Here is a 60,348-nt window from a genome sequence, read left to right as displayed (position 1 = left end):
TCAAAAGCTGGTAAACTTCTTTTTTTCAATTTGCTAATAGCTTTAATCAATTTATTTTGTAATAAAAATGCTTCAAAAGCTCTTAAAACTTTATGGAAGGTCAAATTTTATAATAACTATCATAAAGTCTTGAGTCAGTATCCCGTCAGTATTTTATACCTTTTAATTTCTCGCGCTTGCATGTGATATATGAATTTCATTGGCTAATCTGAATCTATCTTAACCAATCATAAAGCGCCTACACGAGGTCGAAATTCAGATCAATGATCGACCAAAATGAGCTTAGCGTTAGATTGGTAGCGTCATATTCAGATTCGCAGCGTCATATTCAGATTCAAATCGAAAGTGCTATTAAAAGGTGTTCTGACCAACTTGGATCAAACTGTATGGGTTCCAGTTTATGAAAAATAAATTTTCTTTTGAAGACTTTGAAGGTGGACCAAAGGTAGGCCATTGAGTAGGCCATATAGCCCGGGCCAGAGAGGTGGGCTAGGGGTTCTACTTACCCCTTGCTGCCGACAAAATTTCTTTTACGCTTACTAACTCCTACTCTCACTTTTCCCGTGTGATACCGTTCCAGCCCGACTGGCGTGCCAGTCTAATCCTGATGTTTTCAAAAACTGGGTCATGAATATTATAGGTCATCTCTGATAAAATTCATATACTTGATACTGTTTAAAGCCTAGAAATCTAAGCTAGTTTGATTCAGTCACCTGGATAAATCTGATGGTAAGTTGTAATTGAATAACTACAAGACAAACTTAAAATCCGTAAATATGAAAAAATCTTTAATAAGCGCCGAAAACGCTATATAGTCGCGCGGCTGAGGTCGAAAAAAGCCTTCGTGAACCTCTTAGACACGTTTTTTTTTTTATAAAAAACAAAACTATATAAGAACGATAAAGGCTTTCGAGGCCCAAAAATTTAAGATAACATTCTCAAAAAGAAGTCCCAACTTTCTAGATCAAAAGTTAGGCCATTTTGGAGACTTAAAAGCATGCATTTTCTAAGAAATTTACATCAAAATGCTCAAAAAATGTCTTTGAAAAATAAGAATTTAACGAACATTTTTAGCACTATCCGAATTTTTGGTTTTTGACGTTCTTATAAAAAAAAAACGTGTACGGGCTTAGTTAACTAGGCTAACTATATTACAAACACTGTTTTACATATTTGAGAGTTGAGAGTTGAGAGTCATAATAAATGCAATCAAAAATCTTTTGCATGTACATTCATGCTCTCTATACACACACGCACAGCTTTCTTTGATTCCAAAATGATAGTACTTTTCCGACGTTCGCATTCTTTCTCTCATAAACAAATACCTTCTTTAGTTTCTTTTTTTGTAAACACTGCAGGCACGATATTCGTTTTCCATTTACGCGATGCGAGCTTTTTAGTAATGCGTAACAACAATTACGGTACCTGAATTTTATCATTTCTCACGAATTTTCTTGTCAAATAGACTCTAGAATAATGGTTCATGTTTAATAAAATAAATGCAGAGTCGTGTCGGACGACGTCAGTACGGCTAGTTCTTATAAAAAAGTATTCGAGATGGACTAACCGCTTAATGAATTTTGATAGGTGATCATTTACGGTTTTTGTTTTGAGGGATTTACTGGGAAAATTTTGATCGACAAAAGACACGTTTTTTTATAAGAACATACAAAATTTTTGAAGTCATTAGATGTTCTTAACTTTTTGAGTTTTAAGCCTAAAAATGTTCTTAACATGTTTTTTATTTTCGCCAATTTTTTGAGTATTTTTGTTCATTTTCCTAAGAAATTGGGTGTTTTAGAGTCTGCGAAGCCTTAAAAAATTCTTAACTTGTTCTTAACATTTTGGCCATCGAAGCCTGCTTATGCTCTTATAAAAAAAACGTGTACTTCATCGTCTGATAATGCAAATTTCAAAATTCACTCTTTGCCGTAGAAGAGAGTTTGTTGTTATTATTTGATTTGAGATTTTGTAAAACCGACCGCATTTCATCGTAGAGGTTTCCGTACGGGAATTTTTGGACCTACCGGTGGGGTGGAGGTTCTATAAATTAACCTGTGTTCGTCCGTCCGTTCGTCTGTTACCAACTTTTCTCAGGATTGAATCATAGGAATCTTTTGAATTTTGGTACAAAGGTGCAAAATGGTAGTGGCCAAAATGTGACGGAGCCCAATTTTCGAAAAAAAAAAATTTTTTTGGGCAAATTTCAGCCAAAAAACGGCTAAAAAACGAGTTTTTTTAACTTTGTGAAAAATTGGATCATTAATTTTTTCTGATTTTTTGCATGAAAGTAGGGTACCATCATAGATAAAAGATGGCTCAAGCAGATTTTTACAAAAAATTTTGTTGGCTCAAAAAACGCATGTTTATCTATAAGAATCACTATTAATAAGCAAACATCAATGTTCTTAGTCAAATTACTCAAAAATAACGGAGCCCGATTTTCGAAAAAATATGTTTTTGGGCAAATTTGGGCTTTATCTATAAGAATCACTATTAATAAGCATACATCAATGTTCTTAGCCAAATTACTCAATATTTTGATGAGATAGATGTTTTTTTTTGCTCGCGAAGTCTTGAATATGAAAGAATATTTCAAGAGCATGCTAGAAAGTAGTATAAAATAGTCTCTGTAATTCGAATCTTTGTCTAATTTGAGGAAAGTTTTTTGTCGCTTGAAGGTCTAATTAGAGAGTCAACTGTATGCTACACCAAATACAAGTACATTTTGATAATATCACCTGCTATTAAGAAAAATATACCGGCGGATATGGATATATCAGTACGACTGGATGAATCAATGGGTATAATTCCTATTTCTATATTTCTATTTTATTTGATAATATTTGAAGGTTGTCCAAAAAATATTTTCGGGACCTTAAATAGACAATCAAGTTAATCAAAAGAAAACAGGTAAATTAAGACCATGAAGAGTATTGGGCAAAATTTTTGACAAAATAAAGACATTTTCTCCGATCAAAAAAAATTAAAAACCTTAAAAAATAAATACAAAACTATGAGATTTGAAAAAAATCATTGAAACTACCTGAAGTAAGACTTCAAAGACAATATTTTTTTCATCTTGAAATTTCAAATGAAATCGGGGTAAGTCTTTGTGGTTAGCCTGTAGAAAAGTGCCATGACGCGAACGAAAGCTTAAGGAAACCCTTTCTTCATCGCAAAATTATGAATTCTACATTCGTTCGACATTGCTGAGGTTAAGTATACTAGAATGATCACGACGACGGACGAAAATTGACATAGGCTAGTCAAATACGAAATCTGATTGGTTGTAACTCGCTAGCTGTTACATTTTTCGTCCGTCGTCGTGGATTTTAGCATACTTAAAGGTTTTGTTTTTAAATAAGAGTGGTGTCATTTGCTTACTCATCAATTTTAATTTACAAGCTTTTTAACATTGGATTGAGACACGGACGTGGAGCAAGATTGGTCAGCAAGAGGAAAAGAAAAACATTTTTTTGCTTATATCAGCATAATATAACAATTAGCAAGACACTGTCCTGATATGAAATATGTGTCTGATATAAAACGGAACCACTTATGTAAAAAGAAAACCTTTAAAATATTCGAACATATGTAGACACAAAAAAGGCAAAAGATTCAGCGTAAATTAAAATCAAATCCCTACAAATAAATTTTCAGCAAAGATGATTATTGGTCAACCACGTCATCGTGTTATTTCTTGCATTCACGATGACGTCATTCACGCCCGGACCTCCCCACATGTTACCCATGATGCTTAGCGGTAAGTTTTGTTCCAATAAATAGTTCCGGATATTTTCAGCTGTTTTGTAATGACCGACATGGTATTGCGGTATACAGTTACGATGCATTTTTGTCACATTTTTGATTGGCTCACTTTTGAAATTCAACGTATCGCGAACAGAACGAACGGCTATTTCCGTCGCCGTATTTTCGTCTGCCTTTTCACCAAAAAGTTCATGGAAACGAGGCCCACCAGCCATGACCGTCACAGTTGAACTATTTTCTAACGCATGCTCTGGAAAGATATGCGAATCGAAAGTCACTCCTAAAATATCCAGTTTTTCTTTAGACGGCACTAAATATCCAAACCCACTATGCGGAATTTTTTCTCCGCTATATTGTAAAGTCATGACCGCCATATTTAGTATACCGAATATCTTGTAGCAGGTGACGTAATGTTTGATCTTCGATCATGTCTAAAAGTACGGGAGCCGAAAGCGTAGAGATCACGTGATCAGCCTCGAATGTTCCATTGTTTGTCTCGATATGAATTTTACGACTATCCGTAGTGAATTCAATCTTTAGTTTCTTGCACTCTGTATTAAGATGACATTGCAGGCCTTTCTCAATCAAATGTTGTGACCATAATTCTGGCAACGTTTGCATGCCTCCTTTGACCGACCATGCCATCCATTGTTGTTCTTTGGCTTTATTTGACAATGAACTAATTGGTGGCTTGTTACCTGTCAAATGAGAAAAAAAATAAGTTTGACTTTAACGAAGAATTAAAATTCAAAATTGAGAAGCAAAAAAAAAAAGGTTGTTTAGATAATTTTTTGGAGTTTGTGTCAAATAGTATCATTAAGATTTTTATTACACTGCAAGTATCGTTCGGATGTTTTGTTAAATCAAAAACTTATCCAGACATGCGTACAACCTAGGTTATTGCCATGACAGTCGTCCTATGCGGACATAGCTAAAACATCAATTGTTTTCTAAAACAATGGAAATACAACAATCGCTCTCCGCCCTTTTATGAGTCCTTGATACATTGCTTTATTAAATCCTTGACCTAACCGTACATATTTTCTACCACACTTGATGCTTCAAATTCATGATATTCATGACGTAATATTTTCTACGGAAAGACCCCGGTTTTAGCCAGTAATGGCAAATTTTATACAACTTTTGTCAAGTTTAAATTTGCCACTACTGGCTAAAACCCGAGGTTTTTCCGTAGAAAACATTACGTCATGAATATTACAAATAAATGAAAACTTACCCTTGGACAAAAGAGCACCTTTAACGACCGATCCATAATTTTTCTCGTAATCAAACAGCATTGGAAAGCATGATCGCAAACTCAACTGTTTAGAGTTCCATCCGAAAATACCGTGACATAATGGGTCGGCAAGATAGTCGGCGATCTGTAAGGAATACAAAGTATCATATTATTTCTTTTGAGTTCTAAGAGGGCTGGGGAATAACAGGAGTGTTTATACCACTTAGATTGAAAAATGAACATTAAAAGTTACACTTACCCCCCCCCCAACAGTGGTACAACTATAAGTACCACTGGTACAACAACTAAGTACCACTGGTACAACTAAGTACCGCTGTGCCCCAAGTGCCCCTTTTCTGCCCAGGTACCTCTGGACTCTAGTGAAATTTTTTATACCTGATACTTTTTCTATCAGGGGGGGGGATAAAGTAAATTTTCAAAAATATGAAATGGGGCCCCAATGAAATATTTATCCTTTTGGAACTACAAACCTCTTCGCAGTTGAATCTTCTTCTAAAGAATTCATGGACCGACATATCATCCAAATCAGATTTCTTCACAAAAGGTTCACGTATCATCAAACCGAGTAAAGACTTAGGGAGTGGACCCCACTTTTTAGCTAGTGCCAGTCCTCTGGGTAATTCTAAGATTTGTCCATTGTAATAGATGTATCTTCGTGAAGCGGCGTCGTTACTTTTCGGTACACCGATAAATTTGTCGTCAATGCCGATATCCGAGAGCTGAAAATATGGAAAAGACTTAAAATAAATTGTATAAAAAAACAAAACGAGAACAAAATGAAAGTAAACACAACAAAACGCTACACGAAAATGAACTTTCCCTATACAATGTTCAAGATATGGAAACTTCATAATAATGACTCCTTCGATACAATTTATTGAATTTTGATATGGTAGTTTTATGCATCGGATAGGTCTGAGCAATAATCCCAACTGTATGTGTTGCGAAATACAAACCCCTCAGCATGTTTTAACTTGCCAAACGATAGGTGTCCGAGGTGATATTAAAACTGTTGATGATGACACAGTTGGCTTTGCCTTATCTCTAATGATTTAGACATTTGAATGAAATATTTATTTATTTATTTATCTATATTAAAACTAGACGATCAGACGATCCTATCGTCTATCATTGAAAAAGGGAATAATTTAGGAAGCGGGATAAATTTGAAAACGAGTTTAGTTCAGGGCGGAGGTGTTTACAGTGTTCCAAAACTCTACCGCCACTATTTTCCCCGTAAGCCGCCCTGACGCCCTGACTCTGCGCATATACTTTCTCGCGTTTACTGACCCTCTAAACGAACGATAGCATCGTCTATATTAAAACCTATTTAGTATACTTGTTTGTATATTGAATTTTGTATTTTTGTTGATAATTGAAACCCCATAACAATATTAGGCTAACAGGATCCGAAAATTGTGGTAAAACTCACCAGAGACAGAGCATCCAAAGCCACATTCCCATAAGAACGTCCACTTCTTGGCCCATGTTCAAATACTGTACCATCATTGAATCTCGTGCTTTCTAACCAGCCTCCAAACCGATTTTGTGACTCAATAACGGTCACTTGCGTCGGTACTTGAGCATGTTTGAGAACAGTGTGGGCGGCCGCCAGACCAGATAATCCTCCGCCCAGTATGACAACGCGGAACGGTATAGGTAACCATGATGACATATTTTTTATTTTGTTTTGTTGTTGGTTTTTTTTAACTTTCTTTGAAAGAAAAAGAATTGAATTGATATTTCGTTCCGTCATAAAAGAATAATGGTTAAATGAAAAGATGGACAAAATTTAAAGGCAAACTATCCAAAGCAAAGCATCAGAAAACTTTTGTGATGGAAATTTTTTTTTGTTCCACCAGATGAATAATACGAGCGTTTTCAATTTGTTCAGAACGATCCAAGAATACCCGTGTATTTCCAGAAATACCTAGCGATTTTATGTATCTACCGTTTTGAGGACCATTGATTAAGAACAACCCTCAGTTCCGACTTTCAAAACCGAGGACGGCAAGAGTGCATATTTACCGTCTTCCTCAGTCTATCAGGATCTAGTCAATCAAAAGCTAACCGACTCCGTCACAGATAAATAAACTCGCTATTGCACCACGTCAAAGAATCACACCATTCATAAAAAACTCTTGTCACCATTTTGGCTAAAAGGGAAAATATTCGATAAAATAGGTATCAAGTGGGTATAATCATATAAAAATCCATTTAGTTCAAAAGTCACAGCAAGGCATTTTCTAGCAGTCACTGAAATCTGCCTTCCAATCAAAAAGCTCTTGCTTCAGATTTCGAAACACCTTGTTTCTTTGGCATCTTGCGATTCTGAGTATCTTCAAGTTCTTTAGCTTTGTAATAATGCGGTGCTACTTCAAGTAACCATGAATTGTCAATCTCAATGAGGGAGCGCATGAATTCTTTACTTGTAAAGACGAGTTCATGATATAAAACCCATCTTGGTTGCTCTTCAAATAATGAACTATTAGGATGCATCATCACACTTTGTTGATGTTTAATTGTCCGATATTGACCACCTTGTCCAAATTTCGCCGTGTGGTAAAAGAAACCGGCCGTGATAGCTTTACGTGGCGCTACGGCATCGTGCGGCGAACTTGTAAGTTCGATTTCCACTCGCTCCATCAAACCTACCAGTTGGTCTCTGACGTCACGCGCCCTTCGCATCGAACGGAATTGAATGAAATTTTCGTAACACCATTGAGTGCTGAACCCACTCTCTACCCATTGCTCATAAACATTTAATAAAGTCAAATGGTCACCGCCCGGGCGGAAGAAGTTCTTTCGGGCGTTATCCGCGTGAACAATTTTATCTTTCGGTCTGTAAAATATTGACGCATTAACTGATAACATGGCAGATATCGATAAAATTTGTTCGACACATTTATATTTCTCCGAAGCTAGAATCATTTTACTCATCATTGGGTCAACTGGAAGTTCCGCCATTTTGCGGCCCAATTTGGTCAATTCACCTTTGTGGTTTAGAGCACCTAAAGCATACAACTGCTCCAAAGCTAAAATGAGCGTTTCCGCGGGTGGCGGATCCATGAAATCGAAATTAATGAGATCATTGATACCCAGACTTTTTAACAACAGAACAACGTTTCCAAGATTCGTACGCTGAATTTCTGGAATGGTGTTTTCTTCCAATTCGTTGTTATACGCCCAAGCAGTAAAGAGGCGGAAACATTTACCAGCTGCCACACGCCCTGCCCGCCCAGCACGCTGATTGGCTGAAGCTTTCGAGACGGGGGTAACCACCAGAGATTCCATTCCGGTACGAGGGTTGTAACTTTTTTGTTTACAAAACCCAGGGTCGATGACGTAAACAATACCGTCGATGGTGAGTGATGTTTCTGCGATATTGGTTGCTATGACAACTTTACGTGCACCAGGAGGAGTGGGTTCGAAGATCTTAGCTTGCATATCTGAAGGCAAGTTTGCATAGATTGGGAGTATGAGCAACTCTTTAATTTTGGTTCCCAGTTTACGAACTCGTTCTTGTAAGAGTTCATTACAAGTTTCGATTTCCTCCTGACCGCTCAAAAAGACTAAGACGTCACCGAGTGGTTGTGTCAAATGAATTTGAAGAACAGTTACTACGCATGCGTCTAAATAATCGGCTTCCGGTGCTTTAGTATAGAAAATATCTACTGGAAAACGTCGACCGGGGATACGAAAGATTGGCGCATCATCGAAAAAACTTGAGAATTTTTCTGCATCTAACGTGGCACTTGAAATAAGGAGTTTTATGTCGGATCGGAATCGGGCGATGTCTTTGATCAGCCCGAACAGAATATCGGTGTGAAGGGTACGTTCATGTGCTTCGTCAATGATCATCACGCTGTTTGGAGGCGATGATAAAATGAAATAAAAACAATTGATCTTATCGGATTTTTTGATTTTTCTAAAAAAGCGATGCATTGCGGGATTGTTTCGGGAGTATTACAATAGAATAATAATTCCTCGAGGGAATTCTATTGTAATACTCCCGAAGCAATCCCACAATGCATCGCTTTTTTAGAAAAATCAAAAACTCCGATAAGATCTATTAAGTAAATTTGAAGGATACTACAGGCCAGTGCCGGCGTCGCATTATTCAGGGGCTGTTTATATGGATAACGGATAGATATGGATAGATTTTCGAACGTCACGTCACAATTTTTGACGAATCAAATGGCTAAAATAAATCACGTGACGTTTGAAGAGGTTTTGACAGAACCATTTTAAATCTTTTGTTCATTAAGTCTCTATATATCTTTTAAAGGGATATCACATGTTGTAAAAGTCAAATCAACAGTTAAACTTGGGCCACACGAATTCTAATTAAAAACTCAAAAGAATATTTTGTTCACTTGGATTTTTCAATTTGGGAGGGCTTAAGTGGCTTCAAGGCTATGTTCTCAGCCATATTGGAACGTTTTTGAGCTTTTAGATTCATGAAACCCTAAGGTGCTAAGTCTTAAGTCTAATTTTAAAACTCGGAGTTCAGAATTTACTTTCTAACCGTACTTTAAAGCACTTAGAATTCACTTGCGGTTTTATAGTTTTGAGGGAATTCCCCTTCTGTGCCAAATATTTAGGGCGGTGATTGCAGTTGCAAACATCCGGTCTTTTAAGGAATAAAACATTCACGTCATGAACATCACAATTGTGTCTATAAAACAAGATCAAACCTGTAGCTTTCGAGGTCAGGTTCACCCAGGAACTCTCTCAACAACATTCCATCAGTCATGTATTTAACTATCGTTTTCTCTGAACTACAATCTTCGAATCTTATGCTATATCCAACCTGTGAAAAAAAATCAGAAAGAATATTGAAATCAATAAATATTGCTAGGCTGCGTGTATCCCCAGAATTGATTTTGTTATAGGGGATGCATATCGTGTATTAAATTCTCGTCCGTGAGTTACCACAAATTTGGGGTAACCAAAAGTTGCATGAATTTACATAATTTCGTCACATTCAATCATTGAAAAAAAAAAGAGAAGTTGTTGTATTACTACGACGCATAATCAAAATAGGAAAAAAAAAGACGGGGGTAAGTGGGGACAGAAATATTGTAGACAATACGCATCCCCTATATCAAAACATATTAGAGGAGATACGTGCTACTTAGGCCCCTTGCTAGATGGATAATTCAGACATAGTAAAAAGAGCAAAAAGAATGGAAGTTTTGTATAGAAACTGATGTTATCCCATAACAATAAATTCATACTCAAAATCTCAAACTCCTGCTAGTGGAAGTTTATGAGAGCGTCAACAATATTGGAAATAAATTGGACTTGAACCATTTTGAAATCATCCAGCGTGATACTGGAAACGATGATGAGGATGTGGATTCCCCACATGCTCACATACTCCAAAACTCAGAAGAGGCGCTCAAATCAAACTTCCACTACCAAAAAATGCCGTTTGCTTGAACTCCTTCAATTATCGGGCAGGACAGGCTTGGAATAGACTGCCAAATGAGATTTTAAAACATCAGACTCAGTAGAGTGCTTTAAAACCAAAATTTTGAAAGCAGAAATATATTGTTCTTGCAAACTGTGTTCAATATTTTAATGATTTTAATATTTTAATTTTGATAATATTATTTACTATTCCGCAGTAAATATTAGATTGTCATGTTGGTTTTAATTAGTCTTTTTGTATACTGCTTTGTTTCGTACTAACGATAAATAAAGAATAAATAAAAAAATGTATATCTTTGAAGTTTTGAAGTTTTGAATAATTGTGAAGAGCATGAAACCTGATAAAGAAATACTGTTTCTCATTAATGTATCTTTGATGTTACGTACAGACGTACAATTTTTTTTATAGGAACAAACTAGTGAAGTTTTGAATTTTTGTTAGCACTTTGTTGTTGTTGACAATCATTTTCAACTTATTTGATAAGAACAAACTATATAAGAACATAATAAGGCTTCCATGGCCAAAATGTTAAGAACAAGGCTTTGGTGACTCTAAAACACCCGATTTCTTAGAAAAACGCACAAAAATACCAACAAAATGGCGAAAATAAGAGCATGTTAAGAACATTTTCAGGCTTAAATCTGAAAAAGTTAAGAACATCCAAAGGCTTCAAAAATGGAAGTGAGATATAAATTTTAGAGGTGAAATTTTAGAAAACATAACGAAATTTATAAAATAACAGTCAAATTTTTAAACACTAGTTTTAGCCGGCATCGCAGAGTCCGCTCACACTTGACGTTTGCCGTGAGCGTGTATGGGATTCAGGGTGGTACAAATACACACCTATCAACGCTTAGCGGCGCACGCAGTTTTTTAGGGAGCTAGTAATAAATTTACAAGGAAGATTTATTTTCAACAAGTGGCATTTTAGGCCGTTATATTTAAATCAAACTAAACAAACAAATTCCCGCTAAAACTCTAGAGACATTTTCCCAAATCTCTACGATAGAGTGTAAACTATTTTCATCTGACCCTGACCAACGAAACTGGACGGTCATGCCAATGTAGCGTGTTTGATTTGAGGGGCGTTCGAAATTTTTTGCTTGTTTTTTTTTGCTTATCTTTGATTGAAATATTGTTTTTTTGCTGATTATTTGGTTGTTTGTTTTACTTGCTATTTTTTGAGGAATATCATGAGTCAAGGTAGATAGAGTTCTACGAAATTCTTCTGATGCTGCTACGTGGTACGTCTTCGGCGGCTAAAGGTTAAGTCTAATTTAAAACTCGGAGTTCAAAATTGACTTTCTAGCCGTACTTTAAAGCACTTAGAATTCACTTGCGGTTTTAAAGTTTTGAGGGAATTTCCCTTCTGTGCCAAATATTATGGCGGTGATTGCAGTTGCAAACATCCGGTCTTTTAAGGAATAAAACATTCACGTCATGAACATCACAATTGTGTCTATAAAACAAGATCAAACCTGTAGCTTTCGAGGTCAGGTTCACCCAGGAACTCTCTCAACAACATTCCATCAGTCATGTATTTAACAATCGTTTTCTCTGAACTGCAATCTTCGAATCTGATGCTATATCCAACCTGTGAAAAAAAATCAGAAAGAATATTGAAATCAATAAATATTGCGGGGCCCCTTGCTCTAGGCTGCGTATATCCCCAGAATTGATTTTGTTATAGGGGATGCATATCGTGTATTAAATTCTCGTCCGTGAGTTACCACAAATTTGGGGTAACCAAAAGTTGCATGAATTTACATAATTTCGTCACATTCAATCATTGAAAAAAAAAAGAGAAGTTGTTGTATTACTACGACGCATAATCAAAATAGGAAAAAAAAAGACGGGGGTAAGTGGGGCAGAAAGATTGTAGACAATACGCATCCCCGATATCAAAACATATAGAGGAGATACGTGCTACGGAGGCCTTGCTAGAGGGTAATAGACATAGTAAAAAGAGCAAAAAAGGAAGTTTTGATAGAACGGATGTTAGCCCAACAATAAATCATCTCAAAATCTCAACCGCTAGGGGAATTGATGGAGCGCAACAATTGGAAATAAATTAGGCTGGAACCATTTTGAACATCCAGCGTGATACTGGAACGATGAGGATGGGATTCCCACATGCTCACATACTCCAAAACTCAGAAGAGCGCTCAAACAATTCCTCTACCAAAAAATGCGTTGCTTGAATCCTTCAATTCTCGGACAGACAGGCTTGGAAAGACTGCCAAAGGAGATTTTAAAACATCAGACTCAGTAAGTGCTTAAAACCAAAATTTAAAGCAAAATTATTGTCCTTGCAAACCTTGCAATATTTTAATGTTTAATATGTTAATTTATAATATTATTTACGAGCCGCAGGATATTAGATGTCCTGGGTTTCTGACACGTTGTTTTTTATTTAAGGAACACGTTTATAAGGAACTCAAGGCTGAAAATGGTCCAAAAAATAAGGAATTGTTAAGGAACTGCTCAGGCTGAGAATAAGAAAACAATTTTTAAGGAACAGTATTTTTGCGAATCCAAACTTAGCAGCCATGTAAAGGAACTCGATAAGGAACTTCGAGGCTGAAATTCTCTGTAAAGATAAGGAACTCCAGGCTCAGAAGGTAAGAACGTTTTAAGACTTTGGGGACTCTAAAACACCCGATTTTTTAGAAAAACGCACAAAAATACCCACAAAATGGCGAAAATAAGAGCATGTTAAGAACATTTTTAGGCTTAAATCTGAAAAAGTTAAGAACATCCAAAGGCTTCAAAAATGGAAGTGAGATATAAATTTTAGAGGTTAAATTTTAGAAAACATAACGAAATTTGTAAAATAACAGTCAAATTTTTAAACACTAGTTTTAGCCGGCATCGTAGAGTCCGTTCACACTTGACGTTTGCCGTGAGCGTGTACGGGATTCAGGGTGGTACAAATACACACCTATCAACGCTTAGCGGTGCACGCAGTTTTTTAGGGAGCTAGTAATGAATTTACAAGGAAGATTTATTTTCAACAAGTGGCATTTTAGGCCGTTATATTTAAATCAAAATAAACAAACAAATTCCCGCTAAAACTCTAGAGACATTTTCCCAAATCTCTACGATAGAGTGTAAGCTATTTTCATCCGACCCTGACCAGCGAAACTGGACGGTCATGCCAATGAAGCGTGTTTGATTTGAGGGGCGTTCGAAATTTTTGGCTTGTTTTTTTTGCTTATCTTTGATTGAAATATTGTTTTTTTTGCTGATTATTTGGTTGTTTGTTTTACTTGCTATTTTTTGAGGAATATCATGAGTCAACGTAGAGTTCTACGAAATTCTTCTGATGCTGCCAAGCAAGAAGACATTTTATAGCAGAAACTACTTGAGTTTGGGAAGAAATTTGCTAAGAAGAAGATATTATTGCTGACATTAAAAATCTCTTTACAAAATTGTACAATCGTCTTGACGAAGACGAAGATAGCATTCATCATGAAGATAAGATTGAATTCCTAGAAAAGTCAGTTTCTGAACTCAAAAACAAAGTCGATATTTCATGTGATAAGAATGCTGTACTTTCGAGGTCTGTAGATGACCAAACAAAATGACCATCATGAGCAATATTCAAGGAGATAATTGCTTAAGAATCAATGGCATGGAAAAGTTGGCTGACGATGATTCCCCTGATAAATGTGTTAAAAAGGTTGTGGATCTTTGCAATCACTTGAACTTAGACATTTCTGCTGCTGATATTGATAGGGCTAATCGGGGGAGGGCCCCCTCATCGTGTTGGTCGAGAAAAGCAATACACCTTTCCCGAGACTTTTTTGGTACAACGTTTGAGTGTTTCAATTTGGTAAAATAAAAATCTGTAAAAAAATTAAATACAAAACAAATAAAAAAAAGAATTATCTAAAAAGCTCTTCCGGTTTTTGAGTTATTTTGAATTCAACTTTTATTTTAAATAATAGAATTAAATGAAAACGAGGCCGGGCTGTATGTTTTGATTTTTATGAGACATTCAACCATGAATAAACATAGCCATATACATTGATAGAAAAGAGCTTTTGAGCTCAAATTTTCAGGATTGATTCGTCTCTACAATACAATTATAAACATAGAAATTTTGATGTGATTTGAAAATATTTAAAAAATAGAAACATTTCGGGAAAGGTGTATCCATGATTGTCAAATTTCATTCGTTTGGGAAACGCACAACCTTGTATAAAGCTAGAAAAAGTAATACTTTAGACCAAAACATTAAAATACGTCATGACATCAGCAGAGCTAATGCATTAATTATTGACGATGGGCCAGTGGATTTTGTGCTCGCAGACATAAACTGAAACTTGTGTTGCATACTTAAGGCCGCTACCCAACTCAGCATTTTATGGTTGGCGAACAAATGTTATAATCAAGGTCTTAAATTGCTGAATTTACAATTAATTTAGAATCGAATTAGTAAAATTGGGTGTAAGTTTTAAAATGTCTCAATATTCTTAAAATAAGAACGGATAAGCAGGATGAAAATTTGTTTATGTATTAAAAGCAAAGAAATAAGAGCAGCCGAGCCTTAGAAAAAATTAAACTGGAGTGTGTAGTGTTTAGTCCTTAAGAACAAAAATATACACGAAATTTGAATTATTCTGTAACTCTCCAATCCTCCGCCCCGAGAAGAGACAAAAAAATTTAACAACTTCCCCTGAAGAAAAAAAAACCGAGTTTATGTATGTGTGTTTTTCTGCGACGGAGACGGTAAGGTTCTAATTTGACTGTATCCTGATCAAATGAGGACGGCGGTAAATCAGCACTTTTACCGTCCTCGATTTTGCAGGTCAGAACTGTGAGTTATTCCAAATCACTTCAGTTACTATATCGTCCTCAAAAGTGCAAATACATAAACACGCCAACGTCAATGATATTTTGGTTAAATAAATAGATTTTTTTTTTCAGAGACAATAGTTGTTAATAGATTGTCCAAAACTTGAAGAACAATCATGATTAAAAAATATGTACAATTTTTTATTAAAACATATGTACACAGTCATTATCGCTGAACTCCTGCCCAAATCTCTTTCGAATTTGATAACTGTATACTTTAAAAAATTGATAATTAATGCGATGACCCCAACATTTCCACCTGTCGGAAAAAGTTGGAACCAATAATAGAGATTCTTCTTGAAAATTCTAAAAGATAAAAAGTCTTAATATACTTGCCGGATTTGTGTTTTACATGAGGATTTACCGTTAAAATCAATACTGAAAATGAAAATTAACAAACATTGATGACGTCATCATTTTACAATATTTTACATTAAACAATATTTAGATACTTTTATGAATTCAAATGTCATATCCGCGTTCGATCATGATTGAATTTTAATACTTCAGAAATAATGAGCAAGAATTTGCACATACACTCTTAAAGGTTTTCTTTTTACATAAGTGTTCCCGTTTCATATCGGACACATATTTCTTATCGGGACAGTGTCTTCTTATTGTTATATTATGCTGATATAAGCAAAAAATGTTTTTCTTTTCCTATTTCTGACCAATATTGGTCCATATCCGTGTCAATCCAATGCAAAAAAACTTGTAAATTAAAAATGACGAGCAAGCAGACGATATGACTCTTATTTAAAGAGGAAACCTTTAAAAATTAGGTCTTCAATCGTTTTTAAAACTTTTCTTTGTAGTCGATTCTAACCCTTTGGGGCAAATAGAGGATTAAGAAATATTTTTACTACGTATGATTCGAATGATTAAATAACTTGGATCATGAAAGCAATTTATACTCCAGAGTCTTGCAATTGTTCCTTTGTAGTCAGGCTACTACTTGCTGTTTTCGATAGGGTCCGTCGTTTAACGTGTACGTGTGACATAGATCGCACTCCTGTACAAGTTTGAAACTTGTTTTTGAAGAAATAGAGAACTGAGTTAACACCACTGTTTAAAAGCATGACAACATTCAACGAAAGATCCACTTTAGCTTGAGTTAATAAGCTGTACACTGCGTAGGGTATGGTGAAAAGTATAAAACAAGCTGGTACAAGGATACTTATCAGGCTGACTTTTCGTCGAATTTCCACCACTTGAGATCGCTGCACATAGTATATGACCAAGGAATAGAGTATTGTCAGAGAAACAGCTGCCCCGATGATACAATAAGCTAAGATCTTTTCTTTGTTGTACATATCGACACTTCTTATTTGGATCTCCACCGCCATTGAATTGTTGTTACACCAGAGGGCTGTAGAATTTGATTGTAATGTTTTGTTTGGTAAGCGGGACAGTGTCGATGTATTGTTGCTGAATGGAATGGAAGACTTTATTTGGCTCTCAACTTTTTGAACTCCTTGTTCAAGTTTTTGTTGTGAATGTAAGGGATCTGTTGAGTTTGTTTTTGGGGAATTTTGACTTGATTGATAAAAAAATTGAAAAATGGCCAATCCGCTAATTGATAACACCCAGACAAGGAATATGGACCAATATATTCTCTTTGGTGTCGCAATGACTCTATGTTTCAACGGTTTAGCGACTGCCACTAATCTATCTGTGCCGATGAGCAAAAGATGAAGAGTTGAGGCTAGCATGAAGAAAAGACGTACATTGAAGAGTATGTCTGAGTTTGACTGTATTATGCGTAGTGCGTTCAAAAGGCCGTTCAAAGCTCCATATAATAAGTCGGCCATTGATAAACTCATAAGCAATCTATCAAAGTTTGTCTTTTCCTTTTTCCGCTTGATGAGAACTATCTCAATAATGTTAAGTATTGCAACTACTATTGAAATGGATGTCTCTATGCCCAGAAGGTTCTTCATTGCCGGAGTCATCACCCAGTTTTGACTGTTGTTGCACTTCATCTTGAGGAAGAAGACTGAAAATAATTTTAGGGAAATATTTTTAAATTGTCCTGAGAGTTGTCTATGAGGGTTACTGGAGAAAGTAACTATAGAATTCTTCGGAGTTTTTGATTTTTCTTAAAAAGCGATGCATTGTGGGATTGTTTCGAGTGTATTACAATAGAAATCTCTTAGAAAATTCCTTGAGGAAGTTCTATTATAATACATTCGAAACAATCCCACAATGCATCGCTTTTTTTAGAAAAATCAAAAACTCCGATAAGGTCTATTGAATAGATCGACCGTAAGGTGAAGCATTCGTTTGCGAAATGGGCCATTGGACATGGACGAACTTTTCCAGGGGGTAATCCGAGACGAATTTCCAGGAGGTCTAAAGAAATGGACGAACTTTTCCATTAGGATTCATCGTATCGAATTTTTTGTCAATAATTCATATCTCGTCAAAAGAGTTTATCGAATAAATTATCGCATAATCGAATATTCTATTGCATAAGTCAGCTACGGCGTTCCATACTGATTGACCCGATTCTTTAAGAATTGACACAAAGATACTCACAAATATTCGGTCGCCATTGACACTGGTCGCAAACTTTTCTTCCAAATATTAAATTCAATCAAATCAATTACACTGTCCAAAGATACAACCAAGAAGTTTTATAACGTAACATTTAAAACTTCATTTTTGGTTTAAAAACGCCGGCTTTAATACGGTTCATCCGAAATGATCTTTTCCAGTGTTTTGTACCTTTATAGTTCTATTTATTTGTTTTTATTTCGTAGGAAGTCTTTTCGCCGTGTCAATTCAAGACAGCCTTAAGTCCATTTTTTCCATTTTGAGATAATTGACTTTAAAGGTTGAGATGTGTTGGACTTAAGGCTACACATTTTATGTCAATGCTTCATAGAAAATAAAATTTTCACTAAAATTTAGGACTTAAGGCTGTTTATGGTTGATATATTATGGAACTTTCTAAATTCTTATTTTTTTTGAATTGCAAAATACACCTCTTTCCCATTAGAATTCTGTGGACTTAAGGCCGTTTTTGGAAAGCGTGCATGCTAAAATAGGGGGTTATGGTCTTAAGTCAATTTTCGAAAAAATGGACTTAAGTCTGTCTTGAATTGACACGGCGTTTTGTTAATTCTTCTAATGAAAGACTAAGTTTATTATTTTAAAGTTCATTTTAAGAACCAAAAAACAGTCGCAATAAAAAACGATATATCATCTCCTCCAGGAAGGGACGGGGGCGGTCGATACTAAAATTTAGGACATCATGATGTTTAGTGACGTGGTGGAATACCCAAATAACATATAAACCCTTTAGTACCATGGGCTAATAAAATACCAAAAAGGTGGTATCCAAACTTAAATTTGAGAATGTATTTTAATAAATTGGTACTAATAATTTTATGAATTTTTTTTCAGAATTCTTCGTGATTTATTCAGAATTATTGCAATTTTTCTAAATCAAGAAAATTTCCCAAGCTCAATTATTTTTGCATCCAGTCAAATGTTTTTAATGTTTGCTTAATTCATAAAGAATCGTTGTTTGAAAGTATCAATTTTTGAAAAACAAGGAATATTCAGTTACAAATATCAGCACTCTTGAGAAAAATGGTCCCGAGAATACAAAATTTGTCCTGAAAATACCAAAATTAGATGGTCTCTGTGTCAAAATGTCCCTAAAAATTTTTAGCAAATGGGTGCTAAAATATCAATTATCTAAAATGGGGTGGTTGTATGCAAGAAATTCTTGAAAATCTTTTTAGTACTCATACATGTCCAGGATTTTAGTACCGACCCCCTTCTTCAAACGCAGAAAAACAAAGATGGTACGGGCATAAAAACACCTTCAAATAATAAAAACAAAATGCCACAAAATTCGGGATATTGAGTCAAACTTCTTCAAGGGACAAAATAGTCCGTTCGAGTTAAAGAGATTCATAATGAAATCTTCGCGGTGAAAACGAATTCGTTCGGGTGAAGGAGACGTTCGAGTAATATAGAGGTTCATATTATACACACACTAATACCAAAATTGAAGATTGAAAATGTGTGGATATCCCCCAAGCTCTGTGGAATCGAGTAACATTTTACCAAAGAAAAGCATCTTCTGCCCCATAAAGAGAAATACCAAAATTATTCTAACCAAAGAGAGGCTTTAAGCAGTTGCATGGTATTCTGATAAGAGAATCCGTGATGTTGCAACCAAACGAAATGACTCTGCCATTTTAGCTATAACGTGTAATTATTGCAAAGGATGCTCATTATCATTTCCCCTGTTACCGAGAGTACACACGAGAGCCATCCTGCTCTATCAACACGGATTTTGATGCAGAAGAACCAGAGTCAGACATGACGAAGTAGTCGATTTTTTAAGCGAATTGAGTGAAAAACCAGATATTATCCCTTTGACTACAATACAGGACTTGGTAAAATCAGAATCTTTGAAGTATTTTAAAAAGAAGTATTCAAAGTAAAAGTGAAAACTTTTCATTTATCAAGTATAAAAACACATACTTAGTTTATCCTAAGTCAATGCAACAGGAAGACATAATATTTTGAAACTTTTTGAAGCGAAGGAGATCATTAACGTATCAAAGCAACGTATCATCAGGGAGGAAATCAAGGCTATCAAATCAAAAATATCGTGGCCACCAACCCCAAAATGACCTTGATATGTGGAATTTTTCCAATCCTACAAATTTGGACTTGTTTCTTACAATGATTCTGAATGGCAAAGAAGATAAAGAGCCGACAGACCGTGTGATACGATTGAAATCCTTGTTTGGACAAGATACTTGCTACGCAGGTATTTATTTAAAGAGTAATAATTATGCTCCTTTTTTGAAACATATCTCTTGATCGGTCTAGCTCACCTAAATATACCTTTTCAACGAAAAATCCATTGGTTTTTAACATTCTTATCTCAATTTAGTTCATAATGGAATGATGTTAACCCCAAAAAGTGTATTGGTCCCGTGCCAGATCAAAGACCTCACAAATAATTAGGAGCTGATAACCACGACAAACAAGCTTGGTCATGGAGTGTCTTACTCTACATTGCAAGAGATAATGACCGAGGGAGGGGGGGTCAGTGTACTAGAAGGCGGCATGTATGTGTACTACAAGGTATTTTTCAAAACTTGACACCCACCCACCCCTGAAATACACCATACTACATGGAAAAATCCCAAAACCACCCCATACCCCTTTTACTACCGGGTAGTACCTGGAAAAAAACCAAACCCCCCCCATACCCCCCATTTACTACCGGTTACTACCTGGAAAAATCCGGAAAATAGAGAAACTTTTTTCCAAAAATCGGGAAATCGGGAAAACTTTTTTTCGGAAAATCGGGAAATTGGGAAAACTTTTTTCCAAAAATCGGAAAAACAGGAAAAATGTTTTCAAAAATCCAAAATGCGTGAGAAATCAAACTTTTCAAAAATTACGTGAGACCATGTGGAAATGCATGAGTCTCACAACCAATGCGTGAGAGTTGGCACCTCTAATGTACGAATGTTGAATGTTTGAATTCAAATGTTCGAATGTTTACATTGACTCGATAAACCTTTATTTCAGTGGGATCTGGTAGGATTTCAATTCATTCCAAGAAGTTTGGAAGAATGATCTTGGACAAACTTGGCTTGATCAATTTATAATAGAACAACTTTACATTTCTATTTTAGCAGATAATTTCTGAACCTTTTTGTTTCCACACTGTTAACATCGATTTTGGACCCAACACCTCTATTTTGGTACACAGGTAGTAAAAATCAAAATCGATTTTGGACCCAACAGCCCAATTATAGTACACAGGTAGTACATGACAAATTTTTTTCTCAAACACCCACCCACCCCAGGATACATGCCACCTTCTGGTACACTGACCCCCCCCCCCCCTGACCGAAGTTGCCTACAGTAAAGCGGAAAATCTGAATGAGAACGAAGAAATCCTATCCGAGAACTGCTCACCAAGAATCTTCTCAATCCTCGTGGAAGACAACATTGACAAACTCGAAGAAACAACTTCAGGTAACACACTAGTTCACTGTCCTTTACTGTTTCCTTTTGGTTTACTGTTTTGGAAATTGATGTTTTTTGTATTTTCTGTTTTCCAGGTCTTGGTACGACACACAAAGCCAATTCGATCATTATCCAACCAAAACCAGCTGAACAAGAAAATGAATCAGAATTTTCTTATCTTTCGTCTGGTCGAATAGTTCCACCTCCTTCCAAAAGTAAACGCAGGTTAGTTTCATATTTAATTAAATCATCGTTATCTTGAATATTGGTCATTCTATCATTAATCTGAGATGGTTTTAGTGCAAAATGAAAAATATTCATAAAAGTTTTCTCCTTATTAACAGGTCATTCAAAGCTCAACAAGTCAACATTGGGGGATACAAACACGGTAAAAGATTTGGGCCAGAAAAGAAACCTGCTCAAGAAGAGAGCTTTGCGAGTGACATACTGTTTGCAGATCAACGATTCCTTTACACCATGTGGGTAATCTTACGAAGTCACGATACTGATTATAAAATTCCAAGTTGGACAGGGTTCTTCATCAACCTAAGTGACAACATACCGATTAGAGCGAGTAACATTGGTTATCTAGATTGTCTCGATGCACCATCCACAGAAATGTCCACAGTTTATTACATGATGGAGAGGTCCCTCAGAATCAAAGATCAACTGAAACTGAAGTCTATCGTTTGTGTATATGATCAAGCTATTTACGCTAAGGTAAGACCTTGCTAATTCTAAACAAATAGACTAAAATTTTTTCAACGCCAAAAGTCTTTCTCAAAAAGAATTTTCCTTTATATTGATATACTATGACTTAACATAAAAAGCTTCGTTCATCTTGGTTTTAAGGTGTACCAAATCAAGTGCAAGTATCCTGAAAAGATCAAAGATCTGTTATAATGATGAGAACCTTTCATGTAATCCTGACATTTCTGGCTGTAATCACTTCAAGATTCAAGGATGCTGGGTTAAGAGATATCTTTGTCCAAAGTGGTGTTGTTGGCGAAGGTTCAATCGAAAGCATGTTCACTGGAACAAGAGCTTATAAGCGTGCTGTTAGATCGTACAAGCTAATGTATGAAGCAATATCCCAGCTACTCCTGAAAGAATTCGAAAACGCTTATCCTGTAACAGCCAAAGAAATGCAGACATACCTGGAACAATCGAAAGACGAATCGAATTTCAACACAATGGCTTCCAGTGAGACAATGGTAAGGTACTGCAACGATCTAGCAGAATTCAAGGACGAGATTGGGCAGCAAAACGATTTAAAAACCTTTCTGGTTAAGCTTTCTGGATAGCACAGAAACGTTATTGAATTTGATTTATGCCACTAGAGCTGGAGATTGGAACCTGTATGTCGAGACCATTAAGAGCACATTACCGTGGTTCTTCGCATACGACAGAACTAACTACAGTCGATACTTGACAGTTCATCATCAAGACCTCCTGTCCCTCAAAAAAGATTTTCCTAAAATCCATGCTGAATTCGAAAAAGGAAACTTCTCGAATCAAATTTCAGAGAAAAATCCATTTGGTCGAAGTGAAGCTGACAAGGTGACCGAGACAACCATCAACAGAGATACCAAAACACCTGGTGGAACAACAGGTAGAGTAAAAACCTCTTATTTAATCTGATACATGACTTGTCTAGGTCTATCAATCCCTTGCGACTCTTCTGACGAACTCTACCCATCTCAGATAGTCTATTGTGTTGCATGATGCAGTGAGCAGTGGTAATCTTATGTCGGCTTCTGATTCAATCGGACGATCTCCTTTGGTGATAACAGCTGAGCCAAGTCTGAATTAACCAAAATGAAAAGAAGCTTCTTTATGTTAGGTAATATGAAAATGTCTTATTTTCATTGACCACTCAAACCTGTATATTTCTTTTTAGGCTTTAGCACCAACCATGGAGCAGTGCAAAGATGGACATACACAGCTGCTTACAGGGCAAGTGCAAGAAAGAATCTTCAGCAGTTCCTCACGTTTCGTGTTATCTCGAAACATCCTGATCTGTATCCATCAAGAATCGCAAAAGAGTGGTTCAATTCAGCGAGCAAAGCGCTATCTTTGGCAAAATTGCAATAATTCACCAGACACGATCACTCGACCTGAAAGAAGTTTTCCACTATCCGTTGGGACCAGTACCTTGGTCTTTATCGAGCAGTACTGGCGAGCTGGTCAAATCTAACAAAGCCACATTCATGCACGAAATCGAAAAAGAAACAACACCTCAACAAGTGCACCCGAAGCCATATTCAACAATCATCGACGGAATGTCACTTGTTAGGAAGCAAAAAACCAAGGGCAAGACGTACCAACAGTTTGAAGATGAAACGATGTAGTCCATCATCGAACACAACCCTGCATCCCAAAGAATTGATTTAGTTTTCGATGTATATTTGGACTCATCTATCAAGAATGCTGAAAGAGTTCACCGTGCTGTTGGTAAACTGCAATTCAAAAAGATCATTGGAAGTCAGTTGATCAAACAATGGGGTGCCTTCCTGTCGAGTGGCAACAACAAAAAAGCTTTGATCGAGTACCTTGTCAAGCAATGGGACCAATATGATGTGGGCGATCGAATCATTTACGTTGCATACGAAGGCATATGTATAAAGCTGATGTCCAATCTCACAGCTGAAAATGTGCCAGAGCTATCATGCGACCATGAAGAGGCCGACACCCGCATGCTTCTTCATGCTAACCACATGAGTCAAGCTGGATTCTGGAACATCATCATACATACCCCGGATACAGATGTTTTTTTTGATTGCCATCGCAGCATCGACAGAAATCCAGTCGAACATGTTCATCCGAACAGGGACAAAGGAAAAAGCCCAAACAATTTCCATTCAGAGAATAAGATCCTCCCTGAAGAAACGTTTCCCTGATCAAGACCTAGATCTGCTATGTCAAGCTCTTCTAGGGATTCACGCTTTCACTGGCTGCGATACAGTTAGCGCCTTTTCTGGTAAAGGAAAGGCCAAACCATTTAAATTAATGGCGAAGAAGAAAGAGTATGTGGAACTATTTTCACGCTTGGGAGAAACCCCTGACGTATCTGAAGATATGCACGAAAACATCCAAAAGTTTGTTTGCGACATGTACGGTCATGCCGAGGATAGCAGCACTGATGACGTCAGGTATAAGCTCTATACAGCAAAACAAGGTCAAGCTGAGGCGAAATCTCTACCCCCCCCTGCTCCGATAGCTTGAGGCTTCATACAATGAGAACAGCTTACCAAATCTACGTATGGAGATCGTGTTTGAAGAATCGTCAAAATTTACCACATCCTGCTAACTTTGGTTGGAAAGAACATGACGATGGTAATCTTGAGATAAGATGGAATACTGTTCTTCCAGCTCCAGAAGAAATCTTGGAACTGATGTTTTGTAGCTGCACGAAGCAGTGTGTAGCTGGAAAGTGCCCTTGCATTGACAACGGTCTTTTCTGCACAGACGCTTGCAAAAAGAAAAATTGCGATAACTTCCCTGACGAAGATGTTGTCGACCTGAATGAGTATGTTGATGAGGAGGAGTTTGATGAAAACAATGAAGACTTTGGATTTTTTCGAGCCCCTTTGAAGTTTTAGTCGAGGGTTTAATGAACTGATTTAATGTAGAACTGTTGTATAGTTTGAAATAGTTTATGACGAATCAAACACATTGTCATTATTGAAGGGGTTAACCGGAAATCATATGAAAAAATGCCAACATTCGCATTTTAGATATTTTAACTACAAAATTGAGGCAGCAAAGTGTTAAAAATAGCTATTGTGTCCGCTTCATTGTGTCCGGAAATGGTGTAAAATCATTGCTTAAACTTTTCTTTGTGGAACTTTATGGATAAACGATTTAACACAACTCATAATATTCGTATTTCAGGGATTTAATATGGAAAATTTAGAAGTAAGGCTAAAATGGGTCAAAAATGGTCATTTTCCGGGTTTTTTCGCCTTTTTTGGTCCGGAAACCACCTGAAATGGTCCAAAATCATTGCTTTACCTTTTCTTTACAAAAGTTTATGGATAAACGATTTCACACAACTCATAATATTCGTATTTCAGGGACCAAATATGACAGTAAGGCTAAAATGGGACAAAAAATGGTCATTTTCCGGAGTTTTTCCCCGTTTTTTGGTCCGGACACCCCACCAGTCGGACCCAAACCTGCCATTTTTCTCATATTTCTAATATATTTATGTAAAGAAACCCAAATAACACTGAAATGTGATAATTAACTAAGGAAATAAGTCCAAAAAATGCAAAAAACGGCTAAAATTCCGGTTTTTTCGGTAATTTTCTCCGGTACGAACCCCCTAGAAATTTTTTTTTTAATTTTTCTTTCAGTTTTTATACCTCGATTTTCATCAGCATTTCATGCTCTTTCCGCTGGATAACCATCAGATTTTGAACATTTTCAAGAAAATATTTTTTTGCCCAGCCACCTGATGACGTCATCTGGCAGGTGGCCAGGTGGCAAAATTTGGTGTTACTGTTTAAAATTAAGTTTTAGACCCTCTAAGGATCATCTCTGCCAAATTTCATGCTTTTATCACCATCTGAAGTATTCTTACGTTTTTATGAGCTAACAGACCTCACTATTGGAAAAATCATTTCCATACCTTAAACGGGACAGACGGTTAACGAACTAAAATCAGTTTCTTAATCCCACTCAATTTTCTGAGACTTGAGAACAATGGTATTTAAAATCCCCAGCCATAAAGAATATTGGAATATCAATCCCCACCGAGTTTCCGTTCGTTATTTTTACCCCCACTGGCCGAAAAAATCTTACCAGGCCTGTGAGAAGGAGGTGCTGTAAAAGTTGAAAAGCTAAAAGCTAAAAGCTAAAAGTTAACACTAAAAGTTTATTAATTAATAAATGAAGTTCTAATGAATTTTTTCATAAAAAATTCTCTTTGATCAGAAGTTTTCGACAAACGTCATATACCTTTTATTGATTATTTACAGGTCTGTTGTTGCAGTTAATTTTTATCAATTCGAAACCGCACTCTGCTTTCGAGCAAAACACCATTTTGAAATCTTGTGAAAATTAACCGACGGTTTTTCTCTAATCAATATTCGATCAATTTTTATTATCATCTTCAATTAACACTTTCAAGTTATCGTTTGATAAAGTAACCGCTCAAGCTAAGGCTTAAAGTGCAGATCTAGGGGATGTCAAGTGACATAGTCCCAAAAAATATGAAAAGTTGTGAAACAGGCTTTGTTATTCGTTTCTTGATACAAAGTCCTTTCCTCACGCGTACGACAGCGCAAAACGCAAACTTATAACAAAATTAACTTCTCAGCAGTTTTTACGACCCAATAATCGAAAAACATAACTAATAGCCCCGACCTTTATAGCCTAGTTTAATTGATCTTTCTACGCAGTGTATTGTCGTGTGTTGATTTAGAGCTTAAAGAGGGCGTCCTCTATCTGGTGATTACGGTTCACAGCAATATAGCTATAATTTAGGCGTACAACAAACTTTCGTAAGCAGAAACTCTCGCGAGGTCAAAAATTCGCGAAATTTACGACATTTACTTTCGCGAATTCAAGGAAAAAAATTTTTTTCGCGAGCATAAACTTGGATGATCAAAATGAAAATTCCCACCATAAAATGGCTTAAAAGTGAAGTAAATAATCCTTGAATTTGATTAAAACTGGTGTTCTATGAATTCAATGACGCTTTTAAAGCATAAAAATGCAACAATTACTAATTTTGATTTTGATTTGGAAGCTTTATCGACGATATATTTTAGCCTTGCCCAGAAGCATCTGCTATCTCAGGATATGGTGATAGTTTTGTTAGGAACAAAATTAGAAAAAATATTGAGAATATATTGAGTGAGAAGGGCGACGCGATCTTCTACATTAAGCCCCAGAAAGGAAGTGTCCCAATCAATGGCATTAAGGGCAAGCACGATTCCCCTCTTATCAGCACGCGAAAAAATCCCAAATTCTCCGTTCTGCGTTCATAAGCTGAAGGGAATTTGATTCGAAAGTTTATTCTAACAAAGGGTATCTGGTGGTGACAACGAGAATTGAGTGAAGGTAAAACCCCAGGTTTTAAAATTGGAGTCCGCAAAGATGAAAATAATAAGATCAATACAAGATGGGGAGCAACCAGGGCGAAGGTGGAGTAGGCTCATTACTTAGTTGATGTAACCCATATCGTGTTGTTAACTCGCCAATGTCCACTCCTTGATAATTTGTGGTATCACCAGTCCACCAGACTGATTTTCTTTCGTTAAATTCACCGAGGAAAATAGTTAAAGTAGGAGAAACATCATAAATTTTCCTGTTTGTTTCCTCCAATTTTTGTTTAAATGCAGAAAATTCTTCTGCATTTTGACTAGGAGTTCGATAGAGAAAACAAAGAAGAAGTTTTTTTGAACCAGATATAACTTCACAAACAAGGCACTCGTCAAGAGAAGACAACTCAGGTCTTCTCTCAACAGGAAAACCCTCCCTATAAAATAAAGACAAACACCGCCCATTTTAGAATTAGATGGGTGGTCACATCTTCAATCTCGAATCATCGGTCTTGATAGAGAAATCCAGGAATGACTCACCGACGCAGAAGATATCAAACTTATGAGCACTCAGAAAGGCAGTACTTTGAGCAATCTTTGAAAAATTATCAACCCAAGCGCTGTTTAGATTCCAGAGAGAAATTGATAGAGTGTTGTCTTTCTCTCCAGGCCCCGGGTCTGACTCAATATCTCCTTATAAGTGAAGTAGGGTAAGGTGGAAAAATATGTAAAAATACTGAACCCAAAAAAGATAGAAACGATAGGGAAGAAGATTTGAAAAAAAACCAAAACTAAAGACGAAGCGTAGACTCAGGCCCGAAACGACACGAAAAAAATTACAAGAGTTAAAGTTACCAACGTTTTTTTTTATAAGGAACCTTAACTTTGCTCTGAGCCTGGAGTTCCTTATTTTTACAGAGAATTTCAGCTTTAAAGTTCTTTATCGAGTTCCTTATTTACATAGCTGGTAAGTTTGGATAACCATTTCTTACTGTTCCTTAAAACTTGTTTTTTTATTCTCAGCCTGAGCAATTCCTAAACAATTCCTTATTTTTTGGACCATTTTCGGCCTCGAGTTCCTTATAAACGTGTTCCTTATATAAAGAAAAACGTGTACGCTCTATATTGCTGCAAGCTTATCCCCGTATCAAGATATCAAGTTGTTCGACAAACCAAATACCAAACGTTACCTTACAAAAGTATCTCCAAAAAACATATAAAGAGGAAAGCTGTAGATATACATTATAAAAAATGGTTGAAAATTCAAGGACAAAATGAGATATAAAAGCTCAATATACAAACACAATATAAGTAGTGAGAAGTAATTATAAGTAATTACTTAGATGAAAGGGCATCATAAAATAATGATTGAAGTTCGCAAAAAAGAGAGTTGCAAAAAGTTTAATAAACACAAAAAAGCCTACTGCACCTGACCCCGAGAATGTAGTTTTCTCATTTTTTACCTTTGTAGCCCTAACGATAGTTCAACTTCATAAAAAGCTGTTTCAGAGCCTACTGTTACATATTACTTATTATTTATAAACACTAAATTTTAACTTAAATTAATTTTTTCCAACGAAAATCTGAATCGAAGTTGATTATACTACCCGAATTGAAGTATTTTTTAAATAAATCTTCTCTAAATCGAAATCTATTGGAATTAAGTTATGATGGATAGGGTATTTTCTTACTCCTAATGAACAAAGAAAATGGGAAAAATAGTCCTTTTTAATATTTATTGTTCTAAGTTAGATATTTTGACGAAAATGTTTGACCTATCTTTCAGGATTAGTTGACCTACAATTTGGGGGCCTTCATAACCCGACATAAAAAGTCTGTCAAATTATATAAAACTTGTTTGTTGATGTTGACATTATGATCTTTTATGAAGTGTTCCAGACCCGCTGGGACCCCAGCCCAATCAGAAAATTTACCTAAGTTTGGAACAATATAATTTCTATCCCCATTGGGACTCCAGTAGAAATTTTTGTCCCCGCTATGGGAAAAAGTTCCACCAGGGCTGTGAGGCAGGGGTGTTGCTACATTATTCACATATTTATTTTTAACACAAAACTTTCATCCTACAAAAAAACAACTTTCTTGTCTCTTCTTTTCGTCCTTTCTTTTACTTTTTTTCATTTGTAGCACGATAAAATTAATATCTTTGTTAAATTTCTGTCAAAGTATATTATTTCTGAGGCATGAATTTCACTTAGAGCACAACAATTTGCGATGAAAACTGAAATTCCGCTCTCAACAACCGAATCTTTTCATCTACATTCAGGGGGTTAAAAAGCGAAAAAAATCCAATTTTCAGAATAACGAAATGCTCTTTAGAATATTGTTTCGGCGCAAAATAGTTCTAAAATTTGTTGTTATAATTAATCCAATTGAAAAAATATCAACTGTTTAGATATTTACTTTTACTAGATTTAAAGCCATAAAACCACAGCTACATTCTGGGGGTTACACGCTTTTTTTTTATAAGAATGGTGCTTTTTCATTTCATCATGGATATTCTTAACTTTTTGGCAAAAATCATCCAAAAATATTCTTACGGTATTCTTAGGTTAAGATCGAAATTGGCAATATACAGGTTAAAATGCATTAAAAATGACATTATTAGGTTCAGTTGCTAAATTCCATGATCATGATATTCTTACCATATTCTTAATTTTTTGGCCATTTTCATCATGGACATTCTTATAAAGTGTATTCTTATAAAAAAAAGGCGTGTATAACGAAAATAGGAGTCAACTTCAAGGACCAAAAAAATTAGCCTATCTATCAAAAGTAATTAAACTAACCCCTGGGAAAGGATTTTGGGACTTCAAAATTTTGTTGAAAACATTCAACGTTTTTTAAAATGCAAATCTACATCTTTCAGGTCTGGATTCAAATTTCACCTACATTCTCGGGGTCAGGTGTTGTACAGATATAAGAAAAAAAAGCTACTTTGTTCAAAATATTCTGTTTGTAGGACTCGATATCATTGAAAAACTTGTTTTCCTTAGACTTTAAAGGCCGCCCACTCAGCATTTTATGGTCGGACTGCATAAATTACATAAGTTTAGCCTTCAAAGCCTGTCGCCTTGAGCGCAACAAGAGTTGAAACTTTTTTCGTTAAACTGTGCAGCTTCCCTATTGTTCTTTTTTAAATAGCCAATCAGAAGAGACATTTAACTTTCTTGTACCGTGTGCAAAAAATATCAACGATAGAAAAAAGAAAAAATGTACAGCATATCTCCCCTTTATTTTGGATCAGTGGAATGGGGCAAAGCGTTCAGCGACCAAAGCGCCCGAGCCGTGTGCCTTGTTCGCCGACCATAAAATAGGGACCTTAAGCAACTAGGACGGCGACTTGAGGGAGTACGTGGAGAAAATATTAAAATCTAATGGTAAATTTTATTCGATTTTACTATGGTTTAATAGACGTGAATGGACTTTAACAAAAGCAAACTTTGGGGAAAAGTATTCTTTTATCTCCCGAGTGATTTAAATTATTAATTATTATTGTACTCTTTTATTACCGCCTTCGTCTTAGAGAGAACGTCGAAACATGTTTTTGAAGTCGCCTTGTTATTTTGAAACGTCCAGTAATTACCCAATTAAATCTAAGTATTCTCATGAGAAAAGTATATGAAAAGAATGAAATCTTTTTGTGATTCAAATGTTGATCCCAAAAGGGATTTGTTATTGTTGGATGCTACAGTTCTCACTACAACCGCCGTCCTAGGTCCCTACTGTTGAGTGGGTAGCGACCTTTAAAGGCTTGATTTATTTAATTTATGCAATAATTAATCTGCGCGCCTTGTTCGACGTCAATCAAATGTGTGGGTAGCAGCCTTAAACCATATGATAATATTGTTTTTTATTGCGACCGTTTTTTGGTTCTTAAAATGAACTTTAAAATAATAAAGTTACTCTTTCATTAGAAGAATTAACAAAAGACTTTCTACGAAACAAAAACAAATAAAAAGAACTATAAAGGTACAAAACAATGGAAAAGATCATTTCGGATGAACCGTATAAAAGCCGGCGTTTTAAAACCAAAAACAAAATTTTAAATGTTACGTTATAAAATTTCTTGGTTGTATCTTTGGACAGTGTAATTGATTTGATTGAATTTAATATTTGGTAGAAGAAAAGTTTGCGACCAATGTCGATGGCGACCGAATATTTGTGAGTATTTTTGTGTTGATTCCTAAAGAATCGGGTGAATTAGTATGGCACGCCGTACCTTGACTTACGCAATAAAATATTCGATTATGCGATAATTTATTCGATAAACTCTTTCGACGAGATAAATTATTCGACAAAAAATTCGATACGATGAATTATTCAATAAACATTTCGATTATGCGATTAAATATTCGATAAAAATTCGATGCGGTAAAACATGCAATAAAAAGTTTGATTATGCGATTAAATATTCGATAAAAATTTAAATGCGACATATCATTCGATAAAAAATTCGATGCAATAAATTATTCGATAAAAAAATTCGATCCGATAAAATATTCGTTAAAAAATTCGATACAATAAAACATTCGATGCGATGAAATATTTTCAATAAAAAATTCGATACGATAAACGATGCGATGAATCATTCGATAAATTATTCGATGAATCATCCGATCGGCCCTTCGCGATATTTAAACTTTTGGTAGAAACGGCGCTCCTAACAGGAGGAAAGGCGGAATCATTTCCGGGCAGGCAGTTTCATTAGGGCAGATCAATGTAAAATTACAGGGTCCGGAAAAAAGTAGAACATATTTCTTGTATCTTACTGAAAAAGAAATTGACCAAAATGCGCCAAACTCTTTTATGTCTTGGGATTATCATAGAAGACCAAAACGATAACTGATATTCACTCTCTAGCCACGTGCTTTAATAAGATTAACCTCCACGAGATTAAAACTCAAAATTCTCCTTATGTGGCATAAAATGGCCATTTTTAGCTGCTCTCTGGCTCATTCGCGAATTTAAATCCAAGCGAAATCTTTCAAAACTTTGACTTAAATCTAGAAAATTTCACGATTTTTTAGGTTTGCGAAATTTAATCTCGCAGAATCAAATCAAATGAAAACCTTTTTAAGCGAAGAGAAAGCGCACTGAATTTCTGCCAAAAACGTCAACCTCTCACATTTCCCGCACACGTAGGGTTGCTTGTTTCACTTGTGCACCGTTTCCACCGAAAGTATAAATACAGGTAGGGCGGATCTGATGATTCATCGAATCATTTATCGAATCATTTATCGCAGCGAACGATTTATCTCATTGAACGATTTATCGCATCAAACAACTTATCGAATGATTTATCGCATCGAATTTTTTATCGCATAATTTATCGCATCGAAAGAATTTATCGAATAAATTATCTCATAATCGAATATTTAATTGTATAATTTATCGCATCGAAAAAGATTATCGAATAAATCATCGCAAAATCGAATACTTTATCGCATAAGACAGCTACAACGTGTCATAATTAAGAGTCTGCAAAGACTTAAATGTTCTTCACTTGTTCTTAATACTTTGGTCATTGAAGCAATATGTTCTTACATAGTTTGTTCTTATAAAAAATTGTAAACTCGAAGAAAGGGAAGGTCGCCACTAATCACTTATCCTCAGTCGCCCTATTTGTCAGATGTCAACAAAAATTTGTAGAGGATAGCAAATCTTTATGACACTGTATTTAATTATCTTTCAGTATTATGAATAGATAGTCAGAGTCATTAAAACCAGACGTCTCCTCCACAAATTTGGCGCCCCTCTTGTCTACGCTACTGATATGCTGACATGTTTTCTGAGAATTATCAAACTAAGTGTTTACTTTGGGTTGAAAAATGTATAATTACGAAACACATCAACAAATCAAATCTATCTAAATCCTTCATTTTTTTTCAATTTGAAAAAAGTTCTAATTTTTAATAGCGTTTTTCGGAAAATAGAGTGAAATATCTCAGTTTGAAATTTGTTGACCGACAACGGTAAATAAAGGAGCTCCCTTATTGGGCTGTTCCAAAAGATTTCCATACAGGGGGTGGACAAACCTTTTCAGGTCAAAACAAATTTCTTGGAAATGTGTGGATACTCCCAGGAAATTTGTAAAAAATGACCTCCTGGAACTTCTCGAATTACCCCCTGGAAAAGTTCGTCCATTTTGCAGCATTTCGCAAACGAATGCTTCACCTTACGGTCGATCTATTCAATAGACCTTATCGGAGTTTTTGATTTTTCTAAAAAAGCGATGCATTGTGGGATTGTTTCGAGCTTATGACAATAGAATTCCCTCGAAGAATTCCTAAGAGATTTCTATTGTAATACACTCGAAACAATCCCACAATGCATCGCTTTTTTAGAAAAATCAAATACTCCGAAGAGTTCTATAGTTACTTTCTCCCGTAACCCCTCAGAGACAACTCTCAGGACAATTTAAAAATATTTCCCTAAAATTATTTTCAGTTTTCTTCCTCAAGATGAAGTGCAACAACAGTCAAAACTGGGTGATGACTCCGGCAATGAAGAACCTTCTGGGCATAGAGACATCCATTTCAATAGTAGTTGCAATACTTAACATTATTGAGATAGTTCTCATCAAGCGTAAAAAGGAAAAGACAAACTTTGATAGATTGCTTATGAGTTTATCAATGGCCGACTTATTATATGGAGCTTTGAACGGCCTTTTGAACGCACTCCGCATAATACAGTCAAACTCAGACATACTCTTCAATGTACGTCTTTTCTTCATGCTAGCCTCAACTCTTCATCTTTTGCTCATCGGCACAGATAGATTAGTGGCAGTCGCTAAACCGTTGAAACATAGAGTCATTGCGACACCAAAGAGAATATATTGGTCCATATTCCTTGTCTGGGTGTTATCAATTAGCGGATTGGCCATTTTTCAATTTTTTTATCAATCAAGTCAAAATTCCCCAAAAACAAACTCAACAGATCCCTTATTACATCCACAACAAAAACTTGATCATGGAGTTGTGAGATTTCGCTCATCAAAAGTTGAGAGCCAAATAAAGTCTTCCATTCCATTCAGCAACAATACATCGACACTGTCCCGCTTACCAAACAAAACATTACAATCAAATTCTACCAACCTCCGGCGGTGTAACATCAAATCCATGGCGGCACGGATTCAAAAAAGAAGCACCCATATGTACAAGAAAGAAAAGATTTTAGCTTATTGTATCATCGGGGCAGCCGTTTCTCTGACAATACTCTATTCCTTGGTCATATACTATGTGCAGCGATCTCAAGTGGTGGAAATTCGACGAAAAGTCAGCCTGATAAGTATCCTTGTACCAGCTTGTTTTATACTTTTCACCATACCCTACGCACTGTACAGCTTACTAACTCAAGCTAAAGTGGCTCTTTTGTTGAATGTTGTCATGCTTTTAAACAGTGGTGTCAACTCAGTTCTCTATTTCTTCAAAAACAAGTTTCAAACTTGTACAGGAGTGCGATCTGTGTCACACGTACACGTAAAACGACGGACCCTATCAAAAACAGCAAGTAGTAGCCTGACTACAATTACAAAGGAACAATTGCAAGACTCTCGAGTGTAAATTGCTTTCATGATCCAAGTTATTTAATCATTGGAATTATACATAGTAAAAATATTTCTTAATCCTCTATTTGCCCCAAAGGGTTAGAATCGACTACAAAAAAAAAATTTAAAAACCGATTTAAGACCTAATTTTTAAAGATTTCCTTTTAAAATTAAGTCATATCGTTTGCTTACTCATCAATTTTAATTTACAAGCTTTTTCGCATTGGATTGACACGGATATGGAGCAATATTGGTCAGAAAGAGGAAAAGAAGAACATTTTTTGCTTATATCAGCATAATATAACAATAAGAAGACACTGTCCCGATAAGAAATATGTGTCTGATATGAAACGAGAACACTTATGTAAAAAGAAAACCTTTAAGAGTATACGTGCAAATTCTTGCTCATTATTTCTGAAGTATTAAAATTCAACCATGATCAAATTTCGACTGCGGATATGACATTTGAATTCATAAAAGTATCTAAATATTGTTTAATGTAAAATATTGTAAAATGATGACGTCATCAATATTTGTTAATTTTCATTTCAGTATTGATTTTAACGGTAAATCCTCAAATCACAAACCCGGCAAGTATATTAAGATTTTTTATCTTTTAGAATTTTCAAGAAGAATCTCTCTTATTGGTTCCGACTTTTTCCGATAGGTGGAAATTTTGGGGTCATCGCATTAATTATCAATCTTTTAAAGTATACAGTTATCAAATTTGAGAGAGATTTGGGCAGGAGTTCAGCGATAATGACTGTGTACATATATTTTAATAAAAAATTGTACATATTTTTTAATCATGATTGTTCTTCAAGTTTTGGACAATCTATTTATTAACAACTATTGTCTCTGAAAAAGAAAACCTATTTATTTAACCAAAATATCATTGACGTTGGCGTGTTTATGTATTTGCACTTTTGAGGACGATAGAGTAACTGAAGTGATTTGGAATAACTCACAGTTCTGACCTGCAAAATCGAGGACGGTAAAAGTGCTGATTTACCGCCGTCCTCATTTGGTCAGGATGCAGTCAAATTAGAATCTTACCGTCTCCGTCGCAGAAAAACACACATACATAAATTCGGTGTTTTTTCTTCAGGGGAAGTTGTTGAATGTTTTTGTCTCTTCTCGGGGCGGAGGATTGGAAAATTGCAGAATAATTCAAATTTCGTGTATATTTTTGTTCTTAAGGGCTAAACATTACACACTCCACTTAAATTTTTTCTAAGGCTCTGCTGCTCTTATTTCTTTGCCGTCCGTCTGTCCGTCCGTCCGTCTGTTACCAGCTGCCGGATTGGCAGATGATTCAAAATGGCAATGCCCAAAATGTGACGGAGTCTGATTTTCGGAACAAAAAATTTTCCGGCCGAAAATGCTGGAAATATCCCGGAAAAACTGTTTTTTTGGCACTTTCTCGAGATTTTATCATTAGTATTTTCTGATTTTTTGCTCAAAGATGCGTATTAACAATGCCCAAAACATGGCCTAGTCCGATTTTTAAGAACAATTTTTTCCCGACCGAAAATGCCGGAAATATGCCGGAAATCGCCGATTTTCTGGATTTTCATTGGACTTTTTCCTCATAATTGGTTGTTTTTTCATTCAAAAAAATTATTAATACAGTATAGCAATGCCCACCATCAAGTATGTTTCAATTTTCAATGAAATTGATTTTGGAAGCCGGAACTATTCAAAAATCGCCGGAACAACCTATTTTCGCCGGAAAGACAGTATTTCTTGAATTTCTCGAGCTGTACTTTATATTTATTTATGAAATTTTGCACACTGATGCAAAATGACAATACCTAAAATGTGACGGAGCCCGATTTTCGGAAAACATTTTTTTCCGGCCGAAAATGCCGGAAATATGCCGGAAAAACTGTTTTTTGGCATTTTCTCGAGATTTTATCATTAGTATTTTCTGATTTTTTGCACAAAGATGCGTATTAACAATGCCCAAAACATGGCCTAGTCCGATTTTTTAGAACAATTTTTTCCCGACCGAAAATGCCGGAAATTTTCCGGAAATCGCCGATTTTCTGGATTTTCATTGGACTTTTTCCTCATAATTGGTTGTTTTTTCATTCAAAAAAATTATTAATATAGCAATGCCCACCATCAAGTATGTTTCAATTTTCAATGAAATTGATTTTTAAAGCCGGAACTATTCAAAAATCGCCGGAACAACCTATTTTCGCCGGAAGGACAGTATTTCTTGAATTTCTCGAGCTGTACTTTGTATTTTTTTATGAAATTTTGCACACTGATGCAAAATGACAATATCTAAAATGTGACGGAGCCCGATTTTCGAAAAACATTTTTTTCCGGCCAAAAATGCCGGAAATATGCCAGAAAAACAGGTTTTATGACATTTTTTCGAATTTTCATCCTTATTTTTCTCTGATTTTTTTCAAAATGAAGCGTATTCGCAATGCTCTAAAAATGACCGAGTTCGATTTTTGAGAAAAGGTTTTTTTCCGGTCAAAAAAGCCGGAAATTTCCGTTTTTGCAGATTTTCATTGATTTTTTTCGTTTCATGTCTTTGTTTTTTTTCAAACAAAAACATCATTTATAAGAATGTCCACGATTAAGCACGGTTCAATTTTCAATGAAACTGATTTTGGTACAGGAACTTTCTAAAAATCGCCAGAACAGCCGAGGATCGCCGGATTCCATGAATTTCTCGAGTTGTTCTTGTATTATTCTGCCTTTTCATACTATTGTTCTCATTTTTCAATTGTCTTATTACATCAATCTTCAGGTAGGTCCGTTCAGCATGTAGCTTGTTTTATTTGTTTTGTATTTTTTTTTTTTTTTACAGATTTTTATTTTACTAAATTGAAACACTCAAACGTTGTAACAAAAAAGTCTCGGGAAAGGTGTATTGCTTTTCTCGCCCAACACGATGAGGGGCCCCTCCCCCCGATGAGCCCTATCAATATCAGCAGCAGAAATGTCTAAGTTCAAAGATCCACAACCTTTTAAACACATTTATCAGCGGACTCATCGTCAGCCAACTTTTCCATGCCATCAATTCTTAAGCAATTATCTCCTTGAATATTGCTCATGATGGTCATTTTGTTTGGTCATCTACAGACCTCGAAAGCACAGCATTCTTATCACATAAAAGATCGACTTTGTTTTTGAGTTCGGAAACTGACTTTTCTAGGAGTTCAATCTTATCTTCATGATGAATGCTATCTTCCACAAGAGAAAGAATTCTTTTTTCTTGTTCGTCAAGACGATTGTACTATTTTGTAAAGAGATTTTAATGTCAGCAATATCTTCTTTAGTAGCAAATTTCTTCCCAAACTCAAGTAGTTTCTGCTCTAAAATGTCTTCTTGCTTGGCAGCATCAGAAGAATTTCGTAGAACTCTACCTTGACTCATGATATTCCTCAAAAAATAGCAAGTAAAACAAACAACCAAATAATCAGCAAAAAAAACATATTTCAATCAAAGATAAGCAAAAAAAAAACAAGCCAAAAATTTCGAACGCCCCTCAAATCAAACACGCTTTATTGGCATGATCGTCCAGTTTCGTTGGTCAGGGTCGGATGAAAATAGTTTACACTCTATCGCAGAGATTTGGGAAAATGTCTCTAGAGTCTTAGCGGGAATTTGTTTGTTTAGTTTGATTTAAATATAACGGCCTAAAATGCCACTTGTTGAAAATAAATCTTCCTTGTAAATTTATTACTAGCTCCCTAAAAAACTGCGTGCGCCGCTAAGCGTTGATAGGTGTGTATTTGTACCACCCTGAATCCCATACACGCTCACGGCAAACGTCAAGTGTGAACGGACTCTGCGATGCCGGCTAAAACTAGTGTTTAAAAATTTGACTGTTATTTTACAAATTTCGTTATGTTTTCTAAAATTTCACCTCTAAAATTTATATCTCACTTCCATTTTTGAAGCCTTTGAAGACTTTTTCAGATTGAAGCCTGAAAATGTTCTTAACATGCTCTTATTTTCGCCATTTTGTTGGTATTTTTGTGCGTTTTTCTAAGAAATCGGGTGTTTTAGAGTCCCCAAAGTCTTAAAACGTTCTTACCTTGTTCTTAACATTTTGGCCATGGAAGCCTTATTATGTTCTTATATAGTTTGTTCTTATCAAATAAGTTGAAAATGATTGTCAACAACAACAAAGTGCTAACAAAAATTCAAAACTTCACTAGTTTGTTCCTATAAAAAAAATTGTACGTCTGTACGTAACATCAAAGATACATTAATGAGAAACAGTATTTCTTTATCAGGTTTCATGCTCTTCACAATTATTCAAAACTTCAAAACTTCAAAGATATACATTTTTTTATTTATTCTTTATTTATCGTTAGTACGAAACAAAGCAGTATACAAAAAGACTAATTAAAACCAACATGACAATCTAATATTTACTGCGGAATAGTAAATAATATTATCAAAATTAAAATATTAAAATCATTAAAATATTGAACACAGTTTGCAAGAACAATATATTTCTGCTTTCAAAATTTTGGTTTTAAAGCACTCTACTGAGTCTGATGTTTTAAAATCTCATTTGGCAGTCTATTCCAAGCCTGTCCTGCCCGATAATTGAAGGAATTCAAGCAAACGGTATTTTTTGGTAGTGGAAGTTTGATTTGAGCGCCTCTTCTGAGTTTTGGAGTATATGAGCATTTGGGGAATCCACATCCTCATCATCGTTTCCAGTATCACGCTGGATGATTTCAAAATGGTTCAAGTCCAATTTATTTCCAATATTGTTGACGCTCTCATAAACTTCCACTAGCATGAGTTTGAGATTTTGAGTATGAATTTATTTTTATGGGATAACATCAGTTTCTATACAAAACTTCCATTCTTTTTGCTCTTTTTACTATGTCTGAATTATCCATCTAGCAAGGGGCCTAAGTAGCACGTATCTCCTCTAATATGTTTTGATATAGGGGATGCGTATTGTCCACAATATTTCTGTCCCCACTTACCCCCGTCTTTTCTTTTTCCTATTTTGATTATGCGTCGTAGTAATACAACAACTTCTCTTTTTTTTTCAATGATTGGATGTGACGAAATTATGTAAATTCATACAACTTTTGGTTACCCCAGATTTGTGGTAACTCTCGGACGGGAATTTAATACACGATACGCATCCCCTATATCAAAATCAATTCTAGGGATGTGCACAGCCTAGCAAGGGCCCCGCAATATTTATTGATTTCAATATTCTTTCTGATTTTTTTTCACAGGTTGGATATAGCATCAGATTTGAAGATTGTAGTTCAGAGAAAACGATTGTTAAATACATGACTGATGGAATGTTGTTGAGAGAGTTCCTGGGTGAACCTGACCTCGAAAGCTACAGGTTTGATCTTATTTTATAGACACAATTGTGATGTTCATGACGTGAATGTTTTATTCCTTAAAAGACCGGATGTTTGCAACTGCAATCACCGCCCTAATATTTGGCACAGAAGGGAAATTCCCTCAAAACTTTAAAACCGCAAGTGAATTCTAAGTGCTTTAAAGTACGGTTAGAAAGTAAATTCTGAACTCCGAGTTTTAAAATTAGACTTAAGACTTAGCACCTTAGGGTTTCATGATCTAAAAGCTCAAAAACGTTCCAATATGGTTGAGAACATAGCCTGGAAGCCACTTAAGCCCTCCAAAATTGAAAAATCCAAGTGAACAAAATATTCTTTTGAGTTTTTAATTAGAATTCGTGTGGCTAAAGTTTAACTGTTCATTTGACTTTAACAACATGTGATATCCCTTTAAAAGGTATATAGAGACTTAATGAACAAAAGATTTAAAATGCTTATGTCAAAACCTCTTCAAACGTCACGTGATCTATTTTAGCCATTTGATTCGTCAAAAATTGTGACGTAACGTTCGAAAATCTATCCAGATCTATCCATTATCCATATAAACAGCCCCTGAATAATGCGACGCCGACACCGGCTTGTAGTACCCTTCAAGTTTACTTAATAGATCTTACAGTATCGGATTTTTTGATTTTTCTAAAAAAGCGATGCATTGTGGGATTGCTTCGGGAGTATTACAATAGAATTCCCTCGAGGAATTATTATTCTATTGTAATACTCCCGAAACAATCCCACAATGCATCGCTTTTTTAGAAAAATAAAAAAAAACGATAAGATCAATTGTTTTTATTTTATTTCATTATCCCATCCAAACAGCGTGATGATCATTGACGAAGCACATGAACGTACCCTTCACACCGATATTCTGTTCGGGTTGATCAAAGACATCGCCCGCTTCCGATCCGACATAAAACTCCTTATTTCAAGTGCCACGTTAGATGCAGAAAAATTCTCCAGTTTTTTCGATGATGCGCCAATCTTTCGTATCCCCGGTCGACGTTTTCCAGTAGATATTTTCTATACTAAAGCACCTGAAGCCGATTATTTAGACGCATGCGTAGTAACTGTTCTTCAAATTCATTTGACACAACCACTGGGTGACGTCTTAGTCTTTTTGAGCGGCCAGGAGGAAATCGAAACTTGTAACGAACTCTTACAAGAACGAGTTCGTAAACTGGGAACCAAAATTAAAGAGTTGCTCATACTCCCAATCTATGCAAACTTGCCTTCAGATATGCAAGCTAAGATCTTCGAACCCACTCCTCCTGGTGCACGTAAAGTTGTCATAGCAACCAATATCGCAGAAACATCACTCACCATCGACGGTATTGTTTACGTCATCGACCCTGGGTTTTGTAAACAAAAAAGTTACAACCCTCGTACCGGAATGGAATCTCTGGTGGTTACCCCCGTCTCGAAAGCTTCAGCCAATCAGCGTGCTGGGCGGGCAGGGCGTGTGGCAGCTGGTAAATGTTTCCGCCTCTTTACTGCTTGGGCGTATAACAACGAATTGGAAGAAAACACCATTCCAGAAATTCAGCGCACGAATCTTGGAAACGTTGTTCTGTTGTTAAAAAGTCTGGGTATCAATGATCTCATTAATTTCGATTTCATGGACCCGCCACCCGCGGAAACGCTCATTTTAGCTTTGGAGCAGTTGTATGCTTTAGGTGCTCTAAACCACAAAGGTGAATTGACCAAATTGGGCCGCAAAATGGCGGAACTTCCAGTTGACCCAATGATGAGTAAAATGATTCTAGCTTCGGAGAAATATAAATGTGTCGAACAAATTTTATCGATATCTGCCATGTTATCAGTTAATGCGTCAATATTTTACAGACCGAAAGATAAAATTGTTCACGCGGATAACGCCCGAAAGAATTTCTTCCGCCCGGGCGGTGACCATTTGACTTTATTAAATGTTTATGAGCAATGGGTAGAGAGTGGGTTCAGCACTCAATGGTGTTACGAAAATTTCATTCAATTCCGTTCGATGCGAAGGGCGCGTGACGTCAGAGACCAACTGGTAGGTTTGATGGAGCGAGTGGAAATCGAACTTACAAGTTCGCCGCACGATACCGTAGCGCCACGTAAAGCTATCACGGCCGGTTTCTTTTACCACACGGCGAAATTCGGACAAGGTGGTCAATATCGGACAATTAAACATCAACAAAGTGTGATGATGCATCCTAATAGTTCATTATTTGAAGAGCAACCAAGATGGGTTTTATATCATGAACTCGTCTTTACAAGTAAAGAATTCATGCGCTCCCTCATTGAGATTGACAATTCATGGTTACTGGAAGTAGCACCGCATTATTACAAAGCTAAAGAACTTGAAGATACTCAGAATCGCAAGATGCCAAAGAAACAAGGTGTTTCGAAATCTGAAGCAAGAGCTTTTTGATTGGAAGGCAGATTTTTGTGACTGCTAGAATATAATACTGTGACTTTTGAACTAAATGGATTTTTATATGATTATACCCACTTGTGGCTTGATAGCTATTTTATCTAATATTTTCCCTTTTAGCCAAAATGGTGACAAGAGTTTTTTATGAATGGTGTGATTCTTTGACGTGGTGCAATAGCGAGTTTATTTATCTGTATTTTTCTGTGACGGAGACGGTTAGCTTTTGATTTGACTAGATCCTGATTGACTGAGGAAGGCGGTAAATATGCACTCTTGCCGTCCTCGGTTTTGAAAGTCGGAACTGAGGGTTGTTCTTAATCAATGGTCCTCAAAACGGTAGATACATAAACTCGCTAGGTATTACTGGAAATACACGGGTATTCTTGGATCGTTCCGAACAAATTGAAAACGCTCGTATTATTCATGTGGTGGGACAAAAAAAAATTTATCAAGGTTAACTGCCGTCACAAAAGTTTTCTGATGCTTTGCTTTGGATAGTTTGCCTCTAAATGCACCTTTTTGACCGTAACCGCCAATTGCCGCGCCGTCATTTTTTGTCCGTTTTGCCATCCCAGTCTTTTTTTTTTGCACCTAAAGACAATAGAAAAAAGTGTAAAAAAGATTGAATCGAGTTTAGAGTGGCAAAACGGACAAAGAAATGCCCGCACGGCAATTGGCGGCTACAGTCAAAATGGTGTACTGTATTTTGTTCATCTTTACATTTAATCATTATTCTTTTATGACGGAACGAAATATCAATTCAATTCTTTTCCTTTCAAAGAAAGTTAAAAAAAAAAACAACGAAACAAAATAAAAAATATGTCATCATGGTTACCTATACCGTTCCGCGTTGTCATACTGGGCGGAGGATTATCTGGTCTGGCGGCCGCCCACACTGTTCTCAAACATGCTCAAGTACCGACGCAAGTGACCGTTATTGAGTCACAAAATCGGTTTGGAGGCTGGTTAGAAAGCACAAGATTCAATGATGGTACAGTATTTGAACATGGGCCAAGAAGTGGACGTTCTTATGGGAATGTGGCTTTGGATGCTCTGTCTCTGGTGAGTTTTACCACAATTTTCTGATCCTGTTAGCCTAATCTCCGAGCTATGTTATGAGGTTGCAGTTATCAACAAAAATACAAAATTCAATATACAAACAAGTATACTAAATAGGTTTTAATATAGACGATGCTATCGTTCGTTTAGAGGGTCAGTAAACGCGAGAAAATATATGCGCAGAGTCAGGGCGTCAGGGCGGTATAGTTTTGGAACACTGTAAACACCTCCGCCCCGAACTAAACTCGTTTTCAAATTTATCCCGCTTCCTAAAATTCCCTTTTTCAATGATAGACGGTAGGATCGTCTAGTTTTAATATAGATAAATAAATAAATAAATATTTCATTCAAATGTCTAAATCATTAGAGATAAGGCAAAGCCAACTGTGTCATCATCAACAGTTTTAATATCACCTCGGAAACCTATCGTTTGGCAAGTTAAAACATGCTGAGGGGTTTGTATTTCGCCACACATACAGTTGGGATTATTGCTCAGACCTATCCGATGCATAAAACTACCATATCAAAATTCAATAAGTTGTATCGAAGGAGTCATTATTATGAAGTTTCCATATCTTGAACATTGTATAGGGAAAGCTCATCTTTCGTGTAGCGTTTTGTTGTGTTTACTTTCATTTTGTTCTCGTTTTGTTTTTTTATACAATTTATTTTAAGTCTTTTCCATATTTTCAGCTCTCGGATATCGGCATTGACGACAAATTTATCGGTGTACCGAAAAGTAACGACGCCGCTTCACGAAGATATATTTATTACAATGGACAAATCTTAGAATTACCCAGAGGACTGGCACTAGCTAAAAAGTGGGGTCCACTCCCTAAGTCTTTACTCGGTTTGATGATACGTGAACCTTTTGTGAAGAAATCTGATTTGGATGATATGTCGGTCCATGAATTCTTCAGAAGAAGATTTAACTGCGAAGAGGTTTGTAGTTCCAACAGGATAAATATTTCATTGGGGCCCCATTTCATATTTTTGAAAATTTACTTAACCCCCCCCCCCCCTGATAGAAAAAGTATCAGGTATAAAAAATTTCACTAGAGTCCAGAGGTACCTGGGCAGAAAAGGGGCACTTGGGGCACAGCGGTACTTAGTTGTACCAGTGGTACTTAGTTGTTGTACCACTGTTGGGGGGGGGGGTAAGTGTAACTTTTAATGTTCATTTTTCAATCTAAGTGGTATAAACACTAATGTTATTCCCCAGCCCTCTTAGAACTCAAAAGAAATAATATGATACTTTGTATTCCTTACAGATCGCCGACTACCTTGCCGACCCATTATGTCACGGTATTTTCGGATGGGACTCCAAACAGTTGAGTTTGCGATCATGCTTTCCAATGCTGTTTGATTACGAGAAAAATTATGGATCGGTCGTTAAAGGTGCTCTTTTGTCCAAGGGTAAGTTTTCATTTATTCATAATATTCATGAGGTAATGTTCTCTACGGAAAAACCTCGCGTTTTAGCCAGTAATGGCAAATTTAAACTAGGCAAAAGTTGTATAAAATTTGCCATTACTGGCTAAAACCGGGGTCTTTCCGTAGAAAATATTACGTCATCAATATCATGAATTTGAAGCATCAAGCGTGGTAGAAAATATGTACGGTTAGGTCAAGGATTTATTATAGAGACTCTGGATAAACATTTTACTTTTTATTAATTTCATTTTAAAAAAGTTCTCTAGCTCTTTCTTTTTGTACCTTTGCAGGGAAAAAGTTTGATAGTACGGCTAGAATTGCTGATTGCATTTGTGAAATCTGGCGTGAGAGAAATATCCTTAGACAAGAAAAATCCGAATGCTTATAGAGTAACGAAATTTTCAATTGGGAATATCTTTCCAAAACTGTTGCCAGAAGAGCTAAAAGTAACATACTTTAGACTTGGGTGTCTTAGCTCCACTGTGATGTGAAAATCTTTCGGAGGCACGTGCTGGCAAAGTGGTTTTTTAAGGTTGAAGATTAAAACTTTCCGGTTTCAACATTTAATTTCTTATACATAACACGTCTTTTGTATCTTTCTCACAAATTAAAACGCCATAACGACATATAATTGGCAATTAGATAGAATCTGACTCTCACAGGAAAGTCTCCTTTGGGAGTTGGATGAGTGATTTTCGATAAAATATGCAATTAAAATGTTTCGAAAAATCATTTAATGAGGGAAGGAGAGTGAACAATTATATCATTACTGTGGATATAGCTAGAACTTGAGAAATCAGCAAAAATCAGGTACTTGTATCATGAAATGTCATGAAGGTAATACAGATATATTTCTTATTACCTCTATGCTTATCCAGTATATAATAATTCCTTGGTTAGGTCACGACTTGGTGTTTGTTGAGAAAGAATCGTTCCCTTTAAGACAATAGGGACCTTTAGCATCTAGGACGGCAGATTTATAGATTGTGCGCATATCTGGATGAGTTTTTGATTTAACAAAATATCCGAAAGATACTTGCAGTGTAATAAAAACCTTAATCGCACGATGGGTTATTTTTTCTTATTTGGCACGCCCTCAAAGAGAGCAATTAATCGTTGATTGCATCCTGTAGAGAGTAATTAATCGTTAATCACACTCTTCAATGCTGCGCCAATGTTTACAAAAATGATTTTAATGTTTTTTCTTACATTTCTAATGCATCGAACGTTTTAACTGCATTCGAAATTCATTTTTTGAGAACGAAAATCAATAAACAACAATAAAAGAAAGACACAGAGAGAAGAGAAAAATATAAAACTCTCAGTGTAATTTCTGTAATTTACTTTCCTAACTGGGAAAAAGTAGTGAAAGCCATTGTGCGATTAGCTCGTAATCACATAATAACTCGTACAATTCGAAATTGCACTTGTGATTTTTTTGTTTCGAATTTTCCTCGTCCTTTCGGACTCGGAAAATTAATAACAAAAAAATCACTCGTGCAATTATATTCGAATTGCACTCGTTATCATGTGATTACATATACTAATGATACTATTTGACACAAAATCCAAAAAATTATCTAAGCAACATTTTTTTTTTGCTTCTCAATTTTGAATTTTAATTCTTCGTTAAAGTCAAACTTATTTTTTTTCATTTGACAGGTAACAAGCCACCAATTAGTTCATTGTCAAATAAAGCCAAAGAACAACAATGGATGGCATGGTCGGTCAAAGGAGGCATGCAAACGTTGCCAGAATTATGGTCACAACATTTGATTGAGAAAGGCCTGCAATGTCATCTTAATACAGAGTGCAAGAAACTAAAGGTTGAATTCACTACGGATAGTCGTAAATTTCATATCGAGACAAACAATGGAACATTCGAGGCTGACCACGTGATCTCTACGCTTTCGGCTCCCGTACTTTTAGACATGATCGAAGATCAAACATTACGTCACCTGCTACAAGATATTCGGTATACTAATATGGCGGTCATGACTTTACAATATAGCGGAGAAAAAATTCCGCATAGTGGGTTTGGATATTTAGTGCCGTCTAAAGAAAAACTGGATATTTTAGGAGTGACTTTCGATTCGCATATCTTTCCAGAGCATGCGTTAGAAAATAGTTCAACTGTGACGGTCATGGCTGGTGGGCCTCGTTTCCATGAACTTTTTGGTGAAAAGGCAGACGAAAATACGGCGACGGAAATAGCCGTTCGTTCTGTTCGCGATACGTTGAATTTCAAAAGTGAGCCAATCAAAAATGTGACAAAAATGCATCGACACTGTATACCGCAATACCATGTCGGTCATTACAAAACAGCTGAAAATATCCAGAACTATTTATTGGAACAAAACTTACCGCTAAGCATCATGGGTAACATGTGGGGAGGTCCGGGCGTGAATGACGTCATCGTGAATGCAAGAAATAACACGATGACGTGGTTGACCAATAATCATCTTTGCTGAAAATTTATTTGTAGGGATTTAATTTTAATTTACGCTGAATCTTTTGCCTTTTTTGTGTCTACATATGTTCGAATATTTTAAAGATTTTCTTTTTACATAAGTGGTTCCGTTTTATATCAGACACATATTTCATATCAGGACAGTGTCTTGCTAATTGTTATATTATGCTGATATATTATTATTATTATTATTATTAAAAAAAATGAATATTACAGGTTGTAGGCACTCAGTGGGCCTCTAAACCGATCTCAATTTACAAATTTCGTGTAACGAATTTCTTTGGATGGCTTTTCCATGCTTCTTTCAACTTTTCTTTGAAGCCTTTTATGGAAACAGCAGCTACCACCTCAGACGGCAATTTAATCCACGTATGGATGGTTCTGTAGTAGAACGACTTTGTTTGCAGGCCGAGGAATCCATCACTTGCAAAGTTCGGCTGGAGTTCATCTTTATGTTGTCGATTCGGACGTGGTCGATGGGTAGTTTTCTTTGGAATCGTAGCTTTATCGTAGAAGTGAAGATGCTTATAGACCTGCACCATATCACAAAAAGTTCTACGAAACTCTAGTGTTGGTAATTGTAAGCTTCGTAGTCTATCCTCATAAGAGAGATTTTTGTAAAGTTTGACAGCCTTGTCGCACGTCTCTGCACTCCTTCCAATAGGTTGCCGTGTTTCCTTAGTTTCGGTGACCAGACTGATTGTGCATATTCAAGATGCGGTCGAACGAAAGTACAGTACAAAGTATGAAAAATCTGTGGGCTAAGGTTTTGGAAGCCACGGTTAATAACTCCAAGCATCGAATTGGCCTTGTTGACTTGCTTAGAGATATGTTCCTCGAAACTCAACTCTGCATCAATAACAACACCAAGATCTTTCTCTATGAAAACGTGTTCCAGTTGATTTCCATTTAGAGTATATGGACGTGCATGTTTAATGTTTGTAAACTTTCCAATTGTAAGTACATGGCACTTGTCTGGATGGAACTGAAGCAACCAGTCTTTAGACCATTTCTCCAGCTCCTCAATATCTTTTTGTATGACAAGAGAGTCATCGATGGAGTCAACTTCTTTAAATATCTTTGTATCATCAGCAAAGAGTAGTATGGATGAGATGATTTTATCAGGCAGATCGTTGATATATAAAACAAAAAGTAGCGGCCCAAGTACACTACCCTGTGGTATTCCACTTACTACATCATTTGTTGTTGATTTTGACTGATTCACTTTTACCTGTTGTTTACGTCCGTTAAGGAATGCTCTTATCCAATCAAGTGTCGGTCCTTTGAGTCCATATCCCATTAGTTTTTTGCACAATCGACGGTGTGGCACGGTATCAAATGCCTTTGCAAAATCGAAATAGATACAATCTACCACTTTTCCTTCTGAGGTACTTTCACAGCATCTATCGATGTATGTTAGCAGTTGGGTAACTGTCGAGCGTTTGCTAATGAAACCATATTGTTTATTTGAAAGGAGTTCCAGGTCGTCGAGATGCTGTGTAATGTGCGCTCGTAGAATTGTTTCCATCAGCTTACAAACGATCGATGTTAAACTTACAGGTCGGTAGTTAACAGCCAAATTTTGTGCTCCTTTGCTCTTATAAATTGGAGTTACATATGCTAATTTCCATTCTTCCGGTAGGACTCCCGTCGATAACGATTCGATCATTAAAAGTGCAAGAGGTTCTGCGATATAGTCTACAAGTTCTTTTAACATTTTTGGGTGCATTTCATCTGGACCAAACGATTTGTTGTCATCAAGTTTCAGTATAGATTTGTAAACAAGATCTTTTGTTATTGGTATTCTTTTGATGACGCGATCAGTGCGGGACTGGAATTCCGGTAGTTCTCCTTCGGGTTCTTTTGTGAAGACACTACAGAATTGTTTCTGCAGGATGCCTGCTTTTTCATGGTCTTCATGTTTTAAAAATAAAATGTCATTTGGTGTTTCGAGCAGGGATGAAACCCCACTTGCAGATTTTAGTTTACTTCGGACATGTGACCAGAAGATCTTTGGTTTACTTTTCGACTTGTCGCAGATACCTTTTTCGTATGACCTTCGAGCTTGTGTTATCTTTCGGTTCACTCTGTTCCGTGATATTACATAGTTTGTACGGTTCCTAGCTTTTTCTTCCGGGTCTTTAGACTTTAACCAGAGCCTATGAAGTTGTCGTTTTTGTTTTATATCATTCTGGACCTCTTTTTTGATTGGTATAGCTCCCTTGAGTTTCCAGCTTTGATTATCAATATATTTTATTGGAATAAACTGGCTTCTCAGATCAAGAACTTTTCCTTTAAAGATTGTCCACATATCTGTTACTGATTTTCCTCTCAATTCGTTGATCAAATTTTTCGACCATTCTCCATCATTCAGGTGTTGTTTCATCTTTGTGTAGTCACCGGTTTCATAACTGTATCTTTTCGAATTGGGTTTGCGTTGAGTGTAGCAATCAAACGTAAATACCAATATGCTATGGTCGCTCTTCCCAAGGGGGCTCAGGTACTGAAGGTCGCTTACTTGATTTTGTTCATGAGTAAGTATTAAGTCTATCGTTGAAGGTTCGTCTGTTCCTCTGCATCGCGTTGGTTCATCAACAAGTTGATAGAAAAACGCGTCTCTGAGAGCGTCCAAAAACTTTTCTTCCTTACTTTCCTCAGAGTGTGACGTTGTCCAGTTATCCCAGTTTATGGTTGGATAGTTCATATCACCTAAGAGACATTTATGAGTGTATCTCTTCTCGGAAGCAATAGAGGCAATAGATTTGATCAGCTCGTTGAGTTTATCGTTGTTTTCTTCTGAATGATTGTTGTTTGTTGGACTACGGTAAAGGCATCCAAAAACTAACACATCCCTGCCGCAAAGTCGAATTTCGATTATGCCTGATTCATCAAATTCTGTCGCCGATTTTACACCAACTATAAGATGCTTGATCGAGTTGTGAGCTAATATAATGATCCCGCCGCGTCCTTTTTTTGATGTTATATTTTCATGGTTCACCAGCTTATACTCTTCAAATTCGTATTCATGAGGTTCTCTCAGTGCACCAACCTTTGATTTAACTTCACAAATTGCAATCAAGTGTGGTTTTACATTTCGTGATTGCATTTTTAATTCTCCCAATTTTTCAGATGTTAGTTGGTCTGCATTGGTATACATGATTTTTATATTCTTCGCAGTTATTGTATTATCTTGTGTTTTTTTTTTGGGTTTTATTTCTTTCGTTATTTTCGTATTTTTTCTTACATTCTTTGGTGGAAATTAATCTTGTCGTTGGTTGTTGACCTTCTTGAGGCGGAATCCGTTTTTTGAGGAGCAAAAGCAAATATAAGCAAAATATTAGTCTAGCAAGCTAGACGACTAATTCAGACATATTAGAAATAAAGCAAAAAAGTAAATTTTAGTCATTTAGTTTATACAAACTAAATCCCGTATCATTATTTGTGTTTATTATTATTATTACATGCATTATAAACGACTCCAGTCTAGCAAAATATAAGCAAAAAATTTTTTTCTTTTCCTCTTGCTGACCAATCTTGCTCCACGTCCGTGTCTCAATCCAATGTTAAAAAGCTTGTAAATTAAAAGTGATGAGTAAGCAAATGATATCACTCTCATTTAAAAAGAAAACCTTTAAGTATGTTATGGAGCATGTTCAAATTTATATGTCTTACATAATAGATTCTTTAAAAAAGCTTGGTGAATTATTTAATAGCGAGGTTAAGTAAATCGGTAAAATCCACGACGACGGACGAAAAATGTAACAGACTAGCGAGTTACAACCAATCAGATTTCGTATTTGACTAGCCTATGTCAATTTTCGTCTGTCGTCGTGATTTTTCTTGTATACTTAACCTCAGTAATGTCGAACGAATGTAGAATTCATAATTTTGCGATGAAGAAAGGGTTTCCTTAAGCTTTCGTTCGCGCCATGGCACTTTTCTACAGGCTAACCACAAAGACTTACCCTGATTTCATTTGAAATTTAAAATTAAAAATAAAAAAATATTGTCTTTAAAGTCGATTTTAAGATACTTACTTCAGATAATTTCAATGATTTTTTTTCAAATTTCATAGTCTTGTATTTATTTTTTAAGGTTTTAATTTTTTTTTAATCGGAGAAAACGTCTTTGTTTTGTCAAAAATTTTGCCCGATACTCTTCATGGTCTTAATTTACCTGTTTTCTTTTGATTAACTTGATTGTCTATTTAAGGTCCCGAAAATATTTTTTGGACAAATTTCAAATATTTTCAAAAAAAAAACTGAAATAGAAATAGGTATTATACCCATTGATTCATCCAGTCGTACTGATATATGGATATCCAGTCGTCTTAATAACAGGTGATATTATCAAAATGTACTTGTATTTGGTGTAGCATATACAGTTGACTCTCTAATTAGACCTTCGAGCGACAAAAAAACTTTCCTCGAATTAGACAAAGATTCGAATTACAGAGACTATTTTGTACTACTTTCTAGCTGAGGGGACCCTAGATAGGCAACTTTAAGGTTTCTCCAGCAAAAAAAAATGAAGACAAAATTTGACTTTTTAAATTTTGTGCCGATGGATAGGATCTAGCATTTTAATTGTTTTCGGAGCACAAGATCAAAAAAAGTAGGCGGCAAACGCTTTTTCGCATCTCTCAAACCAGTGAAATTGCTTGTTGTCACGTACTCTTAGGTGCCAAATAAACGGGGGGGGGGGTTCGAATAAACGAGGGGGGGTGGAAAATTTTCAAAATTTTAATAAACGGGGGGGGACCTAATTGCCGGGGGGGTTGGAAATTGTACTTCTGAAAACCCAAAAATAAGGTAAATATAGGCTAAAATCAGGCTATTTAGAGCAAATTAAGGGACCTTCTCTTTGACAGCTTAAAATATTCTTGAAAATTAATAAACGGGGGGGTCCTAATAAGTTCCGGGGGGGGGCTAGAAAATTTTCGAAAAATTAACAAGCGGGGGGGGGGCGTTTATTTGGCACCTAAGAGTAATTTCTTTGGTAGGAAATCCTACCAAAAATTGCTTCACTTTTCGATAAAGGCCGCTCATCTAGCCTTTCGGGCTTAACAGATCTGTGGATATGACCAAATATTTTAGTTCGAACATGGTTCGAATTATAGAAAGATTTGAATAGAAGAGGTTCGAATTAGTGAGTGTTGCCTGTACTATAAACCTTCCCAACGTCAGATAAATTTAATTTATCTCAGGATATCTCCCCTCGCTCGTGTCGTAGGTGGTCCTAAGTTGATTTATTCTGCTTTATTTGCCCTCTTTACCTTAGTTGAGCTAGATATTGAAACTCTTGGGAAACGAAGCCCAAAACGCGTGACCAACGCAGTTTTCACACTAACGGCAAATTGAAAGTAAGACCCATTGCCAGATTTAAGGGCTCTGACCATAGTCCAAAAATTGATTTTGGTATTTGAACATAAAAGTTATGTTTCAGGTTCCTTAACACTTTTAACAAAGAATTGCCTTTATAAATTGCTTTTTAATCGAATCCCTTAAGAGTAATTAAGAATTTAATTGCAAAAATGACGTTATGAACTTTAAAAAGATGTTAATAATATGTTGCATCACCCTCTTTTACAAAAAGTGCTTACTCAGGCATTTTAAGGCCTGTCCAAATTTTCCGTAATTTTTAAACACCAATAGCACTCGCCAAGAGGTGTTCATTCATACCTTTTTGGAAGCGTATTAGGGTGTAGAATATGAGAAGTGCTGTTCGATAATTGTTTTGTTTGACTAAATAAAGATAAATGTATAAATAATGCAAAAAATGTAAAAATGCTGACGTCAGCAAAACTTATTTCTTAAATAACTTTTGATTGGCTTAATTCTAGATGCTGAAATTTTGCAGAATGCAAATGAAAAGCACATTTTGGATCAAAGTTTTTTTTAGAAATTCGATGACATCATCAGAAATAAGTAAAAAAGGCATTTTTGCAAAAATATACTGACGTCAGCAAAATTTCAAAATATTTTTTGATTTAAAATGTGCCTATTCATAAAATCCTACTTTGGTTAAAGTTTCAGCATCTAAAGTTAAGCCAATCAAAAGTTATTCAAAAAATAATTCTTGCTGACGTCAGCATTTTTACGTTCTTTGCAATATTTATTCATATATCTTTATTTAGGCAAGCAAAACAATTATTGAACAGCACTTTTCATATTCTACACCCTAATACGCTTCCAAAAAGGTATGAATGAACACCTCTTGGCGAGTGCTATTGGTGTTTAGAAATTACAGAAAATTTGGACATGCCTTAAAATGCCTGAGTAGTTTTAATGGGTAATTAACTTTTTTGTTTCAAAATTTATTTACCCTGTCTGCAAAGAATTGAACTATTTTAAATTTTGCGGAAAATTTTTCTAAAAAGATGTGTCAAAAGTTATGACTGTTTTTTTAAGCAAAATCCAGATGAAAAATTGATGAAAAACCACTATTTTGAAGATTTCGAGACAAAGAAGCATTTACAAAAATTTTTCGCAAAAATTTTTATTGTTCGGTAAAAGATGCACCATCTACTGCGAAAAATTTTTCAAAATGTTTTTTCTTCGCCGAAACTAAGCTCTTCAAAGTTGAAATACTTTTCCTCGCAAAAGTCTTCATTTACTTCTTCGTCAAATTTTTTCAATGCAATTTTTTGAATTTTCAGATTCAGGAATAGTTTGTCTAACAGAAAATGTATAACATGCCATAATTTTGTTGGTTACATCAGTCAGAAAACACATTTTAAACACGGCAATTATGAAAAATTCACTATGGTCAGAGCCCTTAAAACAATATGCCGTTTACAAGCAGAGAAAGGGCTAGATTCGATCCGCCATTCTAAATACGGTGCAAATCTTAAGCTTCACTTTTTCTTGCTTGAGAAAGGTAGAAGATTCCTCTCTAGCCCATTCCGTGCTTTAAACTCGATGATTGCATTACGGCATTACAGATGCCAGCTGCTGCCGAATCACGTAAACCATGATACTCAGCCAAATTGTATCTCACGTTTATCGCTTCGTAGTAATCTCTGTGCGCATTGTCTGTTTGATTAAAAAAAAATCCCGTACGGAAACCTCTACGATGAAATATGATTTATAAATCAATAACACTCCATCACACCATCACAGCGGTCGGTTTAACAAAATCTCGAATCAGATAATAACAACAAACTCTCTTCTACGGCAAAGAGTGAATTTTGAAATTTGCATTATCAGACGATGAAGTACACGTTTTTTTTATAAGAGCATAAGGCTTCGATGGCCAAAATGTTAAGAACAAGTTAAGAATTTTTTAAGGCTTCGCGGACTCTAAAACACCCAATTTCTTAGGAAAATGAACAAAAATACTCAAAAAATGGCGAAAATAAAAAACATGTTAAGAACATTTTTAGGCTTAAAACTCAAAAAGTTAAGAACATCTAATGACTTCAAAAATTTTGTATGTTCTTATAAAAAAACGTGTCTTTTGTCGATCAAAATTTTCCCAGTAAACCCCTCAAAACAAAAACCGTAAATGATCACCTATCAAAATTCATTTAGCGGTTAGTCCATCTCGAATACTTTTTTATAAGAACTAGCCGTACTGACGTCGTCCGACACGACTCTGCATTTATTTTATAAACATACAAATATGAACCATTATTCTAGAGTCTATTTGACAAGAAAATTCGTGAGAAATGATAAAATTCAGGTACCGTAATTGTTGTTACGCATTACTAAAAAGCTCGCATCGCGTAAATGGAAAACGAATATCGTGCCTTCAGTGTTTACAAAAAAACAAACTAAAGAAGGTATTTGTTTATGAGAGAAAGAATGCGAACGTCGGAAAAGTACTATCATTTTGGAATCAAAGAAAGCTGTGTGTGTGTATAGAGAGCATGAATGTACATGCAAAAGATTTTTGATTGCATTTATTATGACTCTCAACTCTCAACTCTCAGATATGTAAAACAGTGTTTGTAATATAGTTAGCCTAGTTAACTAAGCCCGTATTCACAAGGCTTATGGCACTATAGCGTTTTCGGCGCTTGTTAAAGATTTTTCATATTTACGGATTTTAAGTTTGTCTTGTAGTTAAACAATTACAACTTACCATCAGATTTATCCAGGTGACTGAATCAAACTAGCTTAGATTTCTAGGCTTTAAACAGTATCAAGTACATGAATTTTATCAGAGATGACCTTTAATATTCATGACCCAGTTTTTGAAAACATCAGGATTAGACTGGCACGCCAGTCGGGCTGGAACGGTATCACACGGGAAAAGTGAGAGTAGGAGTTAGTAAGCGTAAAAAGAAATTTTTCTCGGCGGCAAGGGGTAAGTAGAACCCCTGGCCCACCTCTCTGGCCCGGGCTATATGGCCTACTCAATGGCCTACCTTTGGTCCACCTTCAAAGTCTTCAAAAGAAAAAATTATTTTTCATAAACTGGAACCCATACAGTTTGATCCAAGTTGGTCAGAACACCTTTTAATAGCACTTTCGATTTGAATCTGAATATGACGCTGCGAATCTGAATATGACGCTACCAATCTAACGCTAAGCTCATTTTGGTCGATCATTGATCTGAATTTCGACCTCGTGTAGGCGCTTTATGATTGGTTAAGATAGATTCAGATTAGCCAATGAAATTCATATATCACATGCAAGCGCGAGAAATTAAAAGGTATAAAATACTGACGGGATACTGACTCAAGACTTTATGATAGTTATTATAAAATTTGACCTTCCATAAAGTTTTAAGAGCTTTTGAAGCATTTTTATTACAAAATAAATTGATTAAAGCTATTAGCAAATTGAAAAAAAGAAGTTTACCAGCTTTTGAAGGTGGCCCAAAGGGTAGGCCATGGAGTAGGCCATATGGCCTGGGCCAGAAAGGTGGGCCAGGTTTTCTACTTACCCGGCGGCAAGGGCTGAAATCAGCAGCCTCTCGTCAACTTCGACAGGTACGAGCCGGGAAGTATCTTATCCATTTGGTGGACTAACTTTCTTGGGGTTTTCCTTGTTCCTTATGGTAATTAGAATATTTTAAGCTTCTGGGCGACCGGGATTTCTCACCTGGGTATCCATACATAATGGCGGTTTTTTGTCATGTGACCCCTGTAGGCAAAACTGAAAATTCTTCCAACCCAAATATAGGCTTATCATATATCAATCGATCGGAAATTTGATACTTATTAATTATGAGATACAAAGTTGGGTCTGAAAACTTTCCGATCTCGGGATATAAATCACTTTCGTTTTCTCAGGTTTGGCTGCAGTTGTAGGCGGGCTTTCATGGAGTGATGCAAAACTTTTATTAATATCTCAAGAAATATGCTTTAAAACATATCAAAACTTTATGTGCTCTTAGAAAAGGCATTAAAAATAGTTTTCGCAAATTTTCAATAAGTTTGCAGTAAAAATGTGTATTTTCTTACAATTTCCTTACCTTACCCTTTTCTCTCAAAATTTGCCTTTTTCTCTGAAATGAATGAGTAAAATGATTCTTAATAAGGTTTAGAGCCACTCGATTCTTTATATTATACTCAGAGAGGTACTTGGGGAATATATAAGGGCTAAATGTGTCTGGTCAGCACTTTATAAGCATGTTTTTTTTGGTAAGATTTGATCCCAAAAACGGTGAAATTTCCAAGCTATTACTCAAAGATTTGACAAAGTCTCTCATTGTATCTCGACATTAAACAAAGTTTAACCTTATTCCTTAGTTTGACACATGCAAAGAATTAAGAATACATGTAAATCGTTGTGTGTATTTTACAGACCAGAATTAAGTGCTTCTTAGTGGTTATATTGCCCTAAAATGTTTAGACTTACCACGGAAAAACCCGACCTGGAGAATTTTACTGAGAATAATCCGTCAAAATCCTCTAATTCCTATATCTTTATTATTCATGCATGTAACGAGAAATTTGTGTAGCCTGTCTTTGAGACTTCGAGAAGTGCTTAAAACTTCCAGAACTGCGTAGCTACCAAAGCATAAAATTTTGATGAAATTAGTCTGGCGTGGATCTCACTAAGCCTGGATAACCTTGTATGCGCGAGACGTCAGACTTTGAATTATTTTTCAAAAAAAGAACAAAGCCCGAAAGTTTTTATTTCTTGCATGCTTGCTAGACACTAGCACAGATTTGTCACACAGTCGCTGAACGGCCTGTAGAGTTTCTGTCCACCCAACGACCCTCAAGTGGTATGGGTTAGTCCTAGAAAAGTAGCATTTACGTTCATTAAGTGAAACACAGCACCGAGTAGGAGTTAGTCCTGATCTCCTAGACGACGGTCAATACTTGGTACACTACTGCGCCTTCACATGGGATAAATCATAACTGGACGTCTATCTTCCATTGTGTTTTTGAAGTGAGCTTCGTTGCCGCCTACATTTTAAAATTGGTATAAAAAATCCGACAATATATTATGTCACAATGCTATTTCTTTGGATTACAGATAAAATGATTGATAGATAGCTTGATAGCTTGAAAATCTATACTTTAATCGTAGAAATTTTAGGGAGACTAATTTTTGCGAGTCAGGAAAATTTTTTTGGATTTATTTTACTGAATCACGATTTCAAAAAATTTCGTGTAGATAAATTTTACTACTCGTTTGACAAAAATTTTGCGTGGATTAGTTTTGGCGAGGGCAATGATTTTGGAGAAAAAATCAATGCACAAAATGTTTCCCTAAAAAAAGTTTCATCCTTTTCAATGCATTCACATGTCTTTGTAACACATTTCTTGACTGAGAACGGATAAACTCGGAAATTTACGCCCCCATCCCCGGTTACTAGTTTTCGAAACATTATGAAAATGATAAAAAATGAAAGAAAAACATACTGAATTTTTATTTTAGCGTATCAGCTTTTCGAAAAATTTCGCGCGGATAAATTTTAGCGATCTGTCGATTCGGCGTGTTTTAGCGAGATTTATTTCAGCGAAAATAGGGAAAACTAGCTAAAACGCTAAAATTAGTCTCGCTAAAATTTCTACGATTATAATATATTAATACGCTAAAACGTGTGTGTTTACAACGTTTTGTAAAAGGTTTTCGAAAATCTAGCTCTACAAAGCCTCCTCTTCATGACGTTGAACTTTTTTCTCCTTTCTTTTATAAAATCAATCGGCAGCTATCTTTCTTCCATTTGGGTCTTTTAGATTTATAGCGATTTGCTGGATTGGGACACGGAGCGTGCGACGCTGCGCATACGGCTAGTTACTCTTAAGGGCTCTGACCATAGTGAATTTTTCATAATTGCCGTGTTTAAAATGTGTTTTCTGACTGATGTAACCAACAAAACTATGGCATGTAATACATTTTCTGTTAGACAAACTATTCCTGAATCTGAAAATTCAAAAATTGCATTGAAAAAATTTGATGAAGAAGAAAATGAAGACTTTTGTGAGAAAGAGTATTTCAACTTTGAAGAGCTTAGTTTCGGCGAAGAAAAAACATTTTGAAAAATTTTTCGCAGTAGATGGTGTATCTTTTACCGAACAATAAAAATTTTTGCGGAAAATTTTTGTAAATGCTTCTTTGTCTCGAAATCTTCAAAATAGTAGTTTTTCATCAATTTTTTATCTGGATTTTGCTTAAAAAAACAGTCATAACTTTTGACACATCTTTTTAGAAAAATTTTCCGCAAAAGTTAAAATAGTTCAATTCTTTGCGGCCAGTGTAAAGAAATTTTGAAACAAAAAAGTTAATTACCCATTAAAACTAAGCATTTTTTGTAAAAGAGGGTGATGCAACATATTATTAACATCTTTTTAAAGTTCATAACGTCATTTTTGCAATTAAATTCTTAATTACTCTTAAGGGATTCGATTAAAAACCAATTTATAAAGGCAATTCTTTGTTAAAAGTGTTAAGGAACCTGAAATATAACTTTTTATGTTCAAATACCAAAATTAATTTTTGGACTATGGTCAGAGCCCTTAAGTCACAAAATGATCATTTTCAAATTTTTTATACGCTGAAATAGAGAGTTTCAACTGCGTGTATACTTTTGAATCACTTTTGTCATTCCAATTAGTTTTTTTATTGACTTGAAAAAAGTGCCAAAGTTGAGAGCCTGTGCCATAAGAATATCATAATTTGAATCCTATACTCTCGATCCTATATACTCAATATTATTTTCATATTTTTTAGTCAAAATTTAGAAATATTAGTCGTAGTTTTGACAAATGACGATGATTTCACATCTGTTATCTTTGTTATGATATAGATAAAAGACTTGAGAAGAGTAGAACAACAGAGACTTCTGTCGAAGTTTTGACGTTGTTAGCAAGGTATTCCCAAGGTAGATCATCAAAATTTATTGTTTCATTCTATGTTTTAACGAGGCGGCTACGAAGGTAGCAGTGCTTTCTACGAAATACGAAGGAGAAAGATGATGTTCAGTCGTTCATATGTTTATGTTCTGATGAAGCCACAGAAACCAGATGATTAAAAATAAAACCTTAAAACCTCATGAGGGGAAAGGAAAATGGAATCACCATCAGCAAGCCATGTCCGAAACAAATACGACTTTTAAAATCAAGATTTATATACTTAGATTTTTGTGAGAAAACGAGGATAATTTTGACATGTAGCTTAAGAGGAAAAGGCAAGCATTATTTTATGTGGCAATAATAACTTCTTGAAAGCGCTTTTAGTTAAA

The 60,348-nt window shown here is 35.7% G+C and overlaps 5 protein-coding genes across 5 annotated transcripts; 3 read left to right on the top strand and 2 right to left on the bottom strand.

Moving 5' to 3' along the window:
* Positions 1–3,405: 3,405 nt before the first annotated feature.
* On the bottom strand, positions 3,406–6,740 carry LOC136821957 (protoporphyrinogen oxidase-like). Its single transcript, XM_067078177.1, is given in 5 exon segments — positions 3,406–4,196; positions 4,198–4,469; positions 5,009–5,153; positions 5,500–5,748; positions 6,462–6,740. Coding segments are annotated over 5 exon segments (1,446 nt in total). The 5' UTR covers positions 6,705–6,740; the 3' UTR covers positions 3,406–3,659.
* A 416-nt stretch (positions 6,741–7,156) lies between these two features.
* Positions 7,157–9,838, bottom strand: LOC136821953 (pre-mRNA-splicing factor ATP-dependent RNA helicase DHX16-like). Its single transcript, XM_067078174.1, has 2 exons — positions 9,727–9,838; positions 7,157–8,894 (listed from the first exon to the last, which is right to left on the bottom strand). The coding sequence occupies exons 1-2, from the start codon at positions 9,783–9,785 to the stop codon at positions 7,304–7,306; spliced, it is 1,650 nt and encodes a 549-aa protein (XP_066934275.1). The 5' UTR covers positions 9,786–9,838; the 3' UTR covers positions 7,157–7,303.
* Positions 9,839–31,412: 21,574 nt separating this feature from the next.
* Positions 31,413–35,367, top strand: LOC136821952 (uncharacterized). Its single transcript, XM_067078172.1, has 2 exons — positions 31,413–31,570; positions 33,857–35,367. Exon 2 carries the CDS (start codon positions 33,871–33,873, stop codon positions 34,969–34,971), a length of 1,101 nt encoding a protein of 366 aa, XP_066934273.1. The 5' UTR covers positions 31,413–31,570; positions 33,857–33,870; the 3' UTR covers positions 34,972–35,367.
* A 4,829-nt stretch (positions 35,368–40,196) lies between these two features.
* On the top strand, positions 40,197–42,809 carry LOC136821951 (pre-mRNA-splicing factor ATP-dependent RNA helicase DHX16-like). Its single transcript, XM_067078171.1, has 2 exons — positions 40,197–40,308; positions 41,144–42,809. The coding sequence occupies exons 1-2, from the start codon at positions 40,250–40,252 to the stop codon at positions 42,732–42,734; spliced, it is 1,650 nt and encodes a 549-aa protein (XP_066934272.1). The 5' UTR covers positions 40,197–40,249; the 3' UTR covers positions 42,735–42,809.
* A 709-nt stretch (positions 42,810–43,518) lies between these two features.
* LOC136821972 (protoporphyrinogen oxidase-like) lies at positions 43,519–47,778 on the top strand. Its single transcript, XM_067078190.1, has 4 exons — positions 43,519–43,799; positions 44,490–44,738; positions 45,068–45,212; positions 46,893–47,778. Exons 1-4 carry the CDS (start codon positions 43,557–43,559, stop codon positions 47,699–47,701), a joined length of 1,446 nt encoding a protein of 481 aa, XP_066934291.1. The 5' UTR covers positions 43,519–43,556; the 3' UTR covers positions 47,702–47,778.
* The last annotated feature ends 12,570 nt before the right edge of the window (positions 47,779–60,348 follow it).

This window comes from Clytia hemisphaerica, unplaced genomic scaffold, assembly GCF_902728285.1.
Source record: "Clytia hemisphaerica strain Z4C2 unplaced genomic scaffold, Clytia hemisphaerica genome assembly, whole genome shotgun sequence".
Classification (NCBI taxonomy): Eukaryota; Metazoa; Cnidaria; class Hydrozoa; order Leptothecata; family Clytiidae; genus Clytia; species Clytia hemisphaerica.
This window is presented reverse-complemented; position numbering and strand designations above follow the sequence as displayed.

Coding starts and splice junctions, on each gene's coding strand:
- LOC136821953 (XM_067078174.1), bottom strand. CDS start 9,785: ATGACTGATGGAATGTTGTTGAGAGAGTTCCTGGGTGAACCTGACCTC. Junction 8,895..9,726: donor CCTGACCTCGAAAGCTACAG/GTTTGATCTTGT, acceptor GCCTCCAAACAG/CGTGATGATCATTGACGAAG.
- LOC136821952 (XM_067078172.1), top strand. CDS start 33,871: ATGAAGTGCAACAACAGTCAAAACTGGGTGATGACTCCGGCAATGAAG.
- LOC136821951 (XM_067078171.1), top strand. CDS start 40,250: ATGACTGATGGAATGTTGTTGAGAGAGTTCCTGGGTGAACCTGACCTC. Junction 40,309..41,143: donor CCTGACCTCGAAAGCTACAG/GTTTGATCTTAT, acceptor CCATCCAAACAG/CGTGATGATCATTGACGAAG.
- LOC136821972 (XM_067078190.1), top strand. CDS start 43,557: ATGTCATCATGGTTACCTATACCGTTCCGCGTTGTCATACTGGGCGGA. Junction 44,739..45,067: donor GAAGATTTAACTGCGAAGAG/GTTTGTAGTTCC, acceptor TATTCCTTACAG/ATCGCCGACTACCTTGCCGA. Junction 45,213..46,892: donor AGGTGCTCTTTTGTCCAAGG/GTAAGTTTTCAT, acceptor TTCATTTGACAG/GTAACAAGCCACCAATTAGT.